At 38.1% G+C, this 72089-nt stretch overlaps 1 protein-coding gene across 1 annotated transcript; it reads right to left on the reverse strand.

The window, feature by feature from the left end:
* Nucleotides 1-3518: 3518 nt before the first annotated feature.
* Nucleotides 3519-37686, reverse strand: SLC15A5 (solute carrier family 15 member 5). Its single transcript, XM_065839640.2, has 9 exons — nt 37317-37686; nt 35646-35868; nt 29268-29437; nt 25561-25781; nt 22845-23031; nt 18091-18279; nt 13667-13798; nt 5508-5616; nt 3519-3703 (listed from the first exon to the last, which is right to left on the reverse strand). The coding sequence occupies exons 1-9, from the start codon at nt 37684-37686 to the stop codon at nt 3559-3561; spliced, it is 1746 nt and encodes a 581-aa protein (XP_065695712.1). The 3' UTR covers nt 3519-3558.
* Between the last annotated feature and the right edge of the window lie 34403 nt (nt 37687-72089).

The following is a 72089-nucleotide window of genomic DNA, read 5'->3' on the forward strand; positions in this document are numbered from 1 at the left end:
AACTATAATTCTTTATGGTGAGGAATAAAGTATGCACATCTTAGATTTACTTTGTGCAAAGCAACATCAATGGGTGACCTCAAACACATGCAATCAGATCTGAATGTCTTGTTATCTCCCATGAAAACTGCCACAGATCAACAAAACGCTGAACAAAAGAAGGCTACTGTAACATTTTCCAGCTGCCCCTTGCATTAGTTCATACGCATACATCTTATTTTTTTTCTATCCCCTAATTTTTTTCTGATGCATTAAACCAGATGTGAAAAGCAGCTTCATTCAAAGTGAAGACCAAACTTAGAGAGTACTTTATACTGGTTTCACTGTGTGCTGGTACAATACTTATAAAATTAGGTAGTGCTCTGCAAGTACGAAGGATTCCATCTGCTTTGTATGGAGTCCGAGATGCTGCAGTTCAAGAAGCATCCCCATCTGTTATCTGTTAAATTGCTCTGTCATAACAGCAGGCATGATTGATAGACTTTTGCACATAGCTTCCTCTCCACTACCAACTAAAATGAGTCAAAATTCACTAATCAGTACGTCTTTCCTTTAGCCCTGTGTCCAAAAGGTGAATTCCTAACTAAATCTCACAGAAAAAGCTTTCCTCTAATCCATGAGAAGAAGGCAGAGAGTTTTCAGTAGTCAACTATTCATGCCAAAGCCCATTCTAACCTATGTCTTCTAGAATAACTCTTTATGAAGGCTGCCCAAGTGCTGTCTTCTCCATTGCTGAAAGCGTTTCTTGCATGATTGCATGACAGAGAGGTTCTGCCAAGAGAGATAACTATCATCTATTTCTTACAGAATGATCATCATCAGACAATTAAACTGCAGTAGCTGCATTCCATTCAATATTGTCATCCGTTCTCACATTTTGATTCATGAGGAAAAAAAAGAAAAAAAGTCTTAGGATGTTTGAGGTCATTTAGCTTGAACATGTACCAGAAGAAAAATTTTAATATTCAAAGTTAAGTTTCTTGTTGTCCTATTCTTGATGTAAATGATTCCAAACTGCTGTTAATTTTGCAGTTTATATATATATGTATATATATATATATGTATATATATATACGAATTATCATTAGGTGTTAAAAGCGTCTCCAGCCCAATTATACTCACTGGCTCAATTCTTAGATTTTAGCCTTTTATTACGTAGTTGTTTTCCTTTTGTGTATAACTCTTAAATGCATTGACAGTGACTATATAACTCTTCTCAGCAGACCCCACCCAGCATCTCTGCAGCTTTTCTGTGCCAAGACAAAGGTCAAGTCAAGTATTAAGGAATTTATCACTTCATGGAAAGAAACCAGGGCTTACCATGTCTTAAAGTTGGATTTATTGCAATACAAATACCATCTAGAAAATAATACCCTACAAGCAAATAACTGTCAAGTGAGATGGACAGATTTACTCAAATATGTTGAAATTAATCTGGCTCCCACCCTCTGGTGCCCTTAGAGACTAGGCTCTTCAGCCTTTCGCTGCCTCTCTCTCTCACAGCCCCAGGACCAGCCCAGTTTATGCAGCCACTTTTGGGGAAAGAGGCTGTATCTTGCTGGCAGGGCAAGAGCCAGGGCAAGGCAAGCAGGCAGCCTTTCCCCCCACTCACCATTACTTACAGGGCAAATGGGAAGTGGTACACTCGGCTCTGCCATCAAGGCACAATGTCCCACACTAGTCAGAGAGCACTTCTTCAACATGAATGACCATTTCAGATAAACTTGTATGAAGATGTACTTCCATCTTCACCGGTGCATCCCAGGGCACGTTCTCTTTCCCCGCAAAGAAAGATATTAAACAAGTTCCGCTTCCAGATGGGTACTTCCCCTTTCTAAAATATCTGTTGCCATCTGGTTTTTAACAGGTCCCTTAGCCATCTTGTAGCTCTTCTGATGACCCTGATCTCCATCTTCACAAGGTATTGCCCAGGGGATATTTGTCAAATGCTTTACTGAAATCAAGGCAGATCATGGCCACTATGTTTTGTTTAGAAAATGAATTGTTATTATACAGAGACATTAAGGTGGTCTGGCAAATTTACCTTTGATATATCTGTGTTGCATTTTATTCAGTTTTTCTTTTATCTCATGACTTTAAAAAAAAATAAAAGAGAATATTTAATCTTAAATACTAGCAAGATCAAACTTAAAAGCTCCTGAGAGCCTGCTGTCCTACTTCTTAGATGTAGTTACTACATTTTTCTCTCCCTCCCACAATGCCCAACACCAAATTGCAGCATTAAACATGGTTAACAGTGTAGAGGTGATTTCCCTTATGAGCTCTTTCATAGTTTCAACTCACCAACTAACCTCTCTGTCACTTCAGTGCATTATATTCCTTCAATGTAGTTTCTCCTGCAGTAGAGTGCTCCTCACACCTAGCAAGCATTCTGGCTTGACTACTACTTCTTCATATCAAAGTGTTACTTTAGATTTTGGGTTCAACATGCTTCCTTAACACATAAAGACCCCACTTCTATCCTCATTCTCTTTTTAGTAATATGACTAAAAAAAAAAACCCACACCAAAAAAACCACCAACACCCCCCACCCTGAAAAAACAAACAAACAAACAACAAACCCAAAACAAACAAAAAACCAAACAAAAACCCACCAATAAAACACAAGTGCTATCTGAGCATCACTCACAATGCCTAAGTCTGACAATTTTGGGAGTGCTTAATGCAGTTTACATCTGCAAAATGGAATGCATTTTGCTAATAATTCCTTTCTCCACTTCCAACTGCATCTGCCTTTTTCCTACTCCTTCCTAATTCTTTTCACCCCCTTCCTAATTCTTTTCACCACCCTCAGACTACAATTAGTAATTTTGATGTAAATGAATTCTAGTTTCCAGTTCTCCTGTTAGCAACTTTCTGTACATCATCCTTTAGGAATGACCAATCTCATAGTGCTTCTGCCAAATAAGAGACTACATGCCTCAGCATCAATGTTTCATGACAGACTTTATGGATTTATTACCAGTACATAGTTTCTAGCATATTTTTGTTAGATCTCAAAGCAATTTGCTAAGATGTTGAGCATGGCTGTGCCAATTTTACTGAAGGGGAAACTAAGTTAAAAAGCTACTTGCTGAAGGTGGGTAGCATATAAGTAGCAGAGCCAAGAGCAGCACGCAAGTCTCCCACCTTTGCAAGTATCAACCAATCAATACCAGCCTCCAAAATTATTTTGCAATGATACTTTCAAAGTAATTTGCTAAACAAATGGAGACATGAGTTTATTAATTTTGAACCATTACTAAGTACAAATACATGTGGATACCTATCTGTTTCCCTACTGAGATTAAAAGACTCTCTCCATCACCTATGCCAAGCAGTGAGCTCTCATTGTTCTTGATGTGCATCATGACAGTGTAGCATTCTACAAGACCAAATCCTATGATGACGGCTATTTGTAAACTTATAAATAACATTATTTTTCCTAAGGTAATTCATAAATACATTGGCAGTTCCATTTAACCACATAAGGTAATCTAGTGTTAGAAAACTTGTTGGTAACACAGTCAAAATCCAGTAAACAAGAGTGAAATTTTATCAGGGTTTCTCCATAGGAGACAAAATGGGAGAATGTTCCAGAACACTATCATAACACTTGATGGCTTTTTCATTCTTCAAAAGTTTTTCTTCAGGAAGACTTCCTCTGAATTCATTGGTGCATTCCTGATTCAGACTCTTGTATCTGGGAGGGAGGACAGGGAAGGAAACTGCTAAAATAATCATTCTTTCTGGGAGTAGTTTCACCCATTGTTTATTAGGTAATATTTAGCAAGTGACAGTGCCTTCTGAGTCCTAGACTTCTAAGCAGCCCAAAAAATAGAACCTTTCAAAACTTCAGGAAGAGAAGTGCCAAATGGGATGCAGGTGTTAATAACAGCTGTACTGTGTCATTTTAACAATTTTTTAAAAGAAATATGCATTTTTCCTCAGGGAAGTTTTAGTATATTTTATCTAACTCAGAGTTTTAAAGCCTGATTTTTCCCCATCACAAAATCAGTGTTTATCTGAATATTCCGCACCCTTTTTCTTCCCTCTGGGAGAGTTCTTATTCAGCAAAAAGTGAAACAATTACGTTTGACTTCAGAAGTCAAATTTCATGTTTTGGTTGTCATATTGAAAAATTAGGTGTCTTGATTTTGAAGTGAAATACCAATTTGAAATAATATTTTGAAATTATTTATTTATTCTTAGGAAGACTGGAGGTAAAAAATTATCTCGTTAAAATATGTTAATCTGTGACAAAATTATTTTTTGAGTTCAATCCAATTTTATGGCCACTTTTTGACAACCAAAACCTTTTAGTTTTCAGCAGTAAATGTCCCAAACGAAAAATTCATTTTACAGAAGAATAAAGCCAATTTTATAAAAGGAAGACAAAGTACATGCAGGAGAAACATTTCTAATCATGATTCAGGTCACATTTAAGTAGTCATCCAAATAAATACACAGTTGTGTCTCATTTTACAATGAAGTGATTGACAAGACACTATGATAATCTTTGATATTGTGAAGTTAGGGCTACAGCTAATAGAAAAAACAGTATTTTTCTGAAGAGTTCTAGAAGTACACTGCCCTTGGAAATTTTCTATTATTGTCACTATCAAATCACTACTTCATCAAGCTTTCTGAAGGATTTCCATAGAACTGTAGCCCAATGTCTAAGAGAGAATGACACTCACACATGACTCGTCCCACTCATGGTGACATAGGTTGCTTCCCTCCTTGCTCTTGACTGTGACTATTATAACACTGACAATAGAATGTTAACTGCGATTAAATATTCTGGAATACAGGAGGTAGAGCAACTCTCAGACTATCCTGGATGTAAAAGAGGATTGCAGTTGTGAGTTCCTTGCATTTTACAGGCAATATACTGTCATTAAACCTAGGCTGTACAGGTAGAATGAAATTGTTTCCTGTGCAGGGGCTAATTGGGCAATTCCATTGACTAAAGCAGAAAGTTGCATTTATCTCATTGCCCAATATACTATCAGAAAATATTTCAGAGTTATCCTGTTGGAACCACTGCGTACAGCATTAATCAGTAACAGTTTTCTGTTTTCTTACAACCCCTTTGCCTACTGTCATATACTAAAGATGTAAGCTCAGAGACAACAGTAATGTTTTCTATATATTGGTACAAAGCCAGCTGTAGTAGGGGCCAGTTCCATGACTGAGATACCTTGGTGCTGTGATCTAAACTCCATGCCACCGTATTTACATCCTTCTGCAAAGAATAGGATGCTCTGCTTTCTTCAAAGCATATTTATTATATATTAATAAGACCTCTTAAATATTTAAGGCTAATTACATTAGTGGTTTGGTTTTTTCCTGTGAAATCTCTCTCCTCAAGGCAGATGAAAAATAGTGAAGTCCAAACCCTGAATAATAACATACGATCTATCCCTACCTATTCTTTACTACACGCAAGAATTTCTACCCATATCTACAAATGAAACATCACGCTTTCATTTTCTCACACATACCTGTGTGCAATGGTCCAGAACCCCAGGGTGTTCACTGTCATTAAGGAAGCCAAGAAGAAGAAGAATCTCTCCAATTTACCTTCATGTAGCAAGTGTGGAAACCAGTTTCCTGGCAAAGTAGACATTTGAAGCAGAATTAGTTTACCTTGCAGGATGAGATGTGGCTCATAATGAAAGACATGAAGATAACTCTGTGTAAGACACAATCACAGCAGGTGCTTTGAACCCCCCTGTAGCTATTTATACCGACTTTATTCTCACAGCATCTGTGTTTTTGAGTCTACAGAGTACTTTACTCCTGCTTTGTTGACAGACAATAGAGATCTAGAGGAACTAAAGAACTTTCCTAACAAATCTAAAGCGGACTGGTAAACAGAACTCTGCACATCTGCTGCTGTAATGATCAGGCCATATTCCCTCTATATTATCTTGTGCACATAGCTAGATGAATGTTAAATTTGAATATTTTAGGAAGAACCAGAATCAAGGTGGTCTGTAGAGATCCTTGTTCACATCTCTGGTGCTTTTAATAGGCCCTTCTTTAAAACAAACAAACAAAACACACCAACTGAATAAAACACAAACAACAAAAAGCAAACAAACCAAAACATACACTGAAAACATTTGTTCAGTGCCTTGGATGGTGCTCTATTACAAAGATGCTACCTGACATTTAATTTTACTTATCTTTATGGCTGCCTCTAACCATGAATCTGCAACATGCTCTTGTCTTGCATGCAATGTTTATTTGCATCAATGAGACCCTTTTCTACCAAGGCTTTTGGCAATAGTGTCTGGGACATTTTGGCAGCCCAAAATCCATCCAGCAGAGGACAGTGCCACCTATATACACCCAGAGTCTTCCCTGCCTGTATTATTTCTTGTGTGCTTTGGTTTACAGATGTTTTGCTTTCGATGTCCATTGCAACCAGTCTGCAGACAAGCTCAGGTGAAAAGTGATAACTATGGAAATCAAGATGTTTAAAAAGAAGGTAAGCCCCAGTCAGTCCACATTTGAAGACAATCAGTACCTGAGGTACCATAATCAACTACAGCAAAAACATAAAACCAAGACAAAAAGAGACTATAGTAAACACAGAATATTAGAGAGAGCAGTACTGTAATGACCTTTTACATTTTTTGGGAATCCACTGTGTTTGTTATATTTGAAGGAGAAAGAGACACTCATCATTACCAAGTAGTGAAGTGCAATAGGAGCAAATAAAGAGCATGAAACAGCTGGTGCTGAGAACGTGATATCCACACTGCACACATCACAGGGCAGTTCACATCAGACTAGTTCCAACTAACAGCTGGAACACATCAGGCATGAGCTTTTTTTCTGTTTTGTTTTTGTTTAGTTCCATCCAAAAGGAATGAGGGATTTTTTTGTGCTCTAGGATCAAATCAGAGACAATCAGAAGATTTGGATCAAAAGCACTCTTCTTATCTGAAGTAGAACACCAGCATCACTGTGCCCAAACTCACCTTTTTTTGCTCCCTACTAGCCTGGTATCAGATCTTACCTGTCTAAATAGAGTTGCTATTCACCACTTGAACTAGCTAAAAGGGAGAGAAGGAAAAATAGCCTCTTTTGCCATAGTCATGCTGTATAAACCTGATAGCCTTAACCAATCTTTTGACCATTAATGCCATCTTTAGCTACCCCATTACATTCTTAGCTGGTCAAAATTTTGTAATTAGAGAGAAAAAGAAGTTCCACAGCCCAGGAGAGGCAGCAGTCAAGGGATTACACCCCAGCCCCCTCCATACATATATTTACATTTTTCTCTTTCCTCCACATCTTAGAACTGTAAACACATTTCTTTTCAAAGTAGTTACCTTTAGCTCTCCTCCTGGGATTAGCAGGGAACAACTGCCATCAGTGCTATAGTTTTTCCTAACGCCTCTGCAGTTTGCTCTGTGCCATGTTACCTTTTTGCCTGTCACAGAGCAGCACCACCACACCTCTGTGTGCACGGTTCCTTTTGTAGTATTATCTCAGAGCGACTTTTAAAACGTATCATTTAACATTGTCAGTTGACTGAGCTCCCAGGTGCTATAACTTCATTTTAGTAGCTTATAAACTTTTACTGTCATAATTCACAATCACGTAGTTTTTCATTTCACAACCCCCAGTGGCCAATAGAAGTCACAGAGAGAGTGCATGTATCCGATGAAAGAGAAAGCACGCATGAGGTTCGGCGCTACAGCTTGTCAAAGCAGAGTTCACACTGTCTGCCAGGTTATTTACATTGGCTAGGCTAACTATATGAGCAGCAGGAGTTTCCTAATGGAATGGCATTTACAGCGGAACTTGAACAGAAAATTTTACTTCAAAATAGCACTGAGAGATTAAGAAAAAAAAAAAGATTTAGCAGTTTGTAAGAGAATGGAGTACAATGGACCTCTGAAACTGTCTTAATGCTAGCAAAGGCACCATATTGAAGTGTTGAAAAAGTGGGAATGGTTGGTTTCATCAGGCTGGGAGGGCAGCCCAGCAAGCAGGAGATCTGGGTTCTGCCACTACTTCAACACCAGCCTCCTCTTTGACCTGGACCAAAGATCATTGCTCTGTGTCTTCTCTGCTTCTTTTAGTAATTGCCAGTGTTTAAACAGTAAGACCAGGATAATGACAAAAAGGCTCTGCAAAATCCTGTTTTAGGAATAAGCAACAGCATAGGTCGGGCCAAAATTAGATTGGGCATGGTAAGACTTCAGGTCCTGTAGCTCTCTCTCTGGTTTACTGCTCTATGCAAAGCAAGAGCTAGGACAAGGGCTTTCTTTTCCTTTCAGTGAGGGGCAACAAGCTTTGTCAGAAGGGTCTTTCTCTACAGAGAAACAAGGGTGGCAGCAGTCCTGCAGATATCCAGACTCTTATCCTACTGTCAATATGCACATTCATCAGTGGGTACAAAAAAAAAGTAACCATTTCCTATTTTCAGCCAAAAATATTTACTTAAAAAAAATTCTTTTTCTTTTTAAATGGAAGATGGTTTTTCCATGGAAGAGGGGACAGACCTTGAATACATTTTCTTCTGCTTACATTCACTGCACAGGGAATCCTCTGCTGGCAGGAAGCCTTGGGAGAACAGCCGTCAGTATTAAAACACCAGCCATGTACTTCAGGCAGTGAAACTCCCTTTAGACACTTTCAACCCTAACCCCACTAAAACTTTCCACAAGCCATCTGCAGATTCCAGCTCTTCCACTGACGGGGTTTGGGGTTCATATTTTCAGGATTTTACTATCAGCCGTGAATGTCAGGAACTTATTGGGCCAGTTGTATTTTTTTTCTCCTGGAGTAAGATAACCTGGACACTCCTCTGTTTGAAGGGTCCATCACTTTCTCATCCTTGAATCAGCGTGCAATATGTTAACAATTCACTTTCCCCCCAAAGACACTGCCTTTGTGTTCTGTCAATCCTCTACTTTTCTACGGAGATTGCCACCAGAAGTGCCAATTATAAGGTTGGTTTGTCACACAGATAATTGCTCACTGGGAATTAACTTTCTGCAACAAGCTCCTGATTTCCATTTTTATTCCAACAATGAAAATACTTTGTACCATGAATCACCACAGAGAATGAGAAATTTCCTTTAGCTACATATATTTTAAAGAGTCTCTTCTTAATGATTAGGGATGAATAGGTTATGCATTTAATGGCAAATCTAGAACAAATTAGAAGATTAAGTCCAAGTGGAATCAGTTCCTCAAGCTTGCTATACCATACATCGTTGAAATAAAGAACCTGGTAGATTTTCACTGACATTTTGCAGTCCTATCAGTTTTGCATCAAAAATACTCAGGTAGTACAAGAAGGAGGAATATTAGACAACACCAAGAGAAAACACCTGATCTTACCAACACAGGCAGAAAAAATAGGTGAAGCGGGAACTAAGGCACAGACAAAAACATTTTCCTGGGCTGCTTCTGGTGGATGACTGAGAGTGACAAACTGCTGACAATACTAGCCATGAAAGAAGATGTGAATCGGGCTGTAAGCCAACCTTTGACATATACTAGCGCACACAAGGTATCTGTTACTATGATGGCATTGCTGGAGTTCTCAAGGGATTCACAACAAAGCCTAAGGTCACATTGTAAGGCATTCAGTTTGTTTACTGAATAACACCATAATATTTTAGTATTAGGTAAACACAGAAGATAAAGCACAACACTCACATAGCAGAAGTTAGTCTATTCTGTGTGATTTCCACCTTTTTACAGCTGTCTTGCAATCTAGACTATGATTATAGAAAATAAATTACTTCATATCTTAGAAAGGGATTGTAGCATCTTCCATCATTTCACCAAGTTAGTGGGCATGTATTTAGTGTTTAATCATATCCAAATTAAAGTCTCGGTAATCCTTATTAGCTAAATAGGCACCAGTGGACACCACCATCTGGACTGCAGGAAATACCCGTTAGCTTTATCATCTTTGGTATTTAGAATCACACAAGACTCCAAACTGGGCGGGGGGGATGAAGCCCACAAAAAAATACCACTTCTCTGAATACAAGCAGGAAAACCATGTCTGGGGCAGTTTCTTTTCTCTAACCTTTTAACTTACTTTCTTCCTTTCGTACATATTTACATTAATATTTTTAGAGAAATATATTCTGAAATGATTGGCATGGGAGGACAGGTTTTGTCTTGCATCTTCTTCCGTTAAAATGTTAGGAGAGGTAAGAGATCCAAAAGAAAGCAGTTTCCCAGCTTGTACTGAAAATATCACTGTCACCCATCATCTGTTTGCACTCAGATTTTTTTTTTAAAGTCTTATTTTAACATATTCACACCATCCTCCATAGATGCGTTAAAAATGATTAATGCAGTTTTGACTGTGACTGATATCTGATCAACTTTGCCAATAAAAGCCCAAATAAAATTCTAAACTAGTGACATGAAATGTGATATAAAATGTTTAAATTTTGTCAACACCCTCTGTGCTTCAGCACTTCAAAAAACACCCTGGAAGATCTACTCCACAGTATCCTGAATTGCTTCATGGCAAACATGATCTCATTGCTGAGAGATGGGAGAACCAGAAATAGTCTTGGCTCAGGTTTTAGTGAAACAAGAATCATGGGACAAGTCAAAAGCACCCATAGCCCAGGAGTTGCACACTAAGCCTTGTTAAATCTTATAAAACCATTGCATAAACACAATCATCTTCTTTTAGCAAAAGAGAAAGAACATTGGTCTTCGAATATAAATTTGGATTTTTTTTCTGAAAAAAAAAGTTCCAGTTGGTTTGCTTTACCCCCAGTTTCATAAATTACCCAGATACTAAACGATTTACAAGCTCTTTAGACAGAACTGAAAAAAATACTAAATGTGAGTAATGAGAGCTTAATTTGTGTCATTTTATTGTAATTTGTGACCTAAGAGACTTCACAATTTTATTCTCTGAAGTGCTGTCATCTGTAGAAGGTTCAATTGGTAATCATTAGGTTTTATAAATTTTAAAAATGTAAATATATATATATATAATTTTGTTGATCTTAGGCTTTTCATCACAAGCACTAGAGAATATCACAAGAAGCACAATGGAAGAGTTTGGAAAAAAATAGAGATGAAACAACAGAATTTTGTATATAACATTTCCTATCAAACTAGGAGCAAAATAAAAGCAAGCCTAAATATCTCTTTGGTTTTGTTATATACTTGGCTCCAGAAATCTGATCCCAAGCCTACTTTGATTTATGAGTCAGCAGGACAAAAGTCTAGCTGGGATGAGTAGAGGAATACTCTAAGTCTTCAGTGTGAAGCATTATAACACAGATGAAGATACAAGAATATCTCCGTTATTTACAAGCTGTGATTGTATGAATTGTGGTAACTTGGGATAATTAATCTCATTCAAGCAGGGAACACTGGGAAAGAGATTCCACTTATTTTTAGAAATAAAATATGAGCCCAGTAATGTGTTGTTTACATACTAATATGGAAAATAATCACTACTACTTCTAACAAGAGCAACAGAGCAAACATTAAACGGTTTTCACTATATTTTCTCTAAAGCTTTGCAAGTTTTGCAGAGGACCTGCCCTCTGTGAGGGCTTATTCAGTCTCATTACAGCACCTTTATCTGAATACAGACTGTCACTGAATCCCTTGGAAATTTAAGAGTAACTTTTGCTCAGGATAATGGTGCAGTTAATTCCAACTACAGGAACGGAAGGTCTGACAAAGTCAAAGACAGAAGTTATGCTTTTTTTTTTTTTTTCTCCTGTCCTCAAAGCTAAGCAGAGAAGTTTGCCACCCAACTTCATAGAAGTGAGGACTACTTTAGTCAGGAAACTTTTTCAGTTGGCTCAAAAATCTTGAGTAAAAAGGGTTAGAACATGGCAACTGCCGTCTGTGGAGAATTTTGAGAGTTCAGAATTTTGGTCCCAGACAGGAGAAGTATTTGAATGCTCTGATAAAATGGTATTTCTGGCAAGAAATGAACATTTTCTTTAATGAATCAATTAGATGTTTTCATACAGACTTACAGAAAAAGAATAAATCACTTTGATATAAAATCAGATAAAAATCTACTGAATTGCAAATAAAACGCAAAAGTTTATTTCCTCTGTTGCTTTGTATAAAAATGTTCAGTGAAGGAATAAACCACATATATAGTGGCACAAAATATTTTGATGCTGACATTATGCTTAATTATTTTATAAATATTTAATTATACCCAACATCAAACTCCAGTAAAATATATCAATTTTACTAAAATAAAATATTTAAACCTTGTCAAAATTACTAATTTCTGTACTTTGGGGGAGAGAGGGGAAGATAAGAAAGTCACCAACAAAATGTTAGTTTCACTGAATCCATATTACCCACTGAAAAAAATCTGTTCAACTAGGGGAAATTTAAGGAGATCTACTCTCCACGCTGGATGCCTTGGTCCTTGATAGTTCTTTGCCTGATTCATTTGGATAAGTATTCCTAATTTTTACCTATCTCTAGGTGATGCTTTCATGCCTCATAATAAAATTTTAATTTTATCATTGACTGAAAATAAGCACTGCATGTCAAAGAACCATTCATTTGTTCAGATCTTGAAAATAGAAATTAAAATTTCTTGCCATACTTTCAAGAAATTATCCTTGGTTTTAGGTTGCATGGTTCTTTATGTAGGAAAGGGAAGAACCCAAAACTTAACCATGAACAGTTACAAAACTCTGCAGCTGTGGTTATTGCAATGGTGTCATGCACTGATGCCAGCAGTTGTGCTCTATAAGAGAACAGTTCTCTGTAATGTAGTAAAAATTAAGCTTATCAGCGGAAAGCACCTTTAGAAATACTGCTTCAGCAAGGCGAAGTGTTTGAGATATATGAACAAAGGGGTCCTTGTCCTTCAGTTCAAGAAGTGCTTTACTTTTTAAATTTACTCATGAAACAACTCTTTTCTATACTGAACAAAGATTTGTCAGCAAAGGAAAAAAAGACTTTAAGAAACTCTTGGCCTATCTTGAAAGTTGGCAATGCAGAAAAATCTCCAGTTCAAGGCTTACACCAAACACTCCTCAACAGTCTGAATATGAAATAAGTCCTTTTGAAGAGTAAGTTCTCTGGGAACTGCAATATTCATCTGCAAAAGGATAAAGCCACAGCGAGACCATATTGTCACAGAATCTGGTTCTTCCAATAGTTGGGCAAAGGGAGATACATAAAGGCGGCAAGAGAGAAATAATAGATCTGGGGGAAAAAAATTCCCTAGACAGCTTTGAAAAGCTCAACCTCCTTTCCCTTACAACACCGTGGAACAGAACGAAAGGCATGTCCTACGTTCTTTGAGGCACTAATCTTGCTCTTACAGCCAGAGGCTTCCATGTAAGTGTGGCTAACATGAACATAAAAAGGTCCTTCCTAGGCAATTTATTTTTATGTCTTCCAGAACAGAAGTATAGAGATTGGAGGTGAGAGTTTCCGGTAAGATGCCATCCTCTAATTACTCCACCTATCAAAACTAAAGATGACTCATTAAAATTGGATGAATACAGCTAGAAGGCTATTTCCTATCTTAATTCCATCTTAATTGTGAGAGCAAATCAATAAAACTTTGGCATTCCCTTTAATTCTGCTGCCTAATTCTCCAAATCAATAGTATTAGAAAACTGCTCAGGAACACTGGTCATGAGCATATTCTTACCTTGAGTGCCTGCATGAGCTGTCTGAACAAAGAACGCTCCCATAAAGCAGCCAGCTCCATTAAAGAGAGTTAAAAAATGCATGGAAATCCCTCTAATTCTTTCTGGCACAAGCCAGAACGAAAGTAAGGAACCTTAGAAAGAAAGCAGATATAGCCATAGGTTAAAAAAAAAAAAAAAAAAAAAAAGTAAATTATGGTAAAAGATAAATAAGACAGAAAAAAAACAAAACAACACCAAAACCAGAGTGTCTTTAATAGGCACTTTCCATGTTTTACACAGAGAGTGTACTTTCTGCAGAAAGACAGTCAGGTCTGTTAGCATGTACGTTATTAACAAAGGATTATCTGAACTGCTTAAATGAATCTCCATAACAAACCATCCCACATACAGCTACCAATATTCCACAAGTACATAAAGATCTTTTACCCAGGTCACCTTCACCTTCTAAAACCTCAGGCATAGCAAGACAAGAGAAACACCACCACAGTCAGCAAGCATGAAGACAGCAGATGTGATATTTAACTCCAAGACAGTGGGACCTCCTATGTCAGAGCCAATGGGGAGCAGCTACTAGTAAATACTTGCAAAATCCACAGCTCTACCTTAACGTGGGCAGTTACCTTGCTTTAACTTAAGGCTAGGCAAAGCTCCTCTTCCCCGGAGCAATCTGCAAAGTCACTGGCTAACTTTTAAGAGACTGTTCTTCACTTTCTTGCCAGAAGACTAAACCAGAAGAAGCAACAGCTTCGGTGGTGAGGAGAACCTGCAGCATAATGTTGTAGTGTGGATAACTATAAATAAATGCACCTGTTGTAATTTGGCTAAACTAGGTTACAGTTACACTACGTCTTTATGATAGCTCTTCTCTTTGAGTAACTTTCCCTGATTATCAGAATTGTAGTTTCTAATTTCACACCTTAACTCCTTATCCACAGTTGTTCTCCAAGCCCCAGTGTCTCCCAGGCTGCTTTATTAGTTGAGTTTGAATGACCTCCAGCTTGAGAAACTTGTCAGCAGCAGCTCTTGTTTGGATGCTACGTTGCCTGAAGCATCTCTGAATACAAAGGAAATTTCATAATCACCATCTTCCATGCTTTTTAATTTGGATGTCCAAACAAGAGCTTTGGAAACATATTAAAGAAAAAATTACCATGGGCAGTGTTTTTTCCTCATTCACAATAGGAACAAAAAGCCTGAGGGCAAGAGAAAGCAAGTAAGCCTGGTACACCACCTGTAGATGCAATAGTACAATCTGAAACATTGTACAGTGTCCTAGCTAATTTGAAGCACTAAAAGCCTAAAGTTTTTGGTTATTCCTCCCCTCTAAAAGCAGGGGTGAAAAACATGCATCTTGGCCAAATTCAGCTCGGGTAATTGCATCCTACTTACTTAAATTACCCCTGCTGTTTCAATTGCATACTCCATTCTCTGCTTCTCCCACAATGCTGCTGTGAACTACTAAACAGCTGCTGCATTTCACCCTGGAGACTATTGCATTTCATCAGTAGGTGAAGTGATCCCCAATATATCCTTTAACTAACAGAGCTGGTTGTTACAAGGCTTCCCATTTTGAAGTGCTTTGAGACATGCTGATGGGCAGATTATATTCTCACAGAACTTCAGCAAACACTGCAAACCTGCTAACCCTTTGTAGGGCAAAGCAGTTAGAGTGCACCAGACAGCTTGGACAGTAGCAGTGTCACACTTCTGCTTTGGCCAGCAGGCTGGCTTCTCATCACCAGCAATCTCATGCACTGTGGGGGCAAATGCCTGCTAATATTGTCCCACAGAATTGAGTTGGTTGGGGTTATTTTTGTGGTGGTGTTTTTTTGTGTGCGTGTGTTTAGGGGAGTGTGTGTGTGTTTTGATTTTGTGCGACTTTTGTTGTTTTTCTTCTCTTTTAAATAATTGGGCTTTAAAAGAGTAACTTCCCACTTTAAACTGAGCTAAAGTTACAAATTCAAGCTGTCAGAGGCCTGTGAGATCTTACATTCTAACATTGTGGACAACAGTAATTATTATTGTTTCATTTTATTTTTTAAAGACTGCCTCAGTGCTGGGGAAACATTAAATACTGATATGATTCTAAATGTTGGTCATGCCAACTGCAGCATCTTATTATATAGAACAAGATAATGAAACATACTGTATAAGCACAACTGTAAGTATCAGGGCTCAAACGTATAAAATGTAGATGGAGAGTTCAACATGCCAGATCTACCTCCTCTAACCAAGCACTTCAGAAATGAGATATCTCCTTTCTTCCCTCTGCTTACAAGTGTGAACATTTCCATCTTCATCTTGGATCATGTACTTTAAGGTCAAATAAATTATTATGATAATTAAGTTTGACCTTTTGTATAACAAAGGCACTGAAATGTCAGGAAAGGTGAAACAGCTATTTAAGTGTCTAGGCTGTTGTTACTGTCGCTGGAGATCCACTGAATGGTTCCTGAACAGCATTTGAGTTCAAACTGAAGCAAAAACCTAGAGCTTGGTTCAGTAGCCTGAATACAGATGCCCAGGGCTACTTGAAATGCTCTGGTGCACCTCAAGCATCTGCCTGGAGCTGTCCTGTAAGGTGCAAGACCCACAGGAAAACCACGCTCTTGTCCAGCAGGAACTGGAGGCCACACAGGTACCATGAGGAGCCCGCTTGCCCCACATGCATTGCCTAGACACTCCATAACAAATGGTGCTGGGCACCTCTCGTGGGCAAGTGAATGAAGGCTTGCATGTCCATCAACTACAGCAGTAACATACTATTTTAGGTACCTACACGCAAGTCTCCAATTCAGACTTGGTCCTATTTACCTGAGTCCTTGAATCACAACTCTAACTACAGCTCTTAGCAAGTTGCTTTATCTTTATTTAAATGAGGAAGACAATGCTTCTTTCTAAGAAATTCTAAATCACAATCCTGTAAAAAGACTTGGGAAAAACAAAACCAAAAAACAAAGCCCAAGACGGAGCTTTATTTTTTTTCTAAAAGCTAATGTAATCTTCCAGTCATTAGGCTTCTGCTGTGTCCCAGTGTGCTAGATTAAGAAGCCTTATTCTACTAGCAATATGCTTCTGCATAAGAAGATAGTAAGCAAGCCACCTCCTAATCTTTTTGTTGTTGTTGCTAAGCTAAACAGAAAAGGTCACAGTTTTCAGTTACACTTAGCCTGTAACCTAGAAACCACGTTACTTGCCTAGAAAGCTGTCTCAGTTAAGTACTTGAGAGCTATCAGATGAAGAGACATTATGAAAGTGCTAAGCATTTAAAGCTAGGGAAAATTACCTTTTTAGTGACAGACCATGAACCACAGCTCTCAGTAATCTTAGAGTGTAAGAATGAAGTTGAGACACTGAAGTTATTTCCTGCTTTTAAGTAAAAATCTGAACGTTTCTGGGGTGGTACTAGAACAACAGATACTCAGCTTATAGAATGTAATGCCTGCAGAGTTCAGCTAGTAAATTACTTCACCTGTGTCTCTTTAAGTGAATGTTGATTAGGTTATTTCTGTAATGCTAACATTTTTTTAAGCTGTGCATGGTAAAACACTGGTAAGCACACTGCATGCTCCTCAGAAAATAACCCTCAGGAATGTCAGTGTAGATGTAAAAAAGTAAATTATGGAAGGCAGAGAAGGTTCAGACTTAAAATCCAGAGTGCATCTACATAATTTATGGATGGCAGGCATGAGCTAAGCTCTGCCTGTGCTCTGCAAAACAGGAGTGTTTATCTCTGGCTTCATGCCACAAGCTAAGGCATGATGCTATGTGCAAGCATGTTCAAACGAGTCTCAGTTGGAGCACAAAGAAAAAGCTTGCATCTGCCTACAATACTCTCCAGGTTGGCCTGTCAGTTGAATTGCATTATCTGCCTACATATGCTCCGTGTCAGTGAAAAATGCATAATAATTCTGTAAGTTGTGTCCACAAATGAAACGGGTTAAGCTAAATTGCTTCAGCTTGCTTTGACTGTAGCCTAAAAAGTGCTCACAGACCATAACCACAGTTCAGCTGTCATGTGCATATTTGTTCTGTGTCAGGAAATTAATCATGGAAGATTTCGGGTCAGAATGGACCGCAAGAGATCATCTGGCCCAACCCCTACCTGAAACAGGTGCAGCTTCAGGACTGGCCACACATCCAAGCACTGAGTCCCACTGCTCCACCCATACCCTGCCAAACCCAGGGACATGACCAGGCTGTGCCACCTTCCAGCTAATCTGGAACAGCGTCATTGCTCACTGAATTAGAGTCAGCAAGACAAATTATGCTATTCTGAAGCAGGTAAAGCACAGATCTGCTCATTAAGCCCTGGAAGAAAGCCATTGATAAAATATCAGATGACAGTAATTATTTTGAGGAAGCTGATATAATTCTCTGCAAATCGGGACACTCTTGTTTTAGCCTATTGGATTTTACTTACAGGAAGGAGTTACCAAAGCTTCAGCCACTCCCAGTAGTATGTACTGAGGAGCTAAGTGGAAGCAAGGCATGGAGGAGACCAGGAGAACCTCCTTGGAAAGCATTTGCTCCACCTGAGGGAAGTGCTTTCGGTGTATTTCGGAGAAGCCAGCAACCATCACAGAAAGTGCAGCAGATAAGTGACCTACAACTGGGCAAAGAGGACAGAGAATATTCACCAAAGTTGTAGTTATAGGATTATCATGTATTTAGAATGATGCAAGTCCCAGGAGAACCTCTCTGGACACAAACCTATACCACGAGTCTAACTCTAAATATATGGCAAAGGGACATGAGCTCCAGACATAGTATGCAGAATAAATGAGCAAGAAAAAAAATTTTTCTGAATAGCGAGGTGAGAAAGAACAACAACTTTTTTTTTTTTTTTTTTAAGGTTGGGGACGTAAGAAAGGAGGAGAGAAAGAAGAAGTGGCAGCCCTTCCAAATATCATGAAAGTTTGGGTGGGAAAAAGAGTACCAAGTGGGGGAAATGCTCCTATTCAAGCAGCAATAAGATTCTGAAATACACACATACATACACACTGTATACTTTACCCATTTGTTTTCTATGCAAAAAGTAGGGTAGGCAGTTGAAGTACTATATTTCTAAGGCTTGAGGCCATGGTAGATGTGAGAGAAAATGATCATCAGCGCATATCACACTTCAGGAGATCAAGCATTCCTACATTTTCTCCTTTCCCTCCACTATAGAGTTCTTCTGACCTACTTGGGAAAGTTTGCTGGATAGTGCATTCACTGGACTGTTTAATATTTTAGGATGTGCCGAGCTACATTACTGGAAGAGATAACCTCCCACTTTTTAAGTGTTTACACAGAAACCATTGTACTACAGCTGCCTCCTGCCTTCTTCAGTCACCCTGAAGAAGTATCACTGCATGAACCATAACACGTTTTAATATATTACTGCACATGCAATGCATGGAATCTTCTTGCCTGCCACAGTTATAAGGCATAAGTACTGCACAAGCACAGGACAGAAAAAAACGCACTATGTTTAGCTTTAAAATGAAAGAAATAGCTGCTAAAAAAACCTCAGATGTATTTTCAGTACCACATACTTCACAACACATCACATACAGGATACTATTCATGTATTCTTTCATATTGTTGACAGTATGAAATGGTTGTAGCCTCTCAGAAACAAAACCAAAACAAACCAAAACACACACCAAAAAACCCAACCACCAAGGAATGCAAAGTTTTCAAGTAAGTCTCCCAAACTTGAAACATTTATACTTATGATTCCCCATAAGAAACTTGATCTCACTTCATGACTGGAAATTGTTACAGTTCCTAGATTTGATGTCAACGTTCAAAGGCTTTTTTTTCATTTTATGTTTATAGTATATGAAGTTTGTCTCTTTGGGTTCTGGGACAGAAGAGACAGAAAATTCATATAGCTAAGTGGCCTTAGCCTGATGTTTTTGCATGCATCTGTGTTTCTTCTCTCAGCAGCAAACTCTCACACCCTTCCACCAGCACAGTTTTCCTGCATTTTCATAACTATAAATACCTTCCCCATCATCTAATGTGAGGCCTGGAAGCTGTTTTCTTGTTAAGGCACCTCTGGTATTTAATAAGAGCATCAATGAATTATTGCTTGAAAATTGATGATGAGAGGGAATTTCACAGCATTTTCTATCCAGTGCACCTTATCAAGGTCAGGTATAAAGCCCTCAAGGAGCTTCTTGTAATCTACCAAAGCAAGAATTCTCCTAGTGAAAAATTTTGCTGGTACTAAAGAAAACTCAGGAAGCTCAGTATTACTACACAGTACTATATTTTAAGCATTTTCCTCACTAAAAGCCAAAGCATATTTCTTTTAAGACATGATGTGGCAGAGGAAGAAAGTGGGAGCCACAGAGACCTTGTTTTCCTCCTACCTTCTCTCCCTTTGGCCCTCTTTAAAACAAGCAGTTTGGAATGACCTTCTGAGGCTTTGGTTTTACAGAATAGGCTGTTTTAGGAACACTTGGGGCTTATTCTAGAACAAGGTTGTTTATATTACCTAGACAATCAGGTTGTATTAGACCTTTGTGATTAGGTAATCTCATGTCCTGAGTCAAAAAGCTTTCTTGAAATTCATGCCTGTTCATACCAGAACATCTTCTAGGGATGAAATGGTCATTGTCAACTCCTAAATCACCTGAAATAGACACTGGATTGGAGGCTTGCTTTTGGTGTACTGTATGGAGAGCTATCAACCTCATCAGTCTTGAGCTGAGTAAATCCAAGATTTAAGACATTTCAGAATAATCAGACACTAAGAATATTAGAGCAAGAACTTCTATGGCTCAGGTACTTCAGCTAGAGCTTCTTGTCTGTAGTTGATGGACAGCTACCCAGCAGACATACACCTTAAGTTCTCTGCTGAAGCTTCTGAACCGTTAACTAAACCAAGTAGCATAAGATATATTTTTAAAATCCAAAACAACTATGAAACGGAAAAAACAAAGTTTACCAAATACTCATGTCTTTCCTAAAGAGGTCCAAATACTCAACATAATTGAGTCACAATCTAAATTCATGTTAAGATTTTAATGGTTTTTTTTTTAGATCATACGTAGTTTACAAATAAAACAAAAACTATAGAGAAAGTGAAATAGATTTCAATTTTCATGTAGATCCTTATTACAGAGCAATCATATATTTCAGTACAACTTTGTCTATATGGTTCATCCTTGAAAACTGTTTTTCTTAAGACACTGAAAATTTCCAGAAAACTATTTAAGTTTTGTCTTCTTACAAGACTTGAATTAAAATTTAGTTATAGGCTGGCTTAACACCAACAGTCTATTTATACTTTCAATTTTGTTCCTGAAAATAATGGTGAACCTAATTAACAGTTTGCAAAAATATTGGCACTTAAAGGTCTACCATATTTGCAGCTGTGGTCATATACTTAGATATCTAAAACCATTGCCTCTACTCACAGGTATTTTTATGCCTCAGATAATTTATCACCCCTAACAGGAGGCTATTTTAATAAACAGGACTATTAGGAATAAACCACTGCATATATTCTATTGCTGTTCAATGTAGCAGGATAGAACATTAATACTAACTTGAAATTTCCATGGTTTTAATGAAAATTATTATCTGAATGTGCTTTTTGTGTTTTAATGCAGATGTTATTTTAAAAACTAGGGTAATTGCAACCTGCCGTGTTATATGCATCTGGTTTGTATAAAACTTAATAACACTCTTAATTAGGCTAATTTAGTCAGATTAATACCTCTGTGTTTGTCAGTACTCACTGTGCTGCTTGCCATGGGGCACTGAATTAATAGTAGCACACTGAGAAAATAGTCATTTATAAATATTTTTGTGTGAGGTTTATAATGCAGGCTGGAAGATAAAAAATGTAGGAAGTTTAATGAGAGTATCTATGTATTTAAATAGTTTTAAGTGAATAGAGAATAGAAGCTGCTTTTCTGGTAATACTAGATGTAGCTGGTATCACAGGAGGGTCGCAGAGGATCCCTCCAGATTCTATAATATAAGAGGTTTTGGGTAGGGGATAATTAAAAAAAAAAAAAAAATCGCATCAGTGTCAACAGAAGGGGGCCCAACCTCTACTGCAGCCATCATTACTTCTAGGCTACACATTTCTCTGAAATGACTGCCAATCTGCAAGCCTGAGCTTACAATGTTTACTGTTGAAAACACTGAGACTCACAACAGAGTAGACTTCTTTGTGCCACTCGTCTTATATGAGAAAGAGATAACACTTCACACCTGGAGGTCCCTTTTTGCTTTACTTTCACTGAATGTACAATAAGGTATGTTTCAGTTTACTGTTTTAATAAATAAATTACTAAATGCCAGGGAAATTATCCCATACTAGGTATTCAAATGAAAATTCTCATACTAGAGAGGAAAGCTGTACCTCTCCAAGTAACCTTCCATGTGTGAAATGTTCAGCCTGCTCAGTGGGAACACCAGTCCAGTGATACACATCCATTTGTTTTATGTATTTGTCTGCATGTTTTCTTTTGCTAAAAATACCTATTGCAGACACAGAATTAGATCAGATACTTTGATTTCACTTGTGATGCAACTGCAGAGTCTGGAATACACTGTACTAGTGACAATATTGTTTCCCTCTTATGAGCTGCAGTCCTAATATCAATGCAGTTATAGCAAAAAAATATCGGAAAAACAAAGCCCTTGTTCATAACCTAGTTACTTAAATCCAAACTCACCAGTTTGAGCAACAAACATTTCTCCAGTGTCAGAGAGCAGCTAACTGAAGGATTCTCCCACCCAAGGAAATACTTTCAAAGTAAAGTAACTTTCCAAAAGTTAATATATAAACAAATACATAAAAGACAACGAAGTCAGAGTAAGTCTCAGGACTAAGTGGTTAGTACCATTTCTCTCACCAGTTCTTTAGGATGTCTCCTAGTTATTTGCAAGTCTGTCCCAAAGGTTTTTATTGGTCAGAAGACTTTCAGTCTCTGTCCTACACAAAAGCTATGCATTTTTTCTTCATATCTAGTATAGTTTTTCAGGATTATCTTTTCAACAATTCCTTTGAAACATATTCACTTCTGACTATCATCCCAAAACAAGTCCATCTTCACATTTACAGTCAGAAACAATTATATAGGAACATCCATGAACTACCGAAGTTTCTCTTTCAAAAACAGAATACATATTAAAAGTGTATAGATGCATTTATTTTATACGTACCAATGTAAATAGTTGGAGAATGCCTAGTGTCCTTGGAACTAAAAAGATATGAGTTAATGCATTCCAAAATTGGAACAAGAACCAGTAGTGGCACGATGCTTATCACATTCATTGCTGCAACTGGTAAAAGAAATCCACTGAAGTGCAAGTTGGAATTCATGGTTTGGAGATAATACCCCGAAGGAATCTGTATTAAAGAATAAAACCCCACTCCGTTAGATTACCAGGTACCTTTCATGGATCAGATTTTGATTATATTTGGAAACTTCTCCAAATATTTTCCTTCTGAAGAAGCCACAGTAAACCAAATACCTTCTGATTAAAAGGAATGACCATTCATGATGAAAGCTTTATAGAACATAGAACATTCTTGTTCTGTGCCAGAACTTAACATTTTCCTTCTATTTCATTTGCTCCTGAATTTAAACAAATATAAACAGCAGTCCCTGAGTTTATTTGATCATCCATAGTTACAGCTGTCAGCCATATATTAAATGGTTCTGCCTAACAGTGTTGCACTTCTCATAGACAGGGTTTAACACAACAGAATTTTAGAATAGGAAGATGAAGAGTAACTTTGAACTTCGAATTGTGCTCTCAAGGTAGAAGTAATTTTTAAGATGGTCTTGCCAGTGCATGGCTTTAAAAGATACAGGGAATGAAGATTTGGCCACAGTCTTAGAACCAGTTTAACGTAACTGACAGCCACAGCAGCTATGTAGAGGACTTCCTTTTACTTCTGAGAATTGATAACAGAAGAAAATGAATAACCAGACGAGGAACCCACCAGTTAATCAGTGGCAGTCATCTGCATATGAAATTAAGTAGATTTAAGGCTGTGCCTCACTACAAAAGCAAATAAAATTTAAAAAAATAAAAATCACGACATCTTCAGAGTTTTCAGGATTTTTTTTGTTTGTTTCTTGAGAAAGCTTGGTTAACTAAGCATTGCAATTCCATGTGCAGTAGGGAGTCATAATCCACTCTGTGTTACAGACTGATGGGAAAAAGAAGAAACTTGAAATATTCAGAGTACAGTTATGACATGGCTGGATATAGAACTGCTTTTGGTTTTGTTTGTTTGTTTGGGTTTGTTGTTACTGTTTTCGTTTGTTTGTTTTTCTTTTTTCTCCCCCCCACCCCCTCCCCGGCTATTCCTGTTTTTAGGGAGTTCTGGATTCCTACAGCATTCTGCACAGGTCTTTAACATGACTGGTAATGCCAATTCAAGTAGAATATTACTGCTTTAGAGCTGTCTGAATATTGACGTATAGTTATAACTGAGCTCATGTAGGCTTTCTCATCAATTGTTAAAGTCAGCCCTACTCACTGGGAATCTGTTCAGTCCTAATGAATTACTCAAATGTTAGTTCTTAATAAAAATATTTTCCATCTACATTCCACCTCTAAAAGAAGATATAAATTGTAAAAAGTTGAATAAATGGCAAAAAAGTATGACAGATCAGAATTGAGACAAGTATTGATGGTTCCTTCTTTCGATGGCCTATTGAGAATCACAATTGGCTTCTGAATAGGAATTAAAATATCATCAACATGAACCACAGGCACCAAAAGCTATTAACTTCATAATATGGAAAAAATATTATTAATCTTTCCAAAAAAGGATACTGATCTATTGCCTAATCTAAGAAAGAGCCTTAAACTTATTGAAAACTCTGCCAGAAGGATAAAAATAGTCTCTTTGAGCGCTGCTCAACTTTTAACATTTCTAGATAGATACCTGGTGAATAATATGTGTTTCCTTTCCATTTGGTCATTAATACATAGCCTCGGCCATATGTGTGCATTTGTTGGTTTGAGTTTTTTGTTTGTTTGTTTGTTTGTTTGGGATTTTTTTGTGCTTTTTGTGGGGGGTGTGGGGGAAGGTGGTGGAGGTGGAGAAGGAAGGGTGTACAGGGAAAGAAGAGGAGAAAGAATGATGTGGATGGATGGGAATGCAGGGTGATGGCAAGAAGGAGTGTCAATAAAACAGTATACACTACATATTTGTAAGATTTTCATTAAGCAGCATTTTAACACCACTAAGTAAAAATGAATTTCTGAACTGTTACTTCAATTGCCAAAGGGTTAGCTACCTTGAACTCCTGCTTAGCCAGGATCATCTAGACAGAAATTAATCTGAAGGAATCACATCAACCTAAGTAGCTTCTTGATACATTTACATGACATATATACACTCAGAAGTGCAAAGAACCACATAGCCGTATAGGCTGTGAATAGACTGCTTCCTTCCACAAGTGGAAAACCACCCATTTCCAGTGTAGGTACATCAGCCACATCATCTCACCAAAAGAGGAGGAGATTTTCTACCTCTCCCAAAAAGTGCATGAAGATTTAAGAAATGGAAAAATAATGTTTTTTTTTTCAGAAGAATGCTGAGCCTGAGTCTCTGATAACTGCAACACAGTAGTGTGAGGAGCACAGGACTCTAGCATTAGATGTTTCAGCCAGTAAGGGTTCAGAAAAATGACTAGCAAGCAATCACACAAATTCCTTAATGAGTCTTGACCAAGTCAATTTTACTTATTTCATGAGATGAGAGGATAGAGCAAGGTATATTCTCAGGTAATTCAAACTACTCTGCAATGTTGTTCTGCTGGTCAAGCAACGGTTCAAAAAAACATGCCTAGAGACATAGTAGTTAACACATGTCACAGTATATTTCAAGATTTTTGTTTAAAAGTTGTGTACCCACCTGCATGATACATGTTCTGTATAGAATTTGGAAAGCAAACAACGGGAAGAGCCTGGCAAGCGACTTTGTGCTCTCCACCTGAGTCTCACTGTACTGACCACCATAGTTTTCCTTGGCATGATCCAGCCAGTTTGTCATGCTTCCACTAAAGTAGCGATATCGCACACAGCATGTTTTCAGTGCACTAGCAATTACCCCAAAAGTCGTCAGCAGGGAACTGTCTGCAAACAATCAGAGACACTAGACATTGTTGCATTTCTACTTGCTGTCAAAATAAACAAGACAAGACAAATCACTTTGGGAGGGAAAACACAACCTGATATATTCACCTTTATGTCTCTTGGGGGAGGGGGAAGGCAATAACAATCTGGATTTGTTCCAAAACATTCTGTTTTGGAAGCCAGTTGTTTCACAATCTAATTGTTATGAAAGTAATCCAGCTTGATATCTACAGAGAAAAGTGCTTTTGCTACCAGTTATTTAACACACCACAACAATTTGTTACAGTGGTTGAGCAGGTAAAATTTTGCTTTTGTTTTCTATTGATTGAATGAGGTTAGTTCTTAATTCAAGACAGTTATGAAATATCACATATCCACTGCCATTCAGCAAGGAGAGGGTAGTAGTGAAGTGAGGAGGAAAAGAAGCTCAAATGGGGCCTGATGAAATAAAAGAGTTCTCATGGATACATTTAAAAGCCAAAAATATTATCACAAGACTTCCAGGTAGCATTCTGTGGGAGAGAGGTTTCCAGTCTAGTAGCTGGTGTGTTCAAAGTTGCCCACTGGTTACTGGGTTCAGGAATTGCTAGCTAGGTTCTCAGACTCAGAGGCAATGGAACTAAAACAAGGATAAAACCATTCGCTTCAGGCTTGGGAACGCAGATTCATTTACCTTTAGAAAGTTGCTGATCCATGCAAATAGATGTTATAGCACTTCACTTTTCTGACAGTGTCGAAGCACTGCAATAACTGGGGTGTCTATAAATAAATAGTTTCCAAAAACTACAGTGAACTAAGAAGATGGCAGAGGAAAAAATGTCTCACTACTGTCTCCAGCATGGAAATTCTTTTTTAGAAATCTCCATTGACACCTATTAGAAGCATTTGCTCTCAGATGTTAGGAAAGGGAATTTTATTAGAAAACTAACAGTTAAAACTCTCAGTCAGTATCAGATCAACTCATTGGCAAAGCTAGTAATTACATTATTTAGATCAAGAAGTGATAAACTTTTGCTTCGCTGTATGCTAGAAGTTGAACATTGACAAAGGAATTAAAAGCAATAAAGTGGTATTATTACTACTCTACAAGGGTTTGAAACCAGTGTTGAAACCAGAAGATGCGTAGAGTACCCCACAACAAGACTAGCAGGCAGCTCTAACAAAGCTACAACATGGCTGTGTCCCGGGTTTTTTGATCTAATCTTGAAGACGGCCACAACCATCTCCTTTCCTTGGGAATGGAAGATATTGGGCAGAATCTTCTTACGTACTCTCATTGGAGGAAAAAAAAAAGACTAATATAGACAACAAATCCTGACATTTCACTGCCTTTCCCAATGGATTAGCTGAGGCCCTCTTTAATGTAATTTCAGTCAGCTACCTAGGAAACATTATTTTGTATGAGGCAAAACAGACAACTGTATTACTAAGCTGTGTTTCTCTGCATGGAAATCAAGCTGATAAGATCTAGTAAACTGAGAAGATAAAGCTTCTGGAACTTGTAGTTCAAAAAGCAACTTGGATGACACATAGACCAAATCAATATTTTACCAATGATGTAGTTAGAGTAAGTATCTTACCCCTTCTTTAAAAGAAAACAAAGTCCACAGAACTCCACAGTGGTGAATAGTTCAGATTACAAATCCAATCAGCTCATAAGAGACAATTTTAAAAGCATAAATATTTATACCAGTACACATTGTGTAGATCAACATCATAAACTCTATACTTGTATTTCTAATGCTTACTTCAGAAAAAAAAAAAAAAAATACAGATATTAAATTGCAACTTCCAGAAGACCATTTTCCTTCTCCTTTATATTTCAGTCCTTGGGTGTAATGTTCTGCTACTTTGACCTTGATCTAATAATGAATATCTATGCTACTTAATTACAATAAAAACCTTACATTGCACCCTAGATGGTAGATACACATTTTTTCCTCATCTCTGTTCACCTGCCAGTCCTCAAATTTATAGCAGTGGGAAGACATGCAAATGAAGCCCATGCTTGACAGCTAAACATAATTAAATGTATGATCCATACTTGAAGAGTTACCTTAAAATAAAAAAGGCAGCAGATATAAAAATCATTTAAGGTCACCTATGGATTTGAATTACACTTCTGAAGAATTTCCGTTTCATCATCTCACTGAAAGGTACAAAGTATGTTATCTTTTATTTTCACTAAGGAGATAAAAAACTTTGCAGATATTAGTATAGAGAGTGGCATTTTTCAAAGACTTGGAAAAGATATGATTAAATTGAACAACACTCATAGGGAAAAGCATTTGATAAAAAAAAATCTGCTAGTTTTGTTGATGGCTAAGACATAATCTACAAATTTATGTTATTCCACTTAGCAGAGTTAAACTAGTTGGATGAAAAACTAGAGATTTAGTCCATAAGATATAGACCAGCTCAGGGGCAGATACTAATGAATTTTCTTACTTTCTCAGGTTATAAAATCTGTAGTAAGCTGCAGCAAGCCAGAGAGCCACCATTTGCTCCATAAGAAGCTAGCTAATGTGATGCTAGTTTTTGCAGACCTCAACTGCTCATTATCATGATGTTTTTGGGCATTGTGGAGAGATTGCATTCCTTTGGCTCTGTTTGTTTTGAATAAACCTCTCTAGAGACATCCTCACTATGATATTCCGAGGCACTTGATTAATGCATTCATTCCTTCACTGCTAATATATTTTTGCTTAAATTATATTTATAACAAAAAGACTGAAACAACAACTTGCTTTCAATTTTTGGCTTCTGTTGGAAAAGAATAGCAAGGTTCAGGTACAGCCTTATTCACATCACCAAGACTCCACTGACATTTCTGTGCTTGGCCAATGGAGAAGGGTAGTTGCCATCAAAGACTTTTTAAGATCTCAGGTACCAACTAGTGAGGTCGTAGAAATATAAGAACTTCTGTTTTAAAATATCTCCACAGTCTGCATAGGAACTATTTAGAGTATTTCTAGTTATTTTGAAGTGTGTAAAAACACTTGGTGTTATATAAGGAAGCACATTGAAATAGCAATAAGCATCAGACATTCTGCAAGCTAAAGGCATTATAGAACAACTTTGCTGCTAGTGCATATTACTGTTTCGCTGACTAACCTCATTGCTTGCCTGCTGAGAGTTCAGCCAAAGCAACAGAGCACACTTAAGGGCAACAAACATGGCAAAATCAAGTCCACCAGTCACATGCGTTCAATAACTCTTCCTGCACAGGTAAATGTTTTGACACATCTTGACATGACAGACAATGTATGTAAGTTTCCCAGAGATCAGTTTTTCCTTTTTCAGACTATCTAGAATCTCCAGGTCTCTTTACAGAGGCTGGATGTTGTTTCTTACATACAGACCTCGTAGAGCAAAACCACAAGTAACTCCTACCAAACAGGGCAGTGTTGTGAAAGAACTTTTTGATATGTAAGTTCTGTAAAAATAAGCTCTACAGATATTTTCCAATATATAGTTGACTCTTACCTGTTTTGGGTTTGTAAATCATTTCACCACGCACCATGTGAATTGTGATCAGAGCCATAAGCATGGACACAAATGGGATAAGAAAACCAAGGTTTCTGGCCACAGACTGCTGGATATAAGAAATGGTGACAAAGACAACTGCTGAATTTAAGTTAATCAGCCAGTAAAACCTAGTACACACAGAGAAGAGAAAAGAGTGGAGAGGCTGAATAAAATAAGGCCTTTAAAGATGATTAAAACATTACATTAAAGGCATAGTAAATACAGTAAGCATGGACAGCTTTGGTACCATGCACACACTGATGCAGCAATTAAAACCAAATTTCACTTGGATGCCTCGGTTCCAAGAGGTATGTCACTAAAGTAAGTGTACTAAGGTAGTAAAGCTGAACAAATTATCAGTCTAGTACTGGAAATATCCTTGTGAATCAGACTAATTAAATACATCAACATTTACCATTTACATAGCTAATATCTGATAGCATAAGTTTTGTGTAGGTGTTATCATCAAATCACATACTTCAAGGTTAAGAGAGAAATGTCTTAATACCACTATCCCTTATTAAAGAAATATTAGAACTTGATTTATCAGAAGGAATGACTTTTCCTTTAGTTGCAAGGCTCAGCTTGAAGTTTTCTTGGCTTCTGGAAATATCTTGATAAGGAGGTTCCCCAACGTAATTTGCTCTGAGACTGCCTTTGGCAGTAGAGTTGCTTCCCAAGTAAGTGCTGATCCCCTCCTATGCACAGAAGATATTAAAATAAAAATCACATACTCTTGGAAGCAGATGGTATACCACTAGTGATAGGCCTACTGCAGTTTGGAATCCCTGACAATAGCACAATAAATATGCTTTCAATAATTATAAGGATAGTAAAAAGCAATCTCAAGAAAGAAAAAATGCCAAAACAATGCATTTCCCTGCTAGGATGCAAAAGAATAATTACTTCTTTTCTTTACCCTAACAAATGTATTTATATCTGCACAGTTAGGAGTATATTGTTGCCACATTTTTTCCTTGGATTCTGACTCCTACATAACACATTAAGTCATGAGTTCTCCTAAAACTAAGCTTTCTGCAAAAAGATGGTTAACTGTATAGCTATTTATTAAAGTAAAACTTAAGTTAAACAAAATGTACTGCCTATTCTTCTAGTGCATAGCTCTCTTCTCACAAACACAACTGACTAACTTTTACTCTACCATTCATAATTACAAGTGTTTCAGTTAAAACCCTTTAATGTTCTTTCAAGTTCTGATGTGCTCCCCTTACACTTTTCTTCAGGCCACTTGTGTTGCCTTTTTGCTTTCAGCGGAACTTTAACCAAGGTTTCCCTTAAAACATAACTCTCACACAAAACAGGGATCTGAGGCTACATGGCAGAATCAAATATTCAGCATCTCAGAGTAGAGAGATCAGAATTAGGGAAGACATGCTTTCTTGGAGTCACAGTTTCCAAAAATACTGTCAGGCATCAGTATACTTCATTTGAAGAGTCAGTATCAGTCATTCAGCAATTTTTGCTTAAGATTTGACTCTCTCTAGCAGACTTAACCTTTGAAATTTTAAGTTAAGAATTTTAACTTGAACTAAAATTTCGAGTTCCAAGTTAGCTCTAAAGATGACAAATGTATTTTAAAGAAAGAAGAGGGATCAATAATGGATCAGTACTACCTCAGTATATCACAGATTACATTTTGTAAGCAACTGCAGGAAGAAGTTCCTTCACGTTTGCTGAAACCTAAACAAAGTATTTCAATTTAAAGATGAAATATATATAGTGATACGTAATTATACTGCTTAATACATATTGCTTGAGGAAGCAAAGCTTGCTTTCTTATCTGGTGGCACTTCTGCCTATGCTACTTGGACTGGACTACTTATGTGTCCTAATTCATCTAGAATACCTTTTTAATAATAAAAGAAAAATCTTAACATGTCGTAGAAGACCAGTTACACCTCAACAATCCAGCTCCCAAACTTTCCAGCTTGATGCAGGTCCCATATCAACAAACACAGCAAAATGTTTTGAGCCAAAAATCATAAGAGGGACATTGCAAGTCTGTCTTGACATCTAGGAGAATTCCTCAGTCCCATTTCATTCATTTAAAATTACTTCTAGGTGGCCTGCCATAATTGCCAAGACAAACCATTGCCACATTTTGAGTTACAGTATTGAAGTGCCTACTGTGCTCCCTCCAATTTTTCTGACATTGCCCATTACACCACACCTAGTTAGTGCCTAGAAAGCAAAACCTTTATCGTGACGGAAGAATGGACCTTGGTAATGCTACTCAGGTCTGTTCAGCTGCAAAGACAACACTCTCTCACCCTGCTAAGGGAAAGGAAATGACCACAGGGCTGTGCAGCAGTAGGCATGGGAACATGCTCATGCAACTTGCTTCATAGGACCAAACACAAGGGGCAGAAGAAAAATGACATGATCCACCAGGGCAAACTCAGTGCTGCTGAGAGCCATGCAGTAGTAGCTCTCCTGGAACCATCAAGGACATGCACAGCCGTGAGTTCTCCTGCTTCATGCAGTTCTCTGAAGTCACAGCAAAACATATCGTAAGTTCCAAACAAATTACTGTTTCCTTAAAGTAATTTACATTTTTAGGAAATGATACTCATCAGAATCATGGACTTTTCCTCTCCACTGGAATTATGTTATTCTGTGATGATGCTATAGTTGGAGGGATTCAGTACACACACATGTTGACCCCTGTTCAACTACAGTTTTTGAAAAATACAGTTACACAACTGAGTCAGCTAGAACTTGTGTAGAAGTTTTGAAAAAAGTCCTAACTGACAATGTTTAAGTTAGAAGTTTCAGTAGTTGTTTTACAAACTTTCTAAAGAAGCATGCCTGAGCTACCTGAAGTCCTGACACTCTTCATGACTCTACAACTGTTTCACTGGAAGTAGGAATCTCCAAAGAAAACCCTTGCTTACAGGAGAGTGCTTTTGTTTTTCATCACTGTATAGCAAAGTACGGTAAGACTGAAATATAAAGCTTCCATTCTCTCCCAGAAGTGAGAGAAAACAAACAAACAAACAATGTGTTTTAGCAATCCCTGTGGACCAAACAAGAAAGATAAACTAACTTCAGTGCACAGATCAGAATTTTGGGATTTGCTCATATCATACTCACAGCAGCAGATCAGAACCTACACAAACAGAAACATTTCTTGCTATCTCTCATATAACACAACTACCTAATATTGTAATGTTTAGACTTGCATTACGTGAAGTGTTTGAGAGATTCCAGTAAGGCACAACTGAATTAGTTAAATACATTAAACTGAATATTACATCCAACTCTGCAGGGAAGAGATCCTTCATGGAGCTTCAGCACTCTGAGGTCTCTCCACACTGAGAGCCAAATGCCAATGTGGAAGAATCATTTCAAGAATCGCAGTCCAGATACAAACCTAAATGTTATTGTGACATGCCCATAAATATCTAATGATCTTATCATAACACTTTACAGAAATTTATCCATTGTGATAACTTTAAAGACTGAATATCCAGGTGACTTCTTAGTTTATGTTTACACAATATTAAAAAAGTTTTTGCTTCACATCACAGTTGTGATGAAACTGCTGAATGAAACAATCTGAGACCAAGTAAAATATGGGAAAATATTCTAAAATCGACCTTTTGACACTTTTTGCATTAATTTTGAAGCCTCGGTAGATTTCTTGAAATATTTGTTTTTTTTTTTTTTTTTTTTTTTTAAGCATGCATAGCTTTCAAAATTTAAGTTTCGATTTATCCAAACTCAGACCTAGATATTTCATGTATGGACCAGTATCCAAGCTGTATCTTTTTCTGTACTATGGCTTTGCAGGAGGAGGTTATTTTTTTCAGAATCACTATAGAGTTTTCTGGAAAGAAAAGGTGGGTGGAAAAAAAAACCCAAAGGGATAGAAAAACATTTTTAAAAGTCAAAGTGTGTCCAGGATAACAGCAGAAACTGATCTGCAGTATATGGGAAGAAAAAAAAGGAGGGAAGGAGGGAAGGAGGGAAGGAGGGAAGGAGGGAAGGAGGGAAGGAGGGAAGGAGGGAAGGAGGGAAGGAGGGAAGGAGGGAAGGAGGGAAGGAGGGAAGGAGGGAAGGAGGGAAGGAGGGAAGGAGGGAAGGAGGGAAGGAGGGAAGGAGGGAAGGAGGGAAGGAGGGAAGGAGGGAAGGAGGGAAGGAGGGAAGGAGGGAAGGAGGGAAGGAGGGAAGGAGGGAAGGAGGGAAGGAGGGAAGGAGGGAAGGAACTACTGGTTCCATATTGTCTTCATTTTTTTTTTTTTTAATTATTTTTTACAGCAGATCAGTAAGTCAAGACACAACACTGCTAATTCTCATCTGTACTCAGATTGTACACTTTGCTCTCATTTTCTGCTCCCACAGACAGAAATTTCTTCTCCCGCTGCAAAAATAGTATCAGTCCATAAACTTGACCTTAGAAAAGCAGGCATCCTTGGGGAAACTTAGTCCAGCAGAATCCAAGTCCCTTCTTAATTTAGCATTGATATATTCTGTTTATTCAAAAGGTCAGACTCATAGTTCGTACTAGGAGTTAGAACCAGGCCCTAGATGTGCAAAGCAGTCTTCAAGGACTGAATTAGACAACAGGTGATTACAAGGTCTTTTAACCCAAACTTTAACCCAATAATTCTGACTGTTTAAACAGAACCTAGCTAAGAACACAGACTCTCACTCACCAAGAGTATGCAACCATCTCATTTTATATTATTTTAAAATTCAATTCTGTGACAAGCACCTACCAAGAGAAAATAATTATATTCTGAGAGGTTTTAATGAAATTAAGAATGCTAAGAATGAACCCCCATTTTTAAATCTTGAGATGGCAATGAAATAACCCCTTCTTGGATGCCACCGCAAGAATTATTAATTTTTTTTTAATAGCATATGTGCCTTTCTTGATATTTCCAAAGTCCCAAGAACTGACCCATTCAGATTCCCCTAAGGAACTTTTCATTCATATTATGTCTCCTTTGTAATCAACACTGAGAAATGTCACTTTGATTAAGCACAATTCTGAATGGCTAAGACCACAGTACAATAAATTCTCCAGAGCTATCTTTCAGAACAACTGATTGCTCTCCAGTCTTAATCCCCCAGAGCCTTATTTAATCAAAATGATGTTGCTAATTAAGGATTAAAACTCAGAATAGAGTAAAAAGGAAGGATTTTTGTTCTTTTCTCCAATGGGCAGGTCAAGGAGGCAGAATCTACTCTAAGGAACTAGAGAGTCTCATCTACCTTTGCTAAAGCTGCCTTATTCATTGGAGTTTTGTTTCAATTCAAAACTCTTTCATATTAACATAATTGAAGGAAAAAAAATAGTTAGGAAAGCCATTTCCAAAGGAAGAGAGAGACGATGCACCAAAATCTTCATTGATTCTTCAGCATTGCATTGTCAATATGCAAATGTGCTCAGTTTTGATTTTAATAACCATGCATGTACAGAGAAAGAAAAGGGGGCAGTTTAGAACTTATTTCACCCTGCCTCAAAGCAGGAATCTGGAGGTTCCCACTGTGACTTTTTTCATCCTTACTCCACAGTTTAACCAGAAGGTAAAGATGAATGTATATAGCACCCTAAAGTGCTATAGAAGAGGTGAATAAAGGCAAATACATCATCAAAAACGATCTCCCTGACACACCAAGAGATAAATAATTAACATGAAAAAAAGTTTGAATTTTAAGAATAATTTTAGGAACAATTTCTCCTCAAAATTTTCTTAAAAACTTTAAAATATTCAAACCAATTCACAAACGTCAATGAGTTTATTTAATGCCAAAACTTCACAGCAACAGAGATGAAACAATACAGGAGATTGCTACCACTGAGCTTAGCAGTTAGAGACCACTAGCAATCCCTAGTTCAAATAAATCAGCAGACTCCACTGCTGCCTGTCATTGCTAAATATTTATTCTGATGTAAATTATAATATACGATTGAATTTTGCCACTGTTAATTAGAGAGTAACAGCAAAATATTCTAAAGGTATAACCATGTTAAAGGCAGAACAGTATGTTCCATTTGGTTTTCTAACAGCAACTAGGCTATCAAGCTCATGAGCACTGAGGCAAATCAGTTCATCCTAATTTTAACTGAAAATTTCTTTAGGAAGCCAAAATAGGTGATCACCTACTGGTCCCAGCAAAAGCAAAAATTTAGGAAAAGTTTTTACAGAAATTCTTGGCAACTCTTCCAAAAGTCTAAATGTGTTGCAGATAAAAACAAAACATGAAACCCACCATCTGTAGAATCTGCCTTGTAAGTCAGCAGTGAATTCCAAGGCAATTCTACAGTATCCCCAACAGATATTTAGCTGACATTAAGTTACCAACCAGTTGAAAAAAGAAAGAAGTTCCTTTGGTCCACAGTCCTCAAGGTTGTATGCACTTAATGGACAAACTATAGCTCTTATGCCTCCTATTCCCAGACTAGCTGTGAGTAGTGCAAAGTAGAATATTATTTTCTGCTCCCTTTTGGTTAGTGTATGAAGAATATGTCGTCTGTCAATGTAAATATCTTCAAAGGGGAATGCCACAACAGGTAATAGGGCTGTGCCTAGAATTGGAAAGAAAATTGTTATTTGAAGTGGATTAGAATCAGACTGATGAATAAGACATGTATTTTTTAAGCAGTTATGTTGAAAAGACAGATTAAAAATATCAAAGATACACAACAGAGGAGTGCAAAGAGAGACAGTCTTAATTCTGTGGAGATGCAGAACCTTTCTGGATGCCACCATATATAGTAAGTCAAGACCATTAAGGACCTCCAGGAAAGCTATCTTCTTCTGAAATGTTTGTAAGGATTCAGGTTCTTCAACTAAAGAGCTCACTTTGGAAACGTAGTTTCTCTCACTGGCCCTCCCCATTCCCTGTGCATAGAGAGAAGTATTATAGCTCTACATTTGCCAGAGGGCACCAGTTAAAACATGTAAATTCACCTGATAAACCATCAATGAACAGAAAAAAACCACATTTCATGGTGGAGCATAGCATTTTCTGCATCTTCCTTAAACCCCGGAATTTTAATGAGAATCATAATTTAACAAATTCTCAAAACTTTTGTAGAAAGTTTTATTTTTTTTCTGCTTCAGCTTCATGGAAAATACATGATTTTCAGAAACGTTATGTAGAGAAGCACTGCCATGAATTGCATTTAGCACCTCTAGTCTGCAAGGAAGTCTTTCAAATTTACTCAGCCACAGATTCTGTGAGTTGTAATTGGAGGCTAAAATCAAAATATATTGATGTCTCAACAACATCAACATTAGCCATGACTAAGACTACAACTGTGCATCAAACACTGATACGCTGGGAATGTTTAATGACCTATCTCACAAAAAAAAAAAACCCAACCAGTAAAAAAAGGACCAAACAACAAAAATGTTCCGGCTAAACCAATATCTAAATACACTAAATTCTGTTTGTGCCACCAGTCTTCTACCTTAAGATGTATTTTGAAAGGAAAAGGCAGAAGGAGATTTCAAACCAGAAGCCCATGGGTAAAACACTGGAACATAATCAGCTTCTCTACTTTAGGCAAAGTTGGTTTAAAGTAGTATATGCATATATCTCTACATAAAATAAAATCTCAATACTAACAGTGGGAAAACAGTTTGCGAACTCTCTCTCAAACTATCTCTCTGACTAAATCCTTTCATTTGCTCAAAACACTAGTAACCTTAGATGCTCGTTAAGGGGACCAATTTTAAGAGTTGAGTATCCACGTTCTGAACAGCTAAACCACCTTAGAGGAGCCATGTTTGTGCATCAGCTATCCACAAGATGCACGTGAAAATGTTGCTTAGTCTTATTCAAAGCAGGGCCTCAGAAAAATGCGTACACAAAAAAATTGCAGTGTATTTTGTAGAGGAGAGTAATTAGCTGTTAGAGAAGGTGGCCACAAGGTTGGAAAAAAATGATAGATTTCAAACACAATGCTCAATAATGCATTTCTGCAACAGAATAACCAAAATATGAAATAGCCACCAGGGTGTCACCTACCTAGGAAGTGTAGAAACATGCAGATGCACACAAGCTTGATCCTCCCCACCAGGTATTCAGCAAGCCAGCCAACCAGTACCGGCGTCAACATGGAGGTGCCTACAAAGCACATATTGACGATAGCTGCCTGGTAGTTGCGATAGCCAAGTTTGACAGTGCAGAAAAGGATCATATTGCAGACAATGCCAAAGAATGTGAATCGCTCACACAGCTCCACCAGCAGCACACAAATAGCCTCTTGGAGTTTCTTCTCAGGTTGAGACAAGTTTCCAGCACAGTTGCTTCTCACAGGTAATGGTCTTTGCTCCTTGTCAGCCGTGTGGTTCAAAAGTTGGTTCTCTTGCATCTCTCTTCTGCCTGCACCAGGCATGCTTGTCTTTTTTTGAGTATGACTGAGTAGAGCAGTTTAAGTTACAGGTATACTTCTGTCCTCCTCCACTGTAATTAGCAAACTGGTAAGACTCTCTCTTTGAATTCCACACTTCACTACTACAATTTCTTAGGGCACCCATCACTTTCACGGCATTACATATAGGATCAAAGAGTTTGAAAAAATTAAAGATCTATATCAACATTTCAATTTAGCAACACTCAGGAACTCAGTCTGTTTATTTAATTAATCCATTTAGGGGTGAACAAGATTTTTCCCCAAAATTGTATTACCTGTTAAATTATGTGAATCCAATACAGTATGTGCAACTCAATCCATATGTTAAAGATAAAGGTTTAAATACACAGGAAAGCTAACATTTTCAGCAGGATTCAAATAATAGATCAAGAAAATAATTTGTTTAAAATAATCTGCTATTTTAATTAGGCAACAAGAGAAAAACTGCAAGTAGAGATAAAGAGAAGGATACTTTTTTCCTAAGGTTAACAATATCTAATCATTATTACATTTCGTGTTATTTTTGGTTGAAATTCAGATAAAGTTAATTATAAAAAGAAGTAATGCTTCTACGTTTAAGTTAGAAAAACAAATTTTAAAAGAAAGGAAGTTGAATATACCAGCAAAGAAAAACAAAACAATCCAAAAGCAACCTAAATCACAACTGTTTCTCTAGTCAGATATTGTACCATAGCTACAAGGCATCGTAAGGGGCAGAGGCACAGATGATGTGTTCTCTCATTGTCAACCAGAAGAACATAATCAGCTTAGAGAGAAATTAGGAAGAGCCAAACTTCTAGTACTTTATAATGGTCCTGCTACCTTACCTACAGAGAAATTTGCAGATTTCCCAGGTCAGTATCTCCATTTTGTGGAGCTCTTTAAGGTCACTAACACCTGTTCAAAATACTCCCAACTAAAAATTAAAAGCATTCTGCGTTTATTTTGCGCAAACGCAAATGCATACACGTGTTGCAAGGCAGTGATAAATCAGGTCTGCTTCTCTAAATGGAGCTCTCACTGTCTCTGATGGCATTTTTTGAGAAATAGGCTCTGCTGTTTGTTTCCATCTGTCCATCACAACTACTCAAATTTTACCTCTTCAGAACTATTTATAATTTGAGAATTGCTACATCCCAAAACAGATGCACAATAGTATATAACCAGTGTGGATAAAGATAGATTCCAAGATTATCTCAAAAAAAAACCCCCAACAAACCAAAATCTGAATGTTGCTGTCAATTTTGATTTACTTTCCTGGCTTGTTTCTAAAGCAACTGTGATTCATACACAAAGCCTAGAAGCTCTGAAGCTTAAATTTAACTAGTAATATATTTCTCCCTAAAATAATTTGGAAATATATATTTTTTTCAATCTAGTATGAGTCTAAAGCAAGAACTCAGACACCAAAGAACTTATAGTTTTCACAGATGTCCCATTGGGGATGAAAACAGCTCTAACTCATAGCATGCCAAAATCTATTTGTCTTCTGATCTCTGATAACTAAAATTATTTCCAGTTGGATGAACTAACAAGAGAAATCCAAGCTACAAATCACTTGTAACTCAGCTTAGCTTCTCCACCAAAATCCAATGAAACTGATCTCAAAACAGGAAAGATTATGTTTTTGACTAAAAGGCACATACATTTTCTGTTTCATGAAGCCACCCTTATCTGACTGTTCATTAAGAATTTTTTTTTTTTTAAGGAAATATTTTACAATCAGACAGAAAATACCAGGATAAATACACTCTCGCTCCCATCGACATTTCAGTGTAAAATAGCATTACTTCCTACAAATTAGTTTTCTTAAAAAAGTGCAAACTTTACCTGTTCTCATGGGTGCTAGCAATTCAAAGTGAATCATATCATGGGAACTGGTAGTGACAGCAGGCTTAGTAGTTTGGGTGATTGTATCTTAGTCCTCATGTGGTTTCATTTACCTTAATTTTGGGTTACAAGCTAGGGAAAATAAACAATTGACTGAGCCTTATAAATGCTATAGAAAGAAGGAGATGGGTGATTTTCATTGTTACTTTTGAATTGCCTTTGCATGTGACTAATATGGGTGTGGTAGTTAGGATAGTCACAGATCCAAATCACTACATGAGTTAACATGGTCAATGCTAAAAGAATATACAACTTCATATAACAAAATTATCTTTTTGATTCATTTTTAATCACTTATGTGGCAATTATAGGTAGTATATCTAACTACTTGATGTGGTTTTAGTTGATTTCTAGTTGAATCACCTGGCATTCACTTGGCTTATTTTTAATACACAAGGTAGTAGGACTGCATAATGCCTGATGATTTGTGTTAACATCTGTAGAGCTGTTTATATACTGAGGCACCTAGAAACTAGATGCATCACATAGCTGCTGTTTCAAAATCCAGCCCTTCTTCTGGCAGTATATTTTTGCAAAGCATTCTTGAAAGGATAGTTCTCAAAATGGGACAGTCAGATCTTGGAGAGAGGTTTGTAGAAATACTTGCTCTGACATGACAGTGTCAACTCACTGAAGGTCTGGACAAGAAAAAAAAAGAGTTGCTATTTGATAGCTTATCAACCAAGACAGAAGGCTACTTCTACCCATACTGGAACTTATAAATTAGCATTAGGCGAAAAATTAAGTTGGACAGGTTAGAACTTCAATTTTCTCCGACAAATGACCGTTGTTGTCATCAGTGTTTTAATTATAGTTTATTGAAATTGAAGAGGTAGAACTTCAGTGTACAGCACAACAGTTCCTCTGGCTAAAAGGCAATAGTGGCTCTAGACATCTGTTTATGTTCTAGAAGGGTCAGTCTCTGTAACGTTTTAGGAAATTTAGTTCAGCTTTACTTCTAATCTTTTAAAGAACATGTGGAGGTGTTACCTTTAATCATAGCAGCAGCTGTGGTTCCTGCTAAATATCTAGGGCGGGGAGGGTAAGCATAATTAACATGGGCAGATTGACAGTGCAACACAGCAATTTTGACATTGTAAATAAAAAATTACATGGATCAAATCTTTCTATTTAGCGCCAGGATTCCCATTAATTTGCATGGGTTGAGAAGCTGGCTTAATGACACTGACCTGAGGACTGCAATTTCAAAGACATTAGGAAGACAGAGCAAAAGCTCCAGGGGAGAGCACTGCCAAACAAGGGCAAACATACCCAGGGTTTACTGCCTATGGTGTGAAAAATAGGTCCAAGATGGTAGGTTGAGCAGGCAGCCACAGTAGAAGAAACACAGCTCAAAACTGGATGACAGAAAGAGAGAAAGCACGAAAATACTGCAAAGACAAGTTTGGAGGAATGCTTCTGGTACCGAGCGTACCTGCTACAGCTCCAAGTGACTAATTAGAAGAGTTACAAGGCTAATGACAGAAGAGATGTGGTAAAAACACAAGCTAAGACAAGACTTCATGCTTTTCAGAATCACCACTTTAACTTTCTTGTGCTTATGAGAAATGATCAATTTTAACACAAAATGGCAGTTACCAGCCCAAGTTTGATCCCTGCAGGGTGTCCTTCAGCAAGGGTAGCTAACCAGTGCTTTCTGCAGGTTCCACTCATGCCAGCTTTCATCTAGGGCAATGTGTAGCCTCAGAAAGGGTCAGGGACTCTGATACTAGGTATATCCTTCTCTCTTTATATCCTTCCCTGTAGTTATGTGAATGTGCTTCACAGGATTTCAAAATGGCTTTGCGGAGGGACTTTTAATTGTAGGAGTATTCCAAAAGAGATTAAACTTTGAGTATGAACTTCCTTTGTCTTTTTCTGTCACCTTTTTTTTTTTTTTTATTATGTGTCACTTTGGACAATGTTTTATTTCCTTGTGGTTTGTATCCTATTTCGCAGGGGAATAATGGAACTTCTTCTATTTAAACTCTTACCTCAGCCAACCATTCTAATGATTTCTGCACTGCCTATCACTGCAAAATCAGAGTACTCTGGCTGCTGTGCAGAGATCCTTGAATCAGAACTGGGATAGAATATGATGGTGCTTCTTTTGGAGTTCACAGCATTTCAAACCTGTATCTGATGCTTCTGAAGAACCTCATCAGCATCAGTAAAAACGCTGACTAGTATTTGTCTGACTACATATCAGAACAAATACACACAAAACCCAAGTGGTCTGTAAATAATGTAAAAGGTCAATTAAGAAGCTGAAATATAGGTATCAAGATGTTGAGAAAGCTTATTTGTGATATCTGATAATCTGTTAATTAGCAAGTCTACTCAAATGAAATTGTTTTATATTTTATATAAATCTATTAAATGTCATAAAAGTATGCTTTTAAAGCTTAAAAATAGTCTCTATAAAAAACAGTTATTAAAATTACTGATTATATGAGAAATTTTCTAGGAAGTTCTGGGACTATGGTACAGCATCATGTTTTGAATAGTTTTATTTTCGCTTTGGTAAGTATTCTTGCAAAACTTTCCAAACCTTAGCCAGATGTAACCAGGAACCTTAGCTCAGTTCAGCCTTGCTTCAGGATGGACTTAATGGCTGTCTTGTCCCATAGCCACTTTTGTTTCTGAAAGTGCAAGACCAGGGTCCTTCCATTTAGGGAAAATCCGTATTTTAAGAAGTATACTTTATTATTTTTCCCTGTGTAGTCATAATTAAAAATTATGTAGGAAAGCCATTTTCTTCTTCATTCTTCCAAAATGTAACATATCAAGAATCAAATCCCTCTTTCAAGATGCCCAGGAGGTCCCTGAGGAGAGTACAGGCCTCTTCTGCAAATAGCTTTCTTTTCTCTGATTCTCCTAAAAAAGACTGCTGTAGCCAATTCTCCCCAAATCCTACTTTTTCCCCAGTGCGATTTTTCTCTCTCTTTCTTCTGTTCAAGTAGGGAGTGTGACTAAATCACAGAAATGACAGGAAGAAAGATTTCCATCACTTTTCCCACAGTACCTAGGCAAGTTCAAGTGCAAGAAAGTATTGTACAACCCATGGACACACTGAAGCAAGTCCAGCCAAGGGTCAGGAAGATAATGTGGGAACTGAAGCATCTTGTATACGAGAAGAGCCAGACAGAGCTGGGACTTTCAGCCTGGAGAAGAGAATGCTCAAGGGGGATCTTCTTAATGCATCTAAGTACCTAAAGGGAGGGTGCAAAGAGAACAGAGCCAGGCTCTTTTCAGTGGTGACCAGTTACAGGACAAGAAACAATGGGCACAAACAGAAACAGAGGAAACAATTTCATAGAGTCACAGAATCATTTTGGTTGGAAGAGACCCTCAGGATCATTGAGTCCAACCATAACCTAACTCTAGAACTAAACCATGTCCCTAAGAACCTCATCTATACATCTTTTAAAAACCTCCAGGGATGGTGACTCAACCACTTCTCTGGGCAGCCTGTTCCAATGCCTGACAACCCTTTCCATGAAGAAATATTTCCTAATATCCAAATTGAACCTTCCCTGCTGCAACTTGAGCCCATTTCCTCTCATCCTCTTGCTTGTTACTTGGGAAAAGAGACCAACACCTTCCATGCTACAACCTCCTTTCAGGTAGCTGTAGACAGTGATAACGTCTCCCCTCAGCCTCCTTTTCTCCAGGCTGAACAGCCCTAATTCCCTCAGCTGCTCCTCATTAGACTTGTGCTCCTGACCCCTCACCAGCTTCATTGCCCTTCTCTGAACTCTCTCCAGCACCTCAATGTCTTTCCTGCTGGCTGTCAATCAACACCCCCAGATCTATTTTCACCAGGCAGCTCTTCCCCGAGCCTGTGGCGCTGCCTGAGGTTGTTGTGACCCAAGTGCAGGATCCAGCACTTGGTCTTGTTGAACCTCGTACAATTGGCCTCAGCCCGATGATCCAGCTGATTCAGATCCCTCTGTAAAGCCTTCCTATCCTCCAGCAGATCAACACTCCTACTCAACTTGGTGTCATCTGCATACTTACTAAGGGTGTTCTCAACCCCCTCATCCAGACCATTAGTAAAGTTATTAGACAGAACTGGCCACAATACTGAGCCCTGGGGAACATCACTCATGAGCAGTCTCCAACTGGATCTGAGTCCATTCACCACAAATCCTTGGACCCGGCCATCCAGCTAGTTCTTTACCCATTGAAGAGTAAACACCCATAAAAGCTTCTGGGGTTGTCAAACACCAGAAGAGGTTGTCCACAGAGGTCTCCGTCCTTGGAGATATTCAAAACCCAACTGGCCACAGAGCTGAGCAACCTGCTGTAGGTGATTCTGCTTTGAGCAGGGGGGGTGGACAAGACAATTGCCAGAGATGCCTTCTAACCTCAACTTTCTGTGATTCTAAGTAGCTACATTAAATGACAAAGCAGAATAAATGCAAGAAGATGATAGAGGAAAAAAGAAATAGCTTATTTTCCTGTTGCTCATATCCCCTCTGTAAGTGAAAAAGGTTTGCTAATTTACTTTTAACTTTTTTTTTTTTTTTTCAGGGACATGCTCTTAAAACTGCTTATCCTCAAACCTTTGCTATAAATGAAAATTATTTTGGCATGATTACCTTGTTCCTTCAAACTGCACATTTTATTTTGGGGATTTTGTTCAAACGTATGTAATTATCTATGCTAAACAGTTTTTCATATCTTCTAAGGCTCTTGTCTTATTGCACCTAGTTGACGGTTTTATAATTCAGGAGTAATTGAATTGCAATTATTTTTCATGATGCATGATATGGTTTTATATCATGTTGTTGGCAGATATTTTTTATTATGTCATTTGGTCTAATGGGAAAATTAGAAGTAGCTCTATCATATAGAAAGATGGCTTTTTTGTGTCATGTTATAGTTTGTAAATGGCACTCGGAATATTTTCTTTTGACATATAGATTTTTAGGTACAGATCGAAATGAGATTCTAAAGCAGAGTTCACAGTTGAGACAGTATTATCTGTACATCCAGGATGATTTCAACTATTCTCCCATAGTGACAGTTCATTTATATTCTAGTCCATTTAGTAGACTGTGGTTAGTATTCTAAAACACATATATAAGTACTATGTGATGGTGGAGTTTCTGCTCTAAATTCATACCTGATCCAATGTAACTCGTTTCAAAGAAGACATGAAAAGATGTCAGCATCTTTTTTAGAAGCAAATATTCATCAGAATAGGGGGGTGACAGTAGATCTCCCAACTCACTGAAGAGATTTCCAACCACTGCAGTGCCCAGATAGTCTCTTAATCTCTCCTGCTGGAGCTGTAAGTCATTGTGTAAAGCTTTATGAGCTGTAGGGAAGCTGACTTTGTAACCTAGAGATTAGGGCTGCTCTCTTGGAATTTGGGGAAAGACACATTCAAGGGTCTGTGTCAATAAATAGTTAATTATGTCTACAACATAGATAGTTCTCAACAGAGAGGAGTGAGAAAACACTATCTGAGAAAAGCACAGTTTGGCACATTGGATGTAGGAAACGAGAGCTGAATGCTAGAGCAGGCAGAGCATCCTTTACAAAGGGAAAAGAAATACTTGAAAGATTTTAGCTTTGCCCACAAAATAATATTTGGAATCTCACAGATTTTCATGGGATGAGTTAATGGTCATATGAAACCTAGATCATCTGTCCATGCGAAATTCTCATAAACAGATGATTGCATAAAAATTGATAACAAAAAGTTTCAGATAGCTATCTTGAAACCTTTTTTATTTCCCTCATCTGTTCATACACATTTCAGTGTTGTAAACTGGTACAGGAAAGTAGGTAACATTATTTATTCAGCTGTAAACTTGAATGTCCACCAGTTGAAAACCATGTGAGTTACTACAGACCCTGTCTACAGTACCTCATGTGGCTTGGTCAAGAGAGAAACTGGCAGAATTGAAAATGCTTCTCCTTGTAATGGCCAATATTTTCTTGTTAAAATTGTTTTTTTTTTAATGGAGTTGTCAGTCTCTATGAAAGGTGTTGGCATTGCCAGCAGGTCAAGGGAGGTGATACTTCCACTCAGCTCTGCACAGTTGAGGGCACTTCTGGAGTACTGGATACAATGTCCTCCATTGTCAGCAATTTACCTAAAATGTGTGAGACAGAAGTCACACTTGTAATCTGGAGATATGTACAGGACAACTGTTTCAAAATTATCTGGTTTTGTTGCAGTAAACACAGACAGATTTAATTTTTGTACCAAGCATGATCCAGATTTTTTTTTTTTTTGTTGCTACCAAGAGTTTCAGGATACATCTTATAGACATGGATCTGAACTGAAACCATGAGTCTGAACAGGTCAGGACAAGTTTGGATCCTGATGTGATCTCCCAGGTGCAGGCACTTCTTTAAGCTTTCTCTTATGCTTGACATTAAATGTAGAAGCCACATGATTCTTCTAAAGCGAGAAGTCACATGCTGCTTCTGTTTTTTTTTTTTTGTCACACAACTATATCAGTGCCTCTATGTCAAATGCATTTAACTACTGTAATGACATTTGACTGATGCTCCAGCACACCAAATTAGCAAACTACAAGTAGTACAAAATGTTAATGCTAGAATCTAATCCAGCATAAGGAAGGGCAAATATGTAGCTGCAGTTGTACTTCCAGTTATGGAAATAAGAAACCAAAGAAACCTTAGGATACTACAGATAATACAAACCAGGTTGAGCTCTTTATTTTCTCTGGTCTTTTGAAACCTCCGTGAAGGAAAATGAGTCTGAATAAGAATTCTAGATTTAAAACTCCTGGGAATAAGGCTCATCCCTAATTTGAAATAGGCAGGTCATTAGGAGTTTCCCTCTTGCTGAGGAGGATTGTATCATGTTACCTACACATGTTTAGACGTAGATGTATATACATCCTAATAATCAGCCTTCTTTTTGCTTGTCTTCTCTCTGCATGGCATAGTGAGACCACAGAAGTGAATAAACGACACCCTCATCATATATCTGTTTGAATCATATTGGTCTGCAGACATACATGTACACATTTTGTTCCAATCAGCTATTCTGAATTCTGATTTTCAAACACAGATGACAAACGCTCCGTATTTTAGTAATCATTCTGGGGAATTCCATGTACAGTCTATGTGCAGCAGGTGGTCACATAAACAGCTTTATTTGGTTTCCAAGGAAGTCAGCCAGTGCTTGGGATAGCATACCATATTCAGTCAACACCATGGGCCATAAACTCTCCATCTTCCTTGTTCTTTTTCCTAGTACCCTTGTACCAGAGTTTGAGAAAGAGGCTGGACAGAGACTTAGCTCTGTCCATATCTGCCTCTACAATTTTTACAGCCTCAACATTTTGGTCCACTAGCACACAGGAACCTTAGCAAGAGGCAGAATCCCTTGGTCCAAATATAAGTCCTAATGCGATAATGGTTTGTCTTATCAGACATGCTCAGCTCCTCCAGTCTTCACATCAGTCCTCAAAATCTATGGCTGCCCAGTGCCCATGGAAAGGCATGGGATGTTCTTAGACACTGATCTTCTGGCACCAGTGCATCCAGTTTTCAACACAACCCAACTGTTCAGGTGATTGTCTATGAGTTTCACTAATACTGTACTAAAATTCTATTACTGAAACTATCTAGTACTTTCTTCCCACAGTCCTTTAAAGAGATGCAAGGGAGCAGTTAAGTATACTGTACAAAGGCGAAAAGAAAAGGAAACCTTGGATTTGCTCATTTTATAGAATCACAGAATAGTTTGGGTTGGAAGGGACCTTTAAAGGTCATTTAGTCCAACCCCACTGCAATGAGCAGGGACATGTTGAACTACATCAGGTTGCTCAGAACCACAACCAGCCCTGGCCTTGAATGTCTCCAGGGATGGGGCATCTACTACCTCTCTGGGCAACCTGTTACAGTGTTTTACTGCCCTCATTGTAAAAAATTTCTTCCTCATGTCTAGCTGGAATATCCCTTCCTTCAGTGTAAAACCATTACCCTCATCCTGTCTGTCCCCATCTTTCATATAGGCCCCTTTTAAGTACCAAAAGGCTGCAATAAGATCTTCCCAGAGCCTTCTCCAGGCTGAACAACCCCAACTCTCTCAGCCTGTCCTCACAGGACTGGTATTCCAGTCCTCTGATCATTTTTCTGGCCCTCCTTTTACCACTGATCTTTATTAATTAGCTGGAGTATAAAACATTTTAAACCACTGTACAGCTTACAATAAAGCACCCTCAGTTGTCTTTTAATATGATAAGGCATCATGTATGCCACTAATTTATTACTGGAGACAAGACAGATTAGTGTGTGCTACACGTTACAAGTTATTTAGCTATCATTTTAAACAAAACATTCTTCTTTTATTAAAATGAGTTCAGTCCCTTGTTTTAAAACCATCAATACACAGAAAAAGGAGAGGGACACCAGATACTAAGTTAGTAGAGAGTGAAAATAGTATGTTGCTATTAAAAAAAAAAAAAAAAAGACATGGCTAAAGTATCCCTGTTGTCAAAGCTGCTCAGGTTCAACAAGAAGGTGTTTTTGAAAATCACTGGACATTATAAGACTCAGAATATGTTCAATGGCTTGCACTGATGACATGTGTGAGTACAGAAATATATTCTGTTAACATGCAAACGTGTGCAGTATCCATATTTAATTCCTTTGCATGTCTTGCCATTGAACATGACAGGTAAACCCCCGTCCTGATAAATAACTTCAACAACCTAAACATAGTGAATTAACCTTTCCAACTTCGGTTACTGTTTAACTTGACTGATTTTCACTGAAATAGGTTAAAGAAGGCTCATATAATCCTTTCCACTGATGGAATTGGTGGGTGCTGTGATGTTTGTCCCAGGGTGGTGATGTCTTCAGCTGCAAAGGTTTATGAAAGGAACGTCTGCCCATGTCTCAAATGCTGAGATCAACACATCGTGTAACTTTATAGCTGGCTGTACTTCTAGGACTCTGCTACCTGATGGCTTGAATACACTTTTTTTCTGACTACTTACGGCAGTTTAAAGACGTCACTGAATTTCCAAAAGTATAGTTACTGCCACCTGTATTCCAGTCTATTAGATCTGAATTTGTATTTGGAAAGATTGTTTTCAATTTCTGCTTAAAATGTACACCACAACCATCAATGGCTGTTACATCTGCTATTCGGCGCTCACACAGAATGCTTGTCATGTTCAACCACATGCGGTATCTGTCAGTGCAGTCTTCAAAGCACCAAAACAATTTAAGAGAATGAAAACCAGAATAATTATTATTAACTTTGTTTATATTTGCTATATCTTAAGATCAGGGCTTGTTGGGTCTTGAACACTGGACATTAAATTTCACCCTTAATTGCTGGTGTGTGAATTTCAGAATAGAAATATAGTTGCTTACATGGATTACACAGTATTTAAAAATAATCCTCCCCCATTTTGAGACATGCAATATACTACGTTTTGAAAAACTCATTTTTTCAGAGAAGTGCTCTTGAATGTGCAATTCCAAAACAATATAATCAGACCAAATAGCTTTATCAAAGATAGCAATTCAAAGCTTTTAGTGCAAATGCATCACAAATGCTTATACTTAGAAATTCTCTTTGTAAGATTGTGTTTACAGACTCTGCCACAATAGGTAAAAGAACAAAAATATCTTTGATGATTTGGCAGAGAAAAGGGTAGCACTGAAAAGGAGATGAGAAAGAGTAGGATGCAAGACACTATTGAAAAATAATTGATACTGTTACAGGAAGAAAGGCTAAAAAAAAGAAAGAGAGGGAATAATAATGAAATATATTTGGTATTAGGTGCTCACATTTTACAATTAGATACAGAAATGTTTGTACATCAGTAAAGTTTTGTCACATTCATACTACACATTGACCTAAAACCACATTTTATCAGCTTTTCTCCTTATTGCCTTCTCCATGACAGGCTTTTTTGAAGATCTTAGACATGAAATCTCTTAGCGAGACGTACATCAAGTAATTATATTCGTGGCAGAAGAGATGAAGACAAAGGAATGCCAGACAGGTTTTGGTTATCACACCATGATCTGACAGGAAACGAAAAGCAAAAGGACACCCTAGTTTCCTCACTCAGTTCCTCTGGCCAGGGTGGAATGGTGAAGGAGACACCTATGCGAGAGATGCACAAGGGGACAACACGGGCTACATTGTTTAACAGTGATGCAGCCATACCACCAAAATGCTTGCCTTTCCCCATGTGTAAGTATGACTATTGATTTGGGAGGTAAACCCTCAGGTTATAGTTGAAAAAAGTCTGGAAGTGGCCCAAGAAATCAGTCTGCACGTATGTAAAAGGGACCAATACCTCAGCACCTTGTAAACAGAGCTTTAGTAAAGATTATATTTAGTTCTTACTAACACAGTATCTATCTGCTATACACAATTGCCTTCAGTCCCCTTTCCCAGACAAAACACTACAAACATACTTGAGAGAACAGGAAGACTTTAAGACTAGTACTTTAAAAATACCAAGTGTTCAACTTTGGATGACCTGTGCAAATCTGTTGTGTTTTTTTTTGTTTTTTTTTTTTTGACTCCTGGGTTGTGAATACTCTTTAATTAAAAAATCAAATCTGTTAATAGTCTCAAAGCACAAGATGGATTTACTCTGGGGATAATTGTGAAATGAGAGTTTCTGCAGAACTCAGCTTTACTTTTTGCAGAGCATGGAAAGTGTGGAGTGGATGAAGTAGATGGGTAGGGCTATAGAATACTGCTAAGCTAAGAAAATCAGGTTGGCTTCTACCTTTTCCTTCCAGTCTCCACATTTTTTTCACTATAATTTCTACCCCACCCTCTCCATTCCTCCACCCTGCTGCTATTTTTACTCATCTCAAATTTAACCTGGCCTTTATTTACTTTTTTCTACCCTTGCTCACTCTCATTATTCCCCTGTAGAGAGCAGCATTATTCTGTATTCTGTATTATTCCTCTTCAGTCTGTTCCCAGACTCCTTTTTGTTATCACTACCTTTTTCTTCACTCTCTCTTTCTACAGTTTTGCTGCCTTTTATTTGAGGGGGATGGAAAGGTAAAGAAAGGTGTAAAGAAGCAGAAGCTGGTGAGAACTTATTTTTCTCTAGAACATACCAGCATGAGTGTTTCCATCGATGGGAAGTTAAAAATGTTGAGGTCTTCTTCCAAAGTTGCCACAAACACAATTTTGAAATACTGACTAAGTCTATTTTTTTAAAAACCCTCTCCACACTGCAGGCTGGATGTAGGCTACCTGGCACAGCCAGGAAATGGAGTTTTCTAATCATCCAAAGAAGTTTACTGTGTTGTGTTGAGTTGACACCAGTTGAAATCAGGTCAGTGAGCAAGAGATCCATCACAAAAACAGTTGTATAGCGCTTGCGTGTGCTGTGCAAGTGGCCGCTCCTTCCAATTTGGTGATGAAATCATGGTACGTATTTTCCACAGTGAAAGATTCTGGCAGTCACACAAGCATGCTTTCATGGAGTTGTAAAATCCTGAGCATATCTAAGCTTAAACATTAAGTTTTAAAACATCTTTCTTCTCATAGTCCATAGTGTGTTTCACCTCTGGATTTTGCAGGTAACCTTCAGCAGGTGTGGCAGCGTTTGCACTTCTCTGCAAGAGAAAATGGACTATATCAACCAAGAGTAGGTAGGATTTCAAGTCTTTGGCACTGGATAAGGAAAATAATAAGGTTTCAGAATATGTGTATATAATAATATGTAGCCATTATTATATTCACTATGATATATAGTAGTGTGTTTAAAATGTATCTTATCAGAGAACCAACTGTTTTTCAACAACTTATTTGTGAATTTTTTAAGTATGAATGTGTATCCAGAGGCTCAACCTGATAGTCTTCGAGAGTCTCAATTTTCACAGGATGTCTCTGACTAGTCACTTTTGAAAACACTGTCTGTTGCTAATTAAGTCTGGCACGTTTCTGTCAGATAGGCAGGGAATGTTATTTGCCACATTAGAGATGGGTCATTTATGAGACAGAGAATTTGTGGCCCCTTAGCAAATCAACAGCAGGGCCAAATATAGAAATGAAGAATCCTAAATAAGATCAGTGGAGAGACTGAGGTCCTAAATAATGACTTTACTTACACAAGGATGAAATCAAAGCCATTCCAAATTTAACATGGGAGGGGAAAAAATAAGCCTTTTCAAAATATCCAACAGTGTGACAATCAGATAATGGTCTTGATGTGTGTGGCACACTGTTTAAAGCCTTTCTGTCACTGGGACTGGGCACTGTGTGTATGTCTGCCTTGTTGGGAGAATAACTTATGTCCTGAACCCACAGAATTTTTCCAGGTAGATGTTGTCTAAATTGCTCTGCCTTGCAAAAAGGCAAGTAATTGAAGTGAATCTGATTTCTCCAAAATCAGGCATCAAAATAAGCCTTACCCAGCTGTAATCCTTATTGGAAACCCTTGGCAAGAATTTTTTTTCACTGCCTATTTGAAATCAGAAAACAAATACGATACTCCAAGCACTTAGCAATTTTTTACAATGGCAGACTTCAGTTCTCAGGAGCTACTTCATAACATGGTGACACTGAGACTTCTGATAGTTAGCAAACTTAAAATGGTCTTATTCTGCACAAGAGTTGGATCCTGAGAAATTCTTCTTTGCTCAGTGGTAAGGCTGCTGCTGCTACTGCCAGAAACATTTTATTTTCCTGTGTCAGTGAAATCTTTTTGCCACACTCTTGTCATCATTAATGGTATTTAGTACAGCCCATAGTGTGCTACTATTATCCTTGGCCACAGGAAAACCTCATTTGTACCTGAAGATATTCACAATCTTTCTGATTTGGGCCTTATCTGCACTCAATACCTTTCCCAACATAACATTTTGGTTGCCTTTTCTCTTTTAGCTGTTACCATAACACCAATAAAAACTTCAATGTGCAATGCAGTACAAAATCACCACAGATATGTTCCCCTCGCTCTATAGGGATGACTATGTGACTCAATGCTGTTTTACAGGGCTGTAACAACCAATCGGTTGTATTACTTTAACTACAGTGGTATATTTAAAGTGGCACAATTTTGAAGCACAGACAAAGCCTTATTTACCACTTGAGGTATAACAGGTGCATAAAAAAATATATTCCATAGATAAATCATCCCATGTTGGTGGCAAAATGCTGCATTTAGCATCTCTTTGTGCCAGTAAGAGACTGAACAAGGCTTCAGACACCTGCTAAGGGAAAACATATAGGCTGTGTATTTTTATTACCATCAAAGTTTTTTGATACTAAGCTTTGTATTTATCAGGAATTACTGTTTTTATTTCCCCTGTGGAAATCCAAGCTCTGCTGAAAAACAAAGAGGAAGAATTTCCAGTGTTTTCTTTATTTTTTCAATGAGCTGTGATACTAAGCTTTTGTATGTCCCAATCCAAACCTGCGCTGACCGTATTTCAGGAGAAATTACTGCAGAAAGAAATATCAAGCTACATTGTCCCTACTCAGTGTGTATTTTGTGTCACTGAGTGACAGCGTACTTGTCACCTGGCTGCTGCTCCCTGAATGTCAGGTAGGTCCCATATGCAGCCAGGTTCCCAGAGTAAATATGAACCTCCTAATTCCATGATAGTGTCTATCATTTGGGATCAGCTGGAGTATAATACGATCTGTTCCTTTTCCTTTTTTTTTTTTCTTTTTTCAAAAATTCAAAGGGGGAGTTGGGGTCTTTCTTTCATCTACCATCTGTCCTACCAGTTAGTTACTTAAGCAGATAAGGCTTAAGAAAACACTACCCAAGCAAGGTTTTGGTTATTTGAAAGTACTTTAGACTATATTCTGGGTTTCACAACACAGTAATGTGAGCTGCAATCATGTGCCTCATTGGAAAACATAATTTGGCTCTACATTTCCTCTTTTTTAACTCTTTATGTCGTCAGGCTATTCAGCACTGTTTTGAAAGTACACAGCTCTTGTGTGAGAAGGAGAAATAAGTGGAATCAAATTAATATTGCTGCTAGTTATGGAACTTCAGCATGGCAGGACTCCATAGCAAGTCCATGTCAGTGACACATACTCCTCTGTCTGTGAACAGCTTCTATATAACTCATGCAAACCATACCAAACCAGCAGAAGGGATTTTTCCTATTTCTGATACATTTGATATTGCTTCCAGGTCATAAGCATTCAACTGATGTCCAACTGAAAAGTTTCATGCTTCCATTGAGCAAGAGTTTGCCACATGCACGGTGCCCCTTCTGTACCTGGATATGGGCAGCTGAGCCATTGAGGAAGAGACCAACACAGAAATCTTGAACACCACACGACACCACCACCATTCCCAACTGTGCAGTGCACCCAGAAGCCAGTACATGTGAGCTTCCTACTAATACAAGGCTTTGAAGTGAGGTATACCTTCAGAAAGTGAGGCTAATAAGCACAGTTACTCTAAGTGTTTTTACACCTTTGTTAAGGTTGTAGCTCACTATCCTTTTTTGCTCAGCTGACTCTTTCTGCTTCAGCAAGGATCTAGTGCAACTCTAGCCTTGAACAGAAAGATACTAAGCAGACTTTGAAAAGCCATCAGCCTCAGCAAACTTGCAGGTACTATGGTTCACTGACTATCTAAATTGCACTCATATAGCTCTCGTCATAAGAAATATGCTGGGTAAGTTCAGGGGCAGGTTAACCTGTCATTGATTTATAAACTTTCTAATTTATTTTTTTTTGTTTTGCATGAAACATTTTCTAGGAAAGCATATTTCTATTTTTGAAGCAGTTCTGAGGTAAGTTAGATACCAACAAAAGCTGTCAGATACCTAGTAATGGGATTCTTTCTTTTCATTTATATATATATATATATATATTTATATATAATTTTTTTTTTAACAGAATGTGAAGAAACAAGTTCTCCAATAAGTCCTCATTTGGTTTTTCTAAATGCTGGTCAGGACAAGCTTTCTCCAGGAGTTGAAATTCCTGTAGTCCATTCAGCGTTCTGCCTCTTGGCTGCAGCTACCAACAGACTTATTTAATGAGTGCCAATTGTGACAGTACATTTTGCAAAGCTGAAGGACCAAAGGGCACAGAACTTGTACTGAGAAAAATGCCTCATCTCAATCAGGAAAAGTGTGAAGCGAAAAACAAAAAACATAAAAAAACCACACCACAACCAAAAAACACAACAATAAACCAACCAGTATTGAGGAACGTCTGCCTGATAAAGACTGAAAAATATTCTAAACCTCATTAGAAAAATGAAGCTTGCTTATTTCTCCTGTTTTATACACTGTGCAGGCAATGAACACATATGCTGTCACATTCATATTTTATGGGCTCTTTTTTCCCCCAAAACCTTCATACCTCAGAATTGAACTTTAAACTTGTGACAGTGTTATGTTCATTAGAATAAGAATCACTTGCTATTTCCATTGCAAAGCTCCCCCCCAGAGGTTATCTTAGCTGTTTTATAAATCGTATCAGGAGGAAAGCTGGCATAAAGGTTGACAGCTCACTCTAGATAATCATTTTCCCTTCTCTTAAGTGACTTTAAGGAGAAAGGAGCATGTAGCTTGCCAGTTCAGTTTTTACTGGTCAAGCATCCACATCTAACCACCACCAACACACTGACTAAATTAGCTTTTAAGTATTTTACTGAAATGCAGGAAAATCACAGTCCTGCACAGAAGGAGAAAGAATCTCAAACCTTCATCAGCTATCAAGCTGTATTTTCTCTGTCCTCCCAGGGCAGAGCTCATTACACAGAACAGCATGAACTCCAAAGCCCTTTGACACAGGCTGGCACTTGAAGGGAGGGTGGGCTTTAGATTACTGTTGATTTATCAGCTTCCTCAAGAGTTGGACTGGTTAGACTAATGTCTTATATGGGGTATAATTTCAGGAAAAAAGTCCTGTATCAGGGGGGCAGACAAATGAAGCAAGTTAGTTCTGGTAGGAAACACAAGATACAACTCAGAGACACAGCCTGTTAAGTAGAAACTTAAAGGGAATAAACAGGCACCAAAAGAATCCTGGGTTTAGGAGAAAAAGTAACCTGTGTATTGTACTTTTTCTACCTACACTAATAAACCTAAATCCTATGCAGAGAAACTGAAGCAGTCTGGAAACAGTGCCAAATCTTCCCAGGCCAAGTTAGATGGGGAGTGGAAGGGGAAGAAAGAAAACTGTCTCTTTTACACTGCATTTCACCATGACCTGATTACAGGCTTTTTGCAATCAATAGGAATCTTCCACTCTTTCTATTGGACTTCGGAGCCAGTGTTGTTCACTAGAACAGTTAAAGTGGGGGTATCACAGGGGGCAGATGGAATGCCCTTCTTAGAAGTTAGTTGTGATAGTAGCAACTATTAAGGAAGAAAAAAAAAAACCCAGGGAATATTAACTTGAAATGTAAGCATGATTTATCTTCTAATCACTGCATCTATCCCTGAAACTGTTGTCTCTTATTTAAATAAGCATAGTAAGACTGTCCTTTATAAAACAGATAATCCTGGAAGTGTGTATCAAGAGCTAAGATATAGAGAGCTTATTTTCTTACTGTCTCATAATACAGAATCAGAAGACCAATTCAATGCCATTAGGAAGAATAAAATCCAACCCTGAAAAAGCAATACCTTTTCACACAGCATTTAATTGGACTTTTAAATTAATTTATCTGGGAAGCCAAGAACTTAAGAAGATACAAAAAGGGACCAGATAATTATGGAAACAATGAAAATTATACACTATATATTATTAATTTTGAGGAACAAATGTTTGGAAAATATGATAAATTTTATACCTTAGTTATTTAACTACTGCAAATTGACCAGCCCAAACTGACAAAGACAATGAATAATTACATTTTGTTTGCTGGAAATAAATAGTTAAGTGTAGTGATGTGGAAATATGGGAACTTCTGAAAGTAGAACAGATCTGAAGCTTATGCAATAACTTGAGTGAAATACTGCCAGATAAAGAGATATTACATAAAGCACTACACATTGCAGATATTACTAATTCTCAGTCTTCCCATACTCTTCTTAGTCTGATCTTAGCTTGTACAACACCCCCAGAAAACAGATGAACCTTACATCTAGCACACCCTGGTAGTTTCAGAGCTTGGCAGCCTATTTACATTGGTGGAAGAGATTATATGTAAGTATTACACAGTTATTTATGCAAGTAAATCTTAAAAAGACAAAAGATTGCATAAGACTCTACCCTGTAAAGTGTGTCAGAGTTAAAGGCACATCTGCAGATAGGCAGGAGGACACTGAACGGCTTCCACCACTGACTCCTTGATACATGGTACTGGATCTTTGTTTTCCAGGACTGCCAGGCTTCCTCAACATGAAGATGTTTTAAAATGCACAGATTCCTAGTCTGGAGTAAAAGCAATGATCAATGTTTACCAGATTTTTTCACAAGGAGCTTTCATTAGCAGTAGCAGAGTTGGGTGTGCACCTGCTGTGAAGCAGCTATTATGCCCAGCTCTCATCATTGGGTCAAACTCAGAGAAACAGAACTAGGAGACACATACAAAATCTGTATTGTGTTTGCTCTAAAGCAGGTGTGTCAAAGTAATTTTCACCAGGGGCCACATAAGCCTCATGGTTTCCTTCAAAGGGCTGAATGTAATTTTAGGACTGTATAAATGTAGGAGTACTTACCCCTGCTCTATAGGAACCAAGGAGGTGAGAATATTCCAAACAAAAGCCTCGTCATTGTGTCTTCAACCTAACTTGTTTTCAGCATTATTACATATATTGCACTAACTGAAAAAATACACATAAATATCATTTCATGCAAATTGAATGCATATTCTTGGAAAAGAAACATGGGAACTATGCAAAAAAAGGCAATGATTTGGGACAAGAAGGAGCATATCTAATTTGTAGTGAAACTACTTTGAGAAGACAAGTACTTAAAACTAGCTTCATTTTCCATGTAGCCATTAACTTCTTTAATGAGAATCTGCTGGAACAAATACACAGTTATTCCAGAGCATGCCCAAGCATTGTTATTGCAGTTAAGGCTTAAGTGTGCTTTTAACTTTGAAGCTAGTCATGAAAGGAAGTCGTTGCATCAGTTGGAGTTCCTGACAATACCATCTTAGATTCCTGGCAATCAGCTTCTCTTGGGCAATGTCACGGAAAACAGTGCAAAGTGGCTGGGAGCTGGGGTCAGTGACAAGTTTAGGACACAAAATCAGAACCAGTTGGACCCATTGTCCCCAGGAGTGCGAGTGACATAAAGCTCTTTTGAGAAGACAGCAGTATTCTTCTCCCACTGGGAAAACAGCTTCTCCCTGTTTTGCTGCTTATTTTTAGCTTTGGTCCGAGATCTGAAAAGGCTAAGGTGGTACTCACTCCTCTCTTGCACCTCTCTGGCAGTTTCTAAGGACATAGCTTCATTTTGCCATGTATACTCTCTGAGAGAAAGATCACTCATGGGGGTTAGCAATTGTTTTGGATAGGAAATGTCTGGGAAACAGCCATATGTGTGGAGGTCCATTTCAATGAGAATTAAATACCAATGCGACTAGAAGGTCATTCACATTTTGCCTTTGATTTGGATACTGGAGATAATCTTATTCTTGTAAAAGTGTAGTTTATGCAGAATTAATAATAATGCCTGATGCTCCAGTTACATCTCCACTTTCTGAAAGCATCGGGCTTTGGTGTTTGATGAAAATATCGCCTTGTTTACTCCAGACTCACCTTAAACCCCTAACACAGAATTTACACGGCCTTTCTGCATTTCGCTATTATAGAGGCCAAGCTATTAGTATGCCTACCCTCTCGTACTAACCTGAAATTATTAAATTAAATGTTTCTGATTATGGCTGTATTTCACTGTTTCTTGAACATGGACAGATCGATACAATTTCTAACCTGCCCATGCTTGCCGCCTGGGGGCTGTGAGTCATGTTTGTTTTAAAAGAGGCAGCACTCACAGACTGTCACTCACCTGGGTTATTAGAAACAGAGCACTTTAAGAATTACTCTGCCACCTCCTCGCCTCTAAATATAGCTAGCATGCGTGGGTCTTAAGTGATTTAGCTAGTCTGAGAAAAGGTCTCATTCCAAATAATCAATTAAAAATCCATCATTTTAAGAACTATGTGGGCCTCAGGCCAAATGCATCTTGGATGTAATACCTTTGACTGGTTAATGCTGATATTAATTATTTGTATTACAGCTCCAGATCCTAACTCAGAATGAGATTTCTTTGCACTAGCAAGTAACAAGACTCGTTCCAAAGAGCAAACTATTTAAGCAGACATGATGGACAAAGAGCAGCAGCAGAAAATCATCATTATTCCCTGCTTCACGGGTCGGAAAGTGAAAGACACATTCAATGACCTGCCAAGGGTCACATAGGAAAAAAAGTAATTCATAAATCCCAGCACAAGGTCTTAAGCCATGAGATTTCCTCACATTCTTTAATCAATAATAAAACACCACGGATGTCTAAGAATCTAATATCTACAAAATTGCTCCAAGGTCTATAGACGCTATACAATTAATTTCCATTAAGGAGCAATGTGATGTGAGGGCACTCTGTACTGACCAGAAAAGTAGGCCTTGCAGAATTTGCAGTTTTTTAATATTCTTTTGACAGAGAACATGAAAGTCAGGGATAGTCTAACTAAAATAAAAATGAGGGGAAGCAGTTGCCAAACCTTTGACCCAAGCTAAAAACAAAGTAACGAATTCAGGAAATAAACCAATTTAAGTAAAAAAAAAAAAAAAAGTCTAGAAAAAGCAAAGTCTTTAAATTAAAATATTTATAATGGATTTTCCTATTTTAAATGAGAGCACTGTTTCTCAGTGTTATGTCTCTTGTTGGCTTGACCTTTAGGGCTGTACTTAGCCACATCTTTTAACTCCCTGCTCCACTATTAGCACAAAGGATTACCAAGATAAATTCTCACAGATTCACCTGCCTGAAAGATTTGGATTTTGGGAAGAACACCAAGTATCAAAGAACTTGTAATATGATCACAAGAATCAACAACACTGTATTGCATAAGTCAATATCTGCAAGTTGTAAAGAAGCAGCTAAGCGCTGTGGGAGACCCAGGCCCCATAAGGCCAACACAGGGAGCTTCTGTAAAAACCTGGACTACTTCTACCCAAATTGCTCTGTAGTCTCCTTAGGGTATTTGTAAGAGTTGCTCCAAAGATGGAGCAGTATTTGACTGACCATTGCCATCAGGGATGGAGAGAACTGAGGCCCTGACAGAAAGAACGCATGGACAATGACTTGGCAAGAGGCCCGAGCATTGTGTTGCACTGGTTTCTCTGATTCGGGGGGTCTGCTGCTTGCAATGGCTGCTGTATGGACTTCGCCTATTGCTTCGGCCAAACCATCCCCTGCCTCCTGAAAGGGATTGTTATGAGAATCTCTTGGACACAGGGACAATAGCTGCCATCCAGAAGATGTGTTCTCACCTGTAGCCTCAGGCACATCTGTCCCCGACCTGTTCCCTCAAACAATGGCCAGCGAAAAAGAGCATGCCCAGAAGCTCACCAAGGGTCCTGAGGTCACCTAATGGACCAGAGAAAGACCCCTGAATGCTGGCCATGTAAGCGCTGGCAAAAAGAAAGCGTGGATCTTTTGAGCCTGCACAGTTTAAGCCTGGGTTGCAAAATCAAGGCGGAGACTGGCCTCAAAAAATGGGAGTGGGGGGCGGGGGTGAAGAAGCATAAGAGATGACTCCCGAATGGACACTGTCAAGATCTTCCCACCAGAGGATCCTGAACCATGACAGAGGACTGGCAGGGCTCTACGGGCCCAGAGACCAGAGGGACACCTCTGAAGCTTGACTGGTGGTAAACGCATCCTCATTCCCACTTTATTTTCATTTTCTTTCCCCAGTTCTTTTCCCTTTTTCTTACTCTCTCTCTCTATCACATACCGCTTTGTGGGCAAATTAATAAAGTAACACTGTTTGATTGAATCGTAACCCATTGGCTTTTTGGTTGCCTTAATTTTGCGCTCTGAGATCAAGGTAAACGAACCATCGCAAGTCCATCATCGAGTGGACCGTGACAGTATTTCCACAAATGTAACAGGAATCATCACTAGGTTGTGCAGTACATAATCAGGCCTCAACATGTACAGAATTAACCTTTGAATCTTCCCACTACCCTTCCTTAAGTAAAAAAAAAAAAAAAAAAAAAAAAGAAATTACTACTCTTCAACATAAGTCTGAATCTTGCAATGAGTTATGGTCATGTAGAAATTTGTGCACAATACACATACTATTGACATTAATGCAATTGCACAGTTAAGCATATATATCCACTTTTAGGTGTTGTGACAAGTCTGACTTTTATTTTATGCTTTCAAAGCACACAGCTAAACCGGAACTTGTAGCTACTGCTCCAGTTAAAATATCAAATAGCAGTTCTCCTGTTATTTTTAATAAAGGGTGCTACATTTAGAGCACTGATGTCACAAGAAAAGTAGAAAAATTAAACCACATTTCATTACAACCTGTCCTTATCCTCCATTATTACTGACATGTAAATCAAATTGATAAAAGACTCTGAGTAAACCCCTGGCTAGTACATTTTAACCACCACTCATTCTGCCAAAAAGACCTTACAATACAGTAGTATTCTCCTTTCTTCCAGTATTATACAACAAATTTTGATTGTCTAAGGAATTTACACAGGGAGCTCACCAGTATACTTTGTTAAAACTATTGCACAAAAGTGCAGAAGTGAAAAATTAAGTTTGCTGTTTTATGAAAGATGTCAAGATTCCTGGCTGGCATGGACTTCCTAGATGAAAACTTTGTCCCATCAGTGTTTATTCTGATTAGTAATCTCTAGCTGTTGTAGGGTAAAGGTCTTAGGAAATATATGCCATCGCTATCACTCTTTGCACTTGTGATAGTTACACTGCATATAGGCCCTACTCACTCAACACCCACTCTACAAATCTTTATCAGAGGAAAAATTCAGGTTTGAAGGCAGTGCCACTACCGTGACTGGGCTTATTTTTCAAAAGCATAAAAATAATTGAGATCTTTGTGTGGATCAAGTCTATTGCAGCGGAAGAAACAAGTCACCTACTCTTATTTCTGCAAGAAAGGACTTGACCTCAAGTGAGTATCAGCCCATTAAGCAATAGTTATATTTTACATGTATTTGAACGTATTGTAAAAGGTCATGAAACTTTCTAGGTGGCTCGTTTATTCAATAAAACTTAATAAAGGAAGGAAACTTGCACTGATGCTCATGGAATTAATGGAATGTCCACAGAGTTTAACAGGACCTTCTGTGGAAGGCCAGTAGTACATTCAGGCAAATCAGGCCACTGTAATGTGTCCTTCACCTCCCTCATGTAGCATTAATATCAATTTATCTGCCTTGTCACAGGAAGAGTAGAGGGAATACTGAGTGATAAGAAGGAGTGATAGAAATCTGGCTTCAAAAGTAGAGTGGGCACAATTTCAGAATGGCTTTTTAGAGCTTAAAAATGAAACTGCAACTGAAAAATCAGAATTAAATGACTGAAGTAACTTCATGAAAGATTTAAAGAAACATGAACTAAGAGTAATGGGGAACATAATTTAAATGTATGGGACTAGAATCCATCCTTGGGTTATAAGGTTAGGCAGGGCAGATGAAGGTGTTCATTTATGCTGCTGAACAGCCATGAGGTTTGATTGCTGTAGACTGGGAGGGCAATGAAGTGACTGAATGCGCCATGTAGGGCAGTGCTAACAGTTGGGAAAAATTAAAGAGGGATGGGTAAAAAACTACATCCCCAAACTAGGGATAGTCATTTAACTATATTACAAGTTAATCATTCAACTGTTAAGGGATAAATCCTGCAGTCTTGCCCAGGAAGAACAGTCAGTTTCAGCACAAGGGAGGACAGAACTTGGCTTCCATGCTAGAGAAAGCACAACATCTGAAGCTTCCTCTTAAAAAGGCTGCCCATTGATAAGGATGGATTAAGTGTTTTAACAAGATGCTTGTGATAAAAACCAGTCTGTGAACATCTGGGCATGGTACTCAGCAACAAGTTTCAACAGAACTACTGATGTGAGACCGTTGTTGGCTTCTAGGTCAACCAAAGTCCAGATGATATGAAGCTTGAAGGACCATGTATGATTCAGGGACTTCAACTTGATTAACTTTAGATACAGAGTTTTCTGGAAAAGGATATTTAAAATCTACTGCACATGAGGTCTAAAGCAGCTGATCTTTTCATTGACTTCAGTAGGCTTCAGATCACAGTCTAAAAGGTCAAAAGCTACTGTTCACAGACAAATTTCTGACGCCCACGAGGCAGAAGTGGAGCATCAAGTCTTCATCCCGGCTATAGTAATGTCAAGATAGTTAGTGACCAAAAATCGTAATCTGACAATTAATTGTTCAGCTGGCTGTTGAAACAAGTTCAGGATCCTAGTTCACTTCCCAGCAAATGACAGTATGTAACTGTCACAGCAACATTTTTGTCAGGCTTCACAGGAGGATCCAAGAACAGAGTTGTCATCATCACCTGGTTCTCCTCTCACCTCTTTTTGTAGTTCATTCAGGTCATTGTTGATGTGGGTATAACAAGCTTTACTGTTCCTGTCTTTGGAATAAGGGGGGGGGAGCAATATACTATTATTTGCCCTTTCAGGAAGATTGTCATTTGCCAGCCCCACGTCAGATTTAGTCATCTGATTAATCAGTTAACTTTCTACTCAGTACAAAGTTTTACAAATTGAACTTGGCCGATATGGACCATGTTATTATCATTGAATCAACTTTTATTTGTTTGTACCTCATGAACTATGCGTAACTGGCCAGAGTGTGACTGTATGTAAAGTGCTCCACTCTGTGCACAATTGAGCAAGATTCTTATTCTTCATGATCCCTTACTGAATCTGAACAGTACAACAAAAAACATTAAAATATATACACTCATAAAGTCCCTCAAAAAGGTTAAAGAAGGCTTCGAAAAATTTCTGTTGGAGATCTTCCTAGATAATTTCTCTGAGCTCAAATGGGCTATAAAGTTTAAGGAACAAAATACGTAAAGGGTGTGAATATGACTGCTATTGTCAGTAAGATCATCTGATGGAGCAGAAACAAAGGAATTTCTTGGAGAAGGCAGTAAATTATTGGATCTGCACACACATGACTGTTTTTTGTTACTAAGAGCATGATTTTCAAGCATACTTCCACAAACGCAGTATGAGTGCACACACATACAGAATCTCGAGGAATTTAAATTAAATGCATCATAAAATAAACAAGCATTATAAAAGAAGCAGTGAGGACGGAATGAAAATCCACCAAAGCAAATGAACTTATTCTGACATCAGGATGCATTAGTACCTGGGTCTCAACTGGATGCAGCCAAACAATCTCACTAGAAGTAGTGAAGCAACTTTAATACAATTTTCCCTTCTCTTACCATACATCTCATCCTTTATCTGTCTGAATTCCATTCCAGGATTTTTGGAAAGCAAATTACATTTAAAGGACACTTCCCACCTCCCAATAGCATTAAGAACACAAGACTCTATGATTCATTTCATTTTTTGGGTTCCACTCTCCCTCACAATACACAGATCCTCAGTTCGTAGCTTCTTGTACCTTCTTACTTCACTAGAGCTAAAAGTCTAGGTCATGATCTGCATACTCTTGGACATTTTTGCCAGGGCAATATGACATGGACTGGAAGAAAGATGTATCTCAGGTACCTTCACTTTGTTCTGTTCATAGGATTGTCAATCACATTTCTCCAACTCTCTTCAACATGTAATCCCACCAAAATCCCTTATTCAGCTTCACAGGAAAGTAATTTTCTTGTACAAAGACAGTCCACACTACCATTAGAGGCAAATATTGCCCTTTGCAAATAAGCATCTGTGTGGAAATTAGGATAAGCTGAAAAGCATCAAGAGCTGAGCTCTTGATGTAACCACTAAGATGTAAAGTCAATTTTCCACAGAAAGGGGCAAAATCCTGCTGTCCTCAAAGTGGGAAGCTGATTATTTTTCCTTTAGGAACACTTTCTCATCCTCTCTTGCTGATGAGCTCCCACAGTCATTTTATACATATATATATATATATATATATATACATATTGTGATGATTCACTCTAGCTCCTGTCAAAGGTGCATTTTCCCTCAGCTCCAATATACTCAAATAGACAGTAAAATGCCTCAGCCAATGGAAGAGTGGCTCATTCCTGCTGAAAGAAGGTACGGTTATTGCTTTGCAATCCTTCCCCCTGTAAGCCAGCACATAGGACTTTTCATGGCTCAGAACAGCAGCAGGAAGAAACCTGGTTTTGCTCCATGAGGAAGTGACCTGACCTACACCTGTAACATCTCACAACATGAGGACTTCTCTCCCACTCTGATTTCAACACTCTTGGTCAGAGCACTGCAGATGGGAGGAGGAGAGGGGTGTGAATTCAAAGTCTTTCTGCCACATGGCACAAAGAGGCTCTGCTCCTCCTACTTACCTCCACCTCAGGCAAGGCCTGTGGATAGTTTCTCCGCAGAAGGGCATAAGGGAGTATTTCAGAGCTCCTGTGTGCAATACACACAGGTAAGAAAACCTTGCCCTGAATGTGAAAAGACAGATTACAGCAGGGAAAAAACAACAACCCAACAAAAACTCAGGCAGCTAACAGAACTGTGTTATTGAGGATGCTATTTGTCTTCTGCTGTATAATAGACCACACATTTTGAAACAGGCTGGCAGTTCCATTTCATTCACTTTTTCTCTTTCCTATTCCACAAGTGTCATTGAAAGTAAGCAGCAAAGTCACCCTCTTCACAAATTTCTCAAACTGAAATGCTCTCCTGAGGATTGTTATCCTGCTTCTATGTGATCTAGTCTGGAAGCCTACATGTACCAAATTAAAGAGAACTCTATGAATCAAAGCTGTGAGACTTGATACTGAGGTATATAATGAGCACAAAGGCACGTAAGGCTCTGCCCTGCTCCCACAGAAACGAGCAGCAAGGGTTTGATTCTGATTTTGCTTATCCAGCTATAAATCAAGAGCAACTTCACTGAAGCACACATCAGTAAAAACTGAACAAGCAGCCTTTCAGACACTAAATTCCCAACATATCACGCACCGTATTTAGTACAAAACATTGTCCCAGCTTGACTTTGCATGGAGGGTCACCCTGAGAGAAAATGCTGAGAAAATGTTCAAACTGTGTTTTAATAGAAAAGTGGTTATGATACAGTGGAGGAGTGGGTTAGCAGAGTTTACCAAGCCCCTTCCGTCTTCTCACCTGCAGAAAAAAAAGAAGCAGGGATCCTTCTCAGAGATCAAACTAAGCAAGAGTACTTGTCTCCCTCTGCTGTACTACTGTACTGTACTCTGCCAGATCCTCCAGAGTCCAGAGCTGGAGGCAAAATTTGATGACCAGACAGCTATTAAGAGATTCCACAAAATTGTATATGTTTTTGAACACTCCTTATTCAAGCTAAATAGACAGTGCAGCTGAATATCTCTTTGTACAGTGAGACTTAAAACAACATAGAGCATCAAGCCAAGCCACAATGTGTGATATAGGCCAAAAGATTTTCACCAGGACTAGTCAGAATCACGATGGGAGGGAAATGAATTATTTGCAACAGAGTGTAACAGAGAAACACTAGTTATCATGGCTTAGGGGGGAAAAAAAAAAAGTATTTTTGTTAAGGTACAATACTCATCAGACTGGCAAGGTTGCAGCTATGAGAAAGAAAATTGCCCATTCCTATAAGAGGAACGTATGATTTTGTGATGTTCTTTGTAAATGGGATTGCACCAAAGAACATCATCAATACCTGAGAGAATAATTGCATCTCTATCTTATCACCTCTTTATCTTTTTAATGAGAATTGCCTGGCAAAGCACCATACACTGGGTCACAACTCTGCCCAAAGAGGATTTGTGTTTCAGTAGTGACTGAATATGAATTTGTAGCCTATTATTATTGGGTGTTATATTAACCACTAAATGAAAAATGTTCCCTGTCCCAATTAACTCTAAAATCACTTACACAACTCCCTTTTTTTTACAAGCTAAATGACAGAGTAAGACACAGACTCTTGCCTTGCTGTTGTGGTTTGTTTTTTTTTATTTCCCATCCCAGGGCTTTAGGAAGTGTGTTTCTGCTAAGTATTTCTGCAGCTGTTCAAAAGCAATCTTACTGCACAATACAGTATCTGAATAATTGTCTCAGGTGACTATTAAAGTCTACTGCTGTACCTTAAAACCATGAGGAGTAATCTTGCACCGCAACAGAAAATACCCAACAGCCAATGCTGCAGAGTGTCATTCCTGTTAACAAAGAGCTACTGCAACCGAGTGAAGATTCAGGAAGATAGAAAAGCTCAGGGAAGGCTCTGGACCTTAAGTTGTTCCTTTTCTTGCCAACTAAGCAAAAGTTGCTGATTGTTAAATATTGAGTTGTATTCATCCTTAGCCAACTGAAGTCAATGGACTTACATTGGGGAGGACTTTAACCCACTACATGGGAAATGTTTTTCTTCCCCGTTCCCTCTCTGTCTCTCCTTACAGTCATTTACATACTGCAGTAAAGGAACCCTTTTAAAGCCTAATGTATGGTAATACAGTTTAATTGTGGTTGGTTAGCCTGTTGGGGATAAAATGCACTGGTTCCAAGTCAATTCGCTGACTCTAAACTTGGCTCTGTACAGAGCTGGGGGAAGGGAGGTTGCTGATAAAAATAGCTGTGCTACCTGGGAAGGATCTGCATACTGCAAAGGTACTGTTGGAGTAGGCCTATAATTGCAGATAATTGATTTTTTTAAAACAATGATGTTTGGCTGACTACACAGTTTGCCTCTTAACCCTTACGTAAGAATAGCTCACACACAAATTTAACTTCCAGACAAGCACACTTTGGGCACTCATTCCTCACAGAGCAGAATGCACTCATTCTGCATTCATTACACAGCTTCTTACAAGCTGAGTTGGAAACAGCTGAATTGCTGAAGGCAGGAACCTCCAGCCTTTGTTTCCTGCAGGATGACAAAAGACACCCAAAAGCTGAGGGGCCTGTTTCCTCTTCCCACATCCTCTGATCTCATACTTCTACTGAATCTCACCCATAGTCCTACCACCAGATGAGAGATGTCCTGTTGGCAGGACAGGTGATCACTGATCAATATCTTGCTTACAGGGAACACTTAAGTTCTTTCTTTCAGATGGTTACTCCTCAAAACAACCACCTGTGCAGGACTGCACCTCTCCTTAACTGCCTTCAGCTCTCATAAGCATCTCCAAACTGCCAGGCAGAACACGGTTCACAGGCAATCAGTGATACATATACAGAGTGCTAAGAAACTCTAATTTTAGATGACTAGAAGTGAGTGACAGGGCCATTTAGCCTATTGACATTCAACAGTGAAATGAACCCAGTTAAGATTAAAAGTGACCAAACATTCAGACAATCATAGAGTGGATTAATATCACCGTGGAAAAAATTAGCTTGCTACAATCCACAGGGCTCTTCCACTGCCTTACCTAAATATCTATGTCTACACAAACATAAAAACATCGCAGTATGACTTGGGAGCACTTTAAACGCAAGTTTATAACTTTACCTATTTGTCTATAGACATACCAGGTGTGTATGTCTATAGATACCTCCAATATCTGCAAAGCTTTTGCTTGTTTACTTCCAGGAATCTCTTGTCTGCCAAGATAGCTTGGTAACTTGCTAGATACTTTTTATCATCTGTCTTCTCAGTAGCTCACTTAAAATTATTGTCATCATTTTGTGCGCATTTGGAGTGGCACTATAGCAAGAAATCTTTCAGTTTGGTCTCCAACTTTATAATTTTCTTGTGCCTAAAGAGCAGAGCAGTAGTACAATAACAAGGAAAACCTACTGGACTCTTCTGCTAATGATTAAAACCTCAATGTCTTCAACATAATTTTGCTCTCTATATATGTTCAATCTGTGAAGAGAAACTTGATAATCTTTTTGCTTTTATAATGAATGTTTTTCTCCTGCTACTTCAGTGTTATTTTAAAGGATCAGATTTTGTTCTGCAAGATGTATTTAATAATACTCAACAAATAACTCTTCTCACTGGATTAGTTTGTAAGTAACTTACTATGGTGTCTGCAAAATCCGTTTTTTTTTGGCACATCTGAACATTATGATATTGGCTTTCTCATGGCCTTTAATGATATACGACATCTTGCTTTTGCAATAAAAACAATTGCACAGATCAAATAGCATCATGAAAGCTGAGGTTAATGCGTTTTTCCCTTCAGTACAGCACGAGACTTTAAATACGTCTCCACACACACATTACTGTCAGCTGCAAAGGTGGTTTGGTGCTGCAAACTTTTTTTCAGAAGCAAGACCATTGCTGCAGTGTTCATATACAGTGAAAGAGGAACCAAGGCAAAAAAATGGTCCATGATGTGCTTACACATAGACCTATTGAAAAAGTTTACCTGCTGGCCAATCTCTTTCTAAGCTGTTCCTCAACTGGGACATCAAGCTGTCCAGAGCAACAGTCTACATATATTTTCCCTGTGTTGGAGTATTTCTTATGGTATGTCCACACCCTGACTTGTGGTCTCTATCTTTGCACATTCCTTGTGGCAATGCTACTTGATGGAACATAGTAAGCAACTTTGGAGGATAACCTCTTTAAATGACAAGTAAATGAGCTTTGTGGGGGGTTTGGAATCATGTATAATGATGTATAACTGAGCATACAATCAGCAGATAGGACCACTCTTATGCTTTGTGCTGGGTGTGCACTTGCTTTGAAGTAGATATTATGCCCAGCTCTCACATGTCATTGGGTTAAACGCAGAGAAACAGAACTAGGAGGCACATACAAAACCAATATTGTATTTGCTCTAAAGCAGTGGTGTCAAACTCATTTTCACTGGGGCCACATTGGCTTTGTGGTTGCCTTAAAAGGGCCGAATATAATTTAGGACTGCATAAATGTAACTACTCCACATTTACGCAGTCCTAAAATTACATTTGGCCCTTTTAAGGCAATCATGAGGCTGATGTGGCCCCTAGTGAAAATGAGTTTGACACCTCTGCTGTAAATCATCATTTGATTTAATGCAGGGGGTACAATTTGTCAATTTTACAGAAGATCTATGTGAGGAAACAACTAATTTTTATTAGCAAGGGAGTGGTGAACAAAAGCTTCAAGTCTGGTGAAAATGTATTGTTGGTACCTTCTTTACCACTCTAGTTATGGTGAATAAATGTTGCCGCAGAAGAAGCAAGGATGGAACAAGGCTGATCAATACATACCTCTCCCTTGCCTTCCCTGCAGTCAAAAGAGAATGATTGCACTTATCTGGCTTTCTAGGGGAGTATCTATTCCTTGCTGGAGGTTAAATGAAAAACTCTTGTATTACTACTTTTATGCTTACCCTAAATTTGTGTCCTAATTCTACTGTCTCTGGCTGTACGGACAGTTCTTCAAGTCAATGGGAAAATTGTCATGAAAAAGTGTTGCTCACATGAATGAGGTTTGCAAGATCAAGCCCTTCATGATCACTATAACCCTGGGCATCGGGCTGATATGGCATCCCTGATTTACAAGAGTAATGCTATTAGCACCAGAGGGACAATTCACATGAGTAAGGACTGTGAGAATGGGCCCCTCAGGAGCAATTATCACCACAGTTATGTGTCTAACCTCACTTAGATCACAGCAGTTTTCAAATGTTCTACAGGCACTTCATGCTGCTACTGAACTTTGAGAAGAAAAGAGACCTTGAGCATTAAGTTCACTTCTGCTTTACTGACTATGGCCCCAGTTTTGCACTCAGACTCCTCCACACTGTTATGTGGTTCAGGGTCTGCAACAAATATTGGCTTCTCTTCTTGTTTCATTTCTCTCTTTTCTTTCTTGATCTTTCCTTTGCTTTTATTCTTTCATTTATTTCCTTTTTTCTTTCTCCTTTTCTCTTGTTCTTATTTTATCTTCTTTTATTTCCTTTTTTATTTTTTTGTTTTTTCCTTTTATCTGTTTTCTCTTCCCTTTCCTCCCCTTTTTCCTTTTTTCTTCCCTTCCCTTCCCTTCCCTTCCCTTCCCTTCCCTTCCCTTCCCTTCCCTTCCCTTCCCTTCCCTTCCCTTCCCTTCCCTTCCCTTCCCTTCCCTTCCCTTCCCTTCCCTTCCCTTCCCTTCCCTTCCCTTCCCTTCCCTTCCCTTCCCTTCCCTTCTTTTTTCCATTTTTTTTCTTTCTTTCTTCCTTCTTTCCCCTCCTTCTTGTCCTCCACCCTTGCTCATATCTTCTTTCTGTACCTTCCTTAGAATTAGGGGAATTCAGTGATGGTAGGAAAAAATTAATAAGCTGTTGGCCTCAAAATTCAAAGGCTGGGAATGTATAAGGTTTCCCAATTTCAGAAGAATTTTTTAAGGTCACATAAATCAATCTAGATTTCCAGAACCTGTAAAACAGGAATGTGAAATCCAAATGAAAGGGTGATTTTTGTAGAATTTGTAGCTGCATTTCTGCTTCTCTTTATATCCTACCTACAACTATTGAAAGTTTCTCGTTCTGAGAAGTGTATGTAAACCAATTACCAGATTTTCTTCTCAAATATAACATGGGTTTAGTTTAACTCTGCTAACTGAATAGGCTTTTCAGACTGACTTCAGATAAGGATTAGAATGCCAAACAAAGTGGTAATAGAAAATAGTTTTATTGCAATAGCACTAATTACATTATGTGATTAGGATATATTATATGTTAGGTGCTGTACAAAAACATGTGGAGATACAACACCTGCTTTGAAGTAAGTTATGAGCTGCAGGAATGCTGTTTTTTTTTTTTATTATTTCTTGTCTTTTTTTTAATAAATCCATTCCCTGGGATGGATCCATGCTCCTGTGATTTTTCTTGACTTCATGGAAACACTATTTGCTGTGTTCGTAGCGAGAACAACCAATGTTGAACCCAGCTTCTACTGTCATTTAAAAGCAGTTTTAATACTACAATCCTTGCTCAAACAAGTTTTGCTTTGTTTAATGATTAATAAGAAAAGTGACAAAGGTCTGCACACACAAGTATGTAACACGGCATGAAGCACGGAAGTAACATCAATGAATGCTGAATCTATGTACCTAAGACCAGTTGCTCCATAATGATGTGGCTTTAAAAATTGTATCCCTTTCTGACTTCATACACATCTTTAGGATTATTTCTGAAATCTTTACTGGGCACTTGAGTACATTTATCTCTATCTTCTTCAGCCTTGTTTATCATTAACTGCTTAGCCACAAGCATTGCTCTGCTTACAAGGAGGAATGCTGTGGGAATAGAGCAATTTTCTCTGAAGAAGCAGCGTGAAGCTCAGATACCAGGTTTCCTCCCTTCATTACATCTTAGTGGTATGCGAAGTCCACAACCAGAGCTGAAGTTCCTTTATTCTGTTACACTTTGCAAAGCAACATGATGCATACCGATTGGAACAGAGCTAATGGCTTGGCAATGCAACCACTTTTAGATTTTTTTTTTCTTTGGTGAAAGT

The sequence above is a fragment of the Patagioenas fasciata genome, chromosome 1 (assembly GCF_037038585.1).
Source record: "Patagioenas fasciata isolate bPatFas1 chromosome 1, bPatFas1.hap1, whole genome shotgun sequence".
Taxonomy (NCBI): Eukaryota; Metazoa; Chordata; class Aves; order Columbiformes; family Columbidae; genus Patagioenas; species Patagioenas fasciata.

Excerpts from the sequence above, each read along its gene's own strand:
- SLC15A5 (XM_065839640.2), bottom strand. The coding sequence starts at position 37,686 with ATGCCTGGTGCAGGCAGAAGAGAGATGCAAGAGAACCAACTTTTGAAC. Across the intron at positions 35,869-37,316 it reads CATGTTTCTACACTTCCTAG|GCACAGCCCTATTACCTGTT; the intron begins GTAGGTGACACC and ends TTCCAATTCTAG. Across the intron at positions 18,280-22,844 it reads TTCTCCAACTATTTACATTG|TTGTAGGTCACTTATCTGCT; the intron begins GTACGTATAAAA and ends CTCTTTGCCCAG.